The sequence below is a fragment of the Lycorma delicatula genome, chromosome 5, assembly GCF_047948215.1.
Source record: "Lycorma delicatula isolate Av1 chromosome 5, ASM4794821v1, whole genome shotgun sequence".
NCBI classification, from domain to species: domain Eukaryota; kingdom Metazoa; phylum Arthropoda; class Insecta; order Hemiptera; family Fulgoridae; genus Lycorma; species Lycorma delicatula.
Genome location: NC_134459.1, coordinates 43744760 through 43816848, shown reverse-complemented (window position 1 = coordinate 43816848; position 72089 = coordinate 43744760). Strand labels below are relative to the sequence as shown.

The following is a 72089-nucleotide window of genomic DNA, read 5'->3' as shown; positions in this document are numbered from 1 at the left end:
ACACTTTACATACTATTAATTTATTTCATTCCACCGCTCATCTGTGAACGGTAGAATCATCTGTGATTTTTTGGGATGAGGGTGCGATTTTCCAAGATTTTTTTTTGCAAATATTGTTTTTATTTAATCGTTAAAAAATGTGCCTAAGAAAAATATGGCCTTAATTAGGCGAAATATCAAGATACTGAGGTTGACCTTGCTCTACAGCCTCACTCCCTTGGCATGCAAGTTGAAAATTTAATGGCATCAATGTCCCACTTATAAAAGAAATCTGACCAAGTTTGATCAAAGTCGGTCCAGTAGTTCTAGAGGTATAAGCTGATTTAGAGGCAAAAACCGAACACATACGTACATACGAACATTAACATCCGGCTTTTTTTGGGTTCCTTATGTGTCAAAACGATCCTGTGAAAACGGCATATGTCCAAACCGGACCGATTACAATACTTTCCCTTCTAGAGCTATAGCGCTACCAAAACCGAAAAAAATTACTTAAAAAATAAAATTATTTCAAATATTTTAAAATGCTTTTTAGATTTTGACTTTTTGAAGACTGTGCCAAATTTAAAAGAAATGAATTCTTCGTTGTAAGTATTCGGTTGTTTTTTATGTGACCATTTTGATCTTAAAAATAACGTAAATTTTAAAAAATGATAAAGAACTACACACTTACAAGTTTTTCATCTATATTTAGAAAAACTACGGTACATAAAATAATAAAAGAAACTGTGCTTGTAATTAGTTGTGATCTAAACTGAAGTAAAAAAATTATCAGGCTTCCTCCGGAAATATATTTACCCTATCGCCTATAATTACCTCGTTTTTAATTAAACAACATATATTATTTAAATAATAATCAATACAATATATATCTAATTTAATTAAATATGCTAATATTTACACAAATTAGTATAGTTTTATAATATTACGCAACAGAAATTGATCTATTTTTTATGTTTTCAGTTTTTTCGTTTCAAAAACACTGTTGTATAATCAAAAAAAGACAGTTATGTGATATGTACGGTTTTTCATTATTAAGTTGCTAAATAGTAGTAAAATTATATTAAACATAATTAAGTTTATTTAGAATGTCCGTTCGTTGGGTGACGGTGGAGGGGGGGGGGAAGAACGGTTCAGTTTATATTCGGCACACCACAAATATGAACTCATATTTGTGAGTTCACAAATTTTTGTCTTAAAAAAATATATCTTTAGCTGCATACTTTGCGAGAGTGTAAATACGCGCACCTGCGGTTGCAATTCATTCAAGATAAATAATACTACCTCGTTTACACAATAGATTTAAAAAATTTGGCGAATTATGGAATTTGAAAAAATCTATATGAAATTAAATACCACAATTTTGTATAACGAAATGAGACACGAATAGTCAGCCGTCTCGAACCATCATAATAATCCATAAGACATTTCTAACATCGCACTAAATATAAAAAAGTTTTAGAAATCCGATTTATACCTGGTATCAAAACGGTTCATTTTAATATAAACACCACCATTTAACAAATTGTACACGACGCACGAATTACGAAAAACTGCACCTCCTTTTTTAATTATTTAACGAAAAATGAAAAGCCAAACGGAATCTATATACAATTCAGGAAATTGGCTTTTTTCAAATCGTAAAAACTTCGTAACATAAAAATTACTTGTGAAATGAACTATAAACAATATTAATAATAACATGAACGAACATGAGCTGTCTTAAAAAAATATTACTTTGCGAGAGTGTAAATACGCGCACCTGCGGTTGCAATTCATTCAAGATAAATAATACTACCTCGTTTACATGCACGATATAATACACAATAGATTAGTATAGCTAACTAAAGTAAGCTCATTTAAATGCACAACAATAATAATCTAAACTTAAGATCCCTTTTATATTAGCAATTCTAGACACCATAACGAGGTGAATTCTTAAAGGAATCTATTTCAAGATGTACCAGATAAGGGTTGGAAAATCAATAACACTATTGTACGCCAGTTATTAAATCCAATTAAAACGAAACCTTAGCTTATTCAGAACAGTATTATTAGTTCGGAATTATTATTTGCATTATTACAGAATTCATTATTATTATAATTATTATTACTACTACTAGGTATTAATAAGGAGCTGAGAGTAAATGAATTAACATTCGACTTATTGTGCAGTAAGAAATACTTTGTGAAATAATAATAAAAGATATAGTGAAAAAAATAACCTAACTAAACCATTTTAAAATTTAAATTATTATATTTTGGCGTTATTCTTGACTTTTAACGTACATCCTATTACCTTACTTCTATTAAAAAAAAAATTCCATAGAAACAAACAGATCCAAGACCAAATTTTTAAAACCACTATTTCATCAATCACCTAAAAGGGACTATTAACCCGGCAATTTAATGCTTGTCAGCCACAACACAGTAGAAACATGAATTGTTTAGTAAACACTTTCCTTTAAATATAATAAATTAAGAACTATTGCTAAACGGTTACTGAAATAAACTGGAACACAAGATTAAGCTCAAAAACTGTTTAAAAGATTAACTATTTATTTAAGATTAAAAATGTGATATGGAAACTACATAACTTCCTTGTACGCCTATTAAATTTTATATAACTTTTTTTTTTAAATGAACAGTACATGAAATTTTATTTCATTAATCGTACTTTTTTTTTACAATCAGAGATTAATAATTATTAATAAATCAATGTATTTCAATAAAAAAAATATAAAAAAAAAATAGAGAGAGATGAAGTCTGATTTGAACCGATAAGACTGAAAAGCTCTCAATGAGGGCTTATTATTACTGCAGTTAAGGAAAAGTCCAAAATCAATTATTTTTTAATTTTGGGCTTTTTTGGACACTTTTGATCCAGTCGATTGCAATCAAATAGGGGAGGTGCACAGCTAGATGTTACAAAAGCCCTAAATCCAAAATTTCAACATCCTACAGCTAATCGTTTTAAGTTATCCAAGATACACACGTAAGTACAGAAGTCGCACCGAAACTAGTCAAAATAGATTCAGGGATGGTCAAAATGGATATTTCCGTTGAAATCTGAAAACCGATATTTTTTCGATCACAATACTTCCTTTACTTCGTACAAGGAAGTAAAAATAGATGGCCATTTCGATGTTAACGATAATCATCGGTAGTCGCTGAAAAAAATAAGTAAGTAAATCAGAAAAATAATAATAAAGAAAACTGGCAAAAAGAATGCGTAACTAAGCCGGCTTTGTCAAAGACGGATTTTTATTTCAAATACACCATAAGAGTTTTCAATATTAATGACTTAATTATGCAGTATTTAAAGGGAAATTTGGCGAAAGATCAAAATGTTCTTTTAAAAAAAAAATTTGGATCCGACTTGATCCCCTTGATCAAATAACGTTTTTTCTTCAAATCTATCGTATAATTGATAAAAAAAAAAAAAAAAAAAATTGTTAGTTTGTTTCCCAATTTACCCAGCTGCTCGCCAGCTATTTCATATAACATTTTTAATAACAACCGCAACTTGAAAAAACCCAACAAGTATCTAGAATTATAAAAAAAATAAGAGATGTATCATTTAATTTGAGTTCCATGGACACACTTTTCAAAAAGGCCTCATATATCGTCTACATTCATAATTGATAGAGTTAGATTTTTAATCTAACAGTTAAAGTTTAAAATAATTGATGTTTTAAGAAAGGATCGTATTCAGCAAGTTTATTTATAGAAGTAAAAATTTATTTAACTTTTTTGTCAATGGATTTTTAAGATAAAAGGCAAAAATTGTTTAAAAATAATCTTCAATATCCCCTCACTCCTAAATTTCATCGAAATTTAATGTCTGTTAAATTATAGATGTCTATTAAAAAATAGGCAATTTAATTACCTTACACTTATATGAAATCAATAGAATCTAAATAATTAAAGACATGATACAATACAAGTACAAAAGGATTTTTGGCGTTTTTCATTTAGTCCAGATGATTTCTTATTTATACAAAAAAATGAAATATTGTTTAAACATCCTCTTTCCGTTTCTACAAAATAATTATATATATATTTAGAAATTGAATATTATTTAAAATGAACGGACGGTCACGTCAAGATGTTTTTAACAGTTTTTGTTATCTCGTCAGGGAAATTTTTCACAGAGGTACCACCTCAACCCACCGGGTTGGTCTAGCGATGAATTCATCGTCGCAAATCAGCTGATTTTGAAGTCGAAAGTTTTAAGGTTCAAATCCTTTACTTTTATATGGATTTGAATACTAGATCGCGGATACCGGTGTTCTTTGATGGTTGGGTTTCAATTAACCACACCTCAGGAATGGTCGACCTGAGACTGTACATCTTCCAGCAATAAATTTACCGTCGTAGTGTGAAACAAAAGCGTTAGTCTCGATGGGAACGATCAAAAGAGACACTGGAAACGATTTAATTTGCATAACAGTAATAAAAAGTACAATTAATTATCGAATGATCGATTTGTATGACAATCTGGATTTTTCTAGTGCAGCTTTCTTGATTCAGAGCCTCATCAGCTTCGTCCATTTAACTAAAGCTCCACAAAAGACTGCCAGTCGAATATCCATTAGGTTCCAGTATTGAAGAGGGGATGGTTCTAAAATAAAATGGTTTGCCCGAGATTCGAACCGACTCCTTCTCACCCAAAAAGGCTAATGCTAACCTTCTACACCACTCCGATACGCATCATTAACAAACTTTTTACCGACCATCAAGAATAAATAATTATTTTTTCACTTTAACTACATTATTATGAGAAATAACAATTTAATTAGATTTTATTTACGTATAACATTTAAAAATTTAGTTTCATTTTTCGGAAAGTTCACGATAATCAGTTTTAGTGGTTCCGTTAATAAGTGTAGAGATACGCATCATTCGAATTTCATCTTTAATATGCAACCGATTTGAAGTAAAGATTGTTATCGATACTAAATCGATGACAGAATAAAAATAAAAAAGGTACATACAAACTACAGAAAAATAAAACGCGCACAGTACATAAGCGAACCACTATACTCGCATAAAAAAGGCAATGTTCAAAGCCCGATATGAAGCAATCTGTTCGGTAACTGCTAACATTTGCAATCTAAGTAGACTTTATTATTACAAGGCAATAATATCTACAATATTAACCTAAAAAGTATCTTTTTTACGAAAATCGTTTGATAAAACATTATAGCCGGTCTGAAGTTTTTTTTTATCATCAACATATTGTTATCTAACGAACATGAGTATTACAACATACGCCAGCAAAAAAAAAACAACAATGCTTTTTAAGAAATAAAAGATAAGTCAGTCATAAGTGGAAATAAGCGTATTTAACTATACAGCAGTAAAAATTATTTTAATCCATTATACACACCACAAATAACTATTATTAAATATTATATTAATTGTACACGTTACGTTAGGTTTGCGATTCAGCAGTAAATAAAACAAAAGAATTCCTTACAACTACTGAAAACTACATCAAACCGTTTCTCTAATTCGCTTCAAGGAAAAAATTACTAAAAAAAAAAAAAATATGGAAAGCTTGAAACGACCAGAACAATGCTGAACAATAAATAAAGTATATAATTACAAAGACAAGCACTAAATACAAAAAGCTCGAAAGCAAATGTATAACGTTATTTAAAAATTAAAAATAATTCCATAAAGGTTAAACACTACAGGAATAAGCGCGGGAAAGTATAATCCACGGTTTTACAGTTCGATACCAAAGATCCACTTTTTTGTTTTACGCCCCACACTTTTTTCGCATAAAAATTACTTAATACAGCGTGTTTTACGAGTATAACTGATAAATAAAACCTTACAGAAAACACATCAACATGCTGTTTTTATATTGGCCACGTTAAACATATTAACATATTTGTCAAGGTTAGCGCAAGCGTAGGTTAATGTCAAGTGAAGCAATAATGAATTGGAAAATATACCTGGGAAAGATGTGTGTGTGTGTGTGCTGATCATTTATTAAAAACCCAAATAAGGTAGGTGGTCCAGGAATGACGGTATACGAGTCCGCATTGTCAAAAAGAAAGTACGACAGAGCCAGAATTCTTCCAAATCACTGGGTATTGGAGATATTTGCAGAGAAATTATAAATATAATCCAACCAAACTTAACCTACGCTAGGTAACCTTCACTGATTGACAGTAATGTTTTGATTAATTAAATAATAAATTCAGAAATTATTGCAATTATTTATTATTTAAATAATCAAAACATTACTGTTAATTAGTCAGACTTGGCGAGCGAAGCGACCGTAGGTTAAGTTTGGTTAGATTATATTTATAATTATAAGCAATAATGCTTATCTTTTTAAATGTAAAATATGTTAATATGGAGAATGTTTAAAATGACGGGTATAAAACAACATGTTAGTGTATTTACTTTAATGTATTATTATTTTTGTTGAGTTATAGGGTTAATACGGTATTTCTCTAATATTTTATTTATCAATTATTATAAAACATATTATATTAAGTAATTTTTACGTGAAAATATGCAAAAAAAAGTATGGGGCGTAAAACTAAAAAGTATCCCCGTATGGAATTCAAAACGCCTGAAAGATAAAGGTGTTAAACATTCTGATTCCAACGGTATACTTAGCTACTTCCCAAAAATTATAAATTTTATATTATTGTTAAAAAATAACAACTGATTTTTTTACAAAATATTTTTTTTTGTTATGAAAGAGCGAGGATCAACAGTTATGATCATTAGCTCGGTTAAAATTGATAGCGTATGAAAAGATGCCAGTCCTGACCGGGATTCGAACCCTTAGACATCGGCACGAAATGCCGAGACGCTACCTACTCAGCCATGGAGGCCGGCTTAAAATAAATTTAATCTGTAAAATAATTTTTTTACTTAGGCCGAAAAACAAGTTACGACCTAGTCTCGAGGGGGGTTATGTACCTGGACTGTTTTTTCTAAATTACTATTAGATCGAAATAATTAAAAAAAAAAAAAAAAAAAAAAAAAAAAAAAAACTTGAAAATAGCGCACATATTTTTTTAAATGTTTTAAAACTGCTACTTTCATTAAAAATGTTATTTTTTCTGTGCCAAATTGCCTTTTTAATTATATTATTACAAAAAAAAAAAAAGGTTGAATGTAATAATTATAACAAAAATAATTGGATAAAAGATTTTTTCCATGTGCGTTATGAACCACATAAATTTATATTTTTAGATTTCATTATTTCAAATAACCTATACAGATTCCTCTCCCACATTTCTTCCTTGTGTTAACAACAGAACAGCGCATTACTGTTGAATTTATCTTTTTCTGAGGCACCAATTTGTGTCTTATTTATTAAAATACTGTGATGCCCAAATGTACGTGTCACATTATAATTACAGATTTTAATATAGAATAAAATATATAGATAGAAAAGAAAAACACTACGGAAAATAATATTTTTGTAGCAATGTAGTATAGTATTGCTGTTTTGGGTGAAGAAGTTAATTTTATAAATAGATGAAGAAAGCAACCAACACGGAGGAAAATGTTGAGTTAGATCTGATGTAACGTTGAAATAAATATATGAAGAAAATTAAGCATTTCTTTGAAGAAGTATTACCGCAACAGAGATCCATTTTAAAAGAATAATTTATATAATTTCAAAACCAGATATATAATACTTCCGAAAATTGAATTCTTACGAACAAAAAACAAAAAATCTAATTTTAAGAACAGAAACAAAACTGTAAGCCGGTTTAAAAAACCTAATATTTAATTAGAACACTGTATACGCAATTAAGCGCACGCGTGCGCGTGTGTGTACAATAAAATACAATTTTATCAACTTTTAAATTATCTTTATTATTACTACACTTAAAATTATGATTATTTTAATGTCATCTTTAAACTGTTATCTGTAAGCTATTTAGACGTAATTGCAATTTGATATGATGTAAATAATAAAATATTATTTGTTAAGCAAACTGTGACAACATCGCATTAAAATTTGTCGTCGCAATTATTATACTATACATTTAAGCAGCTTAATATGGACTGAAACTTAACATGGAGCAACTTCGATCGGGCGTAAAAATAAATACGTAGAAGAATAGCAAAATCACTAATAAAATATTTTTTTCACGATAAAAATAAAGTAAATTCTAAAACTTACATTCATAATAACACATCAGTAATTAATTTAGTACTACTAAAAATTCGTTCTCGGAAATCACGGTCGAAAAAAACATAATCCAAAATAAACAAATACATTCATCCAGTAAATAAATATTAAGAATATTTCGTTTTCGGAAAGGTTCAATTTTGAATGCGGTATGGTGTTAAAAAAAATACTCATTTTTAAGTGATCAACACAAACGTTTGCGTTTCTTTATTTACAAGTCAACAATTTTAACGAAACGGCGACTCAACTAACAGGCTAATACATTAGGTTAAATAAGTTAGGTCACGTTTAGTTAATATGTGCTCACATTATGTATACTCTTAGTTAATTTATATTACGAAACCCGTTAACACTTCAGAACTCATCCGAATGTACAAAAGAATTTAAAATAAAAAATAAGATTAACAAAGCTATTTTAAAAATTTCACAATCGCATTCAAAACAAAATTTCTGTCTGTCTTATTTAATTAGGTCAAAAGAAAGGAGATCTAAAAAAAAATATTTTGAGGTGAAATATAATCTCTTATAAAATAAATCTTTTTTTAATTTTAAATAGATATACACAATTTTAGTACGAGTAAACAATTTCACGGTAACAAAAATAATATCAACTTATTAATATAAAAACTAATTCAAAACAGTAAGGTGGTAAATCTACACGCAAAATTTATTTTTTAATTGTTTGAAGAATTTATTTTCATAGAACAGCGGGTAAATAAAATGTATGCATATTTTAAGTGTAGTACAACTCAATACGGCACCGTATTTAAATCCGAAGTTAAAATAAATAAACGTTAGAAGAGCATAAATTTCATTTAAATGTATATAAACTTTACGCTCGGTAACTCTGGATAGTAAACAAAACGTTGCTGGATTGAATGAACAAAATTAACAGAAGAGGAAGATGATAAAAAAGGAAGGGAAAGTACCGAAAGGAGGGAGGAGAAAGGAAGAGTAGCAGGCGAGCGAGAAGAATATATAACATACACAAATGCATTTGATTCCGCTAAAGCCAAAAATAGCAACAGACTGTCCCCTCTCTTCGTCGTTTGTACACGAGATCTCCCTCCCTCAGTTACACCATAGTCGTTCCAAAAACACTGGACACGTTGCGAACGCTTATATAACTACTTTACTGAAACTCCCTTTCGAACTACAGAGCCTATACTCAATCCAATAAACTAAATCTTGCCCGGTCGTTATCGCAATTAGGATTTTATCCGTTGGCGACTGCGCAAAATAATCTACTAAATAATAATATTGTAGAGTAATTAATTATGTCCTATAAAAAATTGGCTGTAAACGTAAATAATAGCCACAAACGATTTTTCGAATAACCGATAAACGGATAATCAAAACGCTCATAATTAGTGGTATAATTAGTATTTTTATGTATTTTTTTATACATGCAACAATCTACATGATGCTCATCAAATAAATCTAGCACTACTCAAAATAATATGCAATCAAAAAAATTACTATTTTATAATTTGGGTTAAACAAACAATAACTATAACAAGTTATACTAATGGTATCACGGTAAATTAATCCACGAGGTTATGTCATGATCTATAAAAATTTTAAAAAAGAAAAGAAAAAAGTTAATACGTTAAAACTAATAATGGATGTACGGTAAAACTTTAAACTGTGACTAAGAACGACATGACTGGCAACTTGATGGCTAATATTAAACCAAATAAATCCAGCTTCATCTCTAAATGAGCAGCGTGATCCGGTTCTTAACTGGTGACCTCCCAGACACATACACACAAATCAGAATGAATTAGGCCTAACACATATTAATAATATTAGCATTAAATATATTTTTATTTTATTTACAAATATTAGTTCTATGATCATGAATTACTATTTTATAATGAGGAACCGCTCATAATTGTTTTTCTACGGATTTTAATAAACTATTATTGCGCTTATCATTTTTACTGCAAACTTAATTGGAAAGAAGAAAAAACAATGTGAAATCAGAATAGGGGTGTAACATCATTTTACAGTAACAAATAAACCAATAAACTAAATTATCATTTTTAGTAAACTAATACTATAAATATTTTCTGTGCTTACAAATGAATCCATTACTCAGAAATATTTCAGTACCGAGTAAATGTGAATAATGGATAAAATTTACATCACATAATCAAAAAACAAAACAATGAATTTCATCTTGCAGAATAATTAATGAAATATGTAATATTAAAAGGATCCAAATTCTCAGAATAAAATCATATATTTTTAAAAAGATATACATGCATACACCATGGTCGATTCAATTCACAAACCACTTTAATCACTAACATAACAAATTTGAATGGTATTAAATCAACAAGAAAAACTAATGATAATAAAATTTTAAACAAAAACACTCAACTAAAATAATTTTCACATTGCAAAACTGAAACCAACCAGAGAAATACCATCATGGAGAAGAACATAAATATATTAACTCACAACTTTGATCTTAATAAGTGATAATATTAACTAGAAGAATAAAATGTCAATGATCAGTAAATCAATAATGAATTTACTACATAATTTCATTAGGCATAACTAAAATTGTACAAACAAATTTTTTAAATACAGTAAGTATTACTTCAGAGGATGATATGTATGAATGTAAATGAAATGCAGTCTTGTAGTCACAGTTCGACTATTCCTGAGATGCATGGTTAATTGAAACCCAACCACTGAAGAGAACACCAGTATCCACGATCTAGTATTCAAATCCACATAAAAGTAACTGCATTTACTAGGATTTGAACCTTAGAACTTTCAACTTCGAAATCAGCTGATATGTGATGACGAGTTCACCACTCGACAAACGCGGTGAGTACATAAAACAACAATAAAAAACTACACAAATTTATGAATGTTTAGAAAACGTTCAATGCAACTGAGGCCAAATTGCTATAATATGATTTACATACGTTGCATATTTTGACTGTATATACTCAATTCTTGAGCGTTACTAAATATATATGAAATATGGAATTTACATCAGATAAATACTGGTATAGATATCTCATAATTACTGGAATTTAAACATAAATGAAAAATTAAACCCTAAAAAAAATAATAATAAACTAGAAACTGTAAAAAATACCAAAACATTTACAAAATATTCCATTAAATTAATATAAGAATACTTTCATATTAACTGTGAAATATATTCACAATTTTTAACCCTAAAATTAAACAAAAATAATGAAAACACTATCTTTGTATTCAAGTCAGTAATGTACATGCCTTTATAACAAAGTTCCTGGATTCAATTCCCCAGCTAGGGTCTTAAAATATATCAGTCAAACCTCAATATATATGCAAAAATGACTTTAGTAGTTCATGAGCTAGTATATAATTTATATAAATAAACTATAATAAACAATAGAATATTAAATGGTATTTCAATAATAAAATAATTAAAAGTAACCATTTGAATTGTAAAATAAATAAATGTGTGTGTGTATGTATATGTGAGCGCGCGCGCGCGTTGAGAAAATGTTAATTTTTTTGGTTGGATACACTTCAATCATATTAAATTAAAAAATTCAATTCAAACCAGACACAAAAAGAGCTGTTTACACTCACTTGTTTACACGGTAACATTGTTCATATTTTAATTTAAAAATAAATTGATTTAATATTTTCATATTTAATCATCAAACACAAATATATTTTTATTTACATATTAACAATTATACCTAAATATGAAACTAAACCAGAAGATATTAAACAAAATTTTTTATAAATAATTTTTCTGCACCAGATAATAATATAAAGTTGTTGAAATATTCGATTAAATTACTTAGTTATTACAAAAAAAAAACAAAAAAAAAAAAACAATAATATTACACAAAATTAACAACTCTTTTTTTATTAATTATTTCAATTATATGTACAGCAGACGATAGAATTTCACAAAATTAATTATTGTAATAAAAAAAAAAAAACTCTTATTTGTTTTTGCAGCCCTTGTACCTTATCTGTAAATATAATTTGATCTTTCAGTATAAAATAAAATAAATATAACAACATTGTATGCAAGATATTTCAAAATAATGTTCTATAAAATAAATTTTACTGAATTTAACATTGATTTGGTCACTACATTTCTGTATTGTAATTCTGATAATTATATAAATTATAAAATAAAGTAGTTAGTAAATTATTGGTTAATTGGTAAGGTAAGGTAAAGTAACACAAAATTTGTATTAGTTGCTGTCATAACAAGGTTTTCAGTTTTAACGAAAAGTTTTTTTTACAGACAAATCAATTTACACCAATAATATTTATGTACCAATTATATATAAATTTTATTAAGGTAGTTTTTACTACAATGTACAGATAATATCACTGAATTATGGATTTATTATATTTTATAATATTACTCTATTTATAATTAACTTTCATTATTTAGATAATTTCATTATAAATATAAATTTATTTAATCAGAATTAAACAGATCAATTGAAATTTTAATTAATATGATTAAAATATGAAACAGACAATAACGACAAGAAAATAGGGAAAAATATAAGTTACATATTAGTTAAAGGTAATAAACAATAACAAATAGTAATCAAATTTTTTTAAAATTTAAATTATTGCTTTAAATGTAGATAAACTGAATTTTTAACAATAAAAAAAAAGTATATTACTTACTCCAAATATACACATTGTTAATTATCTAACCATGATAACATGCTACAACAGAAGTTCTTTATCAAGAGAAACATTCCTCAGAAAAGGGGATTAATTAAAACAAAGTATTTTGAGCTGAATAAAACTTATTTAAAATACCGTATCTAAAACTTTATAGGCTAAGTAAACTTTTTAATAATAAATGAGTAAAATATTATTCAATACTTAATTAATCAATTATCTTTCCAATATTTTATTTAGAATTAGATTTTATCTAACTAATCTCAATTTAAATATAAATAGCAATCTATTGTTTACTACATTAAATATTCTCATCATTTTTAAATGTTACATCACTATTTTCTTATTCCTAATGCACAGTCTTACTTTTACGCTATGATAGAATTAAAAACAACGCAAAATTTTTGATAAAGAGAAATTGTCAAGCTGAATATCTACATTTTGTTGGCTCAGCAAAATAATGCACAACAGTATGTTTGGCTCGGAAAAGAAGAAAATACTAAATCCATTTCACTCTTCATTTTACTTAGTAAGCCTGGCATTGGATGTTTGTTATCCTGAAAATGGCTATGTCAGTTTCAAAAGCATTTTATATACCTTGTCAAGTTATCTACTACTTTTCTGTTTGTAATACCTAACGCAATTTATACTAAACAATTAGCTTATGAATTGATGGTGTACATGAAGCTGTGTTATTCTAGGTCCGGCATGTGTTGTTAATTAGAATCTGACAACAAAATGGTGACAATGAAGTAGAAAACTGAGAAAATAATAATAGCATTAAAATTTGATAAATTTAATTAAATTAGCTAATCGATAAATTAAACCTTGATCTAGTGAACTTCCCCTCAGAAAGCAAATAATTTAACCTCTACGTTATCCCAAATACAGAATATTAAATCATATACTTTGTAATAATTTTAACTTCTAAATATACATCAATTACAAATTGATGGTAACTACATACGTAATATTTTCAACTTTGAAATATTAATAAAATTACATATATCATTTTCAATTCAATCAATTATTAATTACATAAAAAATAACTATAATCTTCTGGCATAAATTAGTAGAAAAAAAAAAACAAAATACTGATATTAGTCCATGATTAATTCAGCCTTTAAAAATAAAAACAATATTTTATCATCATAAAATATATCTCTATCTATTTATCAGAGCTGACAACAAAATTTAAAGTAATATCATTATTTTAATAACGGCTTGCAATAATAATTATACTAGATCCAATTATAACCAATACTGTTATCCTACTTTGCTATATTTTCAAATAAAAAATTACAAAATTACAAATGAGATGTAGATAGAATACCTAAACCATATACAACCCATAACATTCCTTTCAACACAACAGTATACATCTTGAAAAATATTTATTAAATACCTAAAATGCCTACAAAACTCTCCAATCATGTAGATTTATTTTAATGATCAGAGGTTATTAAAAAATCAGACAGTTAAAAAAAATTGCTTATTTTAATACATAAAACACATAGTCACATCCTGATAGTTCCAGTAACTTTAGAAATTTCACCAACTTAATTTTATTTAAAATAATTAATATTTTTATCACATTAAAAAAATTATTCCTGTACTATCTCTCATACCAAATGCACAAAATTACCATTAGTAAGATTTAAAAAAAAAAAATTAATTTCATTGAGCCCAACTATTATTATTATTATATTCCAAATTAAATAAAATGTAAATTTCAAAATAAATATTTGAGAAATAGTGTATATAAAATAATGATTTTTAAATTCTTACAAATCAACAGCATTTTAAAACACTGTTTACAAATCAGTAAACTACAACTGCCATTGGGCTGGATTAGTCTTGGCAGAATTGACCAGATTTTAACATTTGTTAGATATAATCTATTTATGTACAACTCTTGTTACCTGCAAGTTCCCAGATGGTTTAATTGTTTTTCAATTCTAGTTAAACTGCTGCTAATTAATTAGGTGTATTGATAAAACCAATCATAATTATATATAAAGCTTCATTTTACTATAGTAATTAACATATTTACATCTCAACGTAAATAAAAAAAAACCATAACACAGAAAAACAAAAACTTGAGTATTTCCCAAATACTGCTCAGTAATTAAAAATAATAAATTGTTGATTACAGTGTTCACCACACTCTACTAAAGATCAATTAGTATAGTAATCAATTATGCTATGATACGGTTACTTTTTTTGCCATAGTGATTTATATATTATAAATAGTAATTAATTATTAAGTATTTCAATAAAGCACACACTTACTTTCTGTCAACATTAAATAAAATTTTTCAAAAATTAATCTAAAGAAATTATCAATATAATTTTAGGCTAAAGTAAGAAATTCATTAAAAGTTAATAGGTAAAATATGATTGAACCAATAAGAAACATACAGTTTCTTTGGTCAAATATTGTTGCTCAATGCATATAAATAGATGATAATTCACTATTCAAAATTGTCAAAACAATCTAATTTTTTATAATTCTAAAACGATAGAATAAAAAAACCATTATGCAATGTTACAAATAACAAAATATAAAGAAAAAGAGAAAAAATATAATTTACTAAATATCTGTGTTAGGTTAGGTGGATTAATATAGTGCAGAAAACAGATTCAGAATATACACACATTATTTCTTCATTTTATAAGTTACAAATTTGATGTGTAAATCATTATTTAATAACATGTTAAAAATATGACTCCTCAAAGTTAAATTATTACTATTTATACTTAAATGAAGTATGTTATATACACTACACTGTACAGTTATACAGAGTAAAACAGTTATACAGTTAAACACAAGTAGTTTAATAAGAATTATTTTTAATAAAATAACACTTAGTATTTGCAGTCTAAAACATAATACAACATATTCAACCGTACATAAAACAAAAGTATCAATATCAAAAAAACAAAACACTGGTTTGAACATAATACAAAAATTAGCTATAAATTATCTGACAGAATGGTTAAAATAGTTGTTGTTGTAAAATCCACTTGTTATAATAAAAATAATACAATTACAAATCTGCTGATGAAAAATCAACAACAAAATTGAAGATAAAAGTAAAAGCATGATGTACTATTGCCTAGCACTTCAGATCAATACAACTGCAATATGAAGTACAAATGTAATTCTCAAAGTAATAATTAATAAAATATTAATAACATGAAAAATCCTTTTGTTAAAGAGACATTCAAAACACTGTAATAAATCAAAATGCCATAATTAAGCAATAAAAAATGTACAAAAGATAGTTCAGCTTGCCTTGCCTGGCCTGACCTAACCTAAAAATGATGAACTGAATCTAACTGTAAATATCACTATCATACTATATTAACCAGAATATCACAAAAAAATAAATATAGTAGTTTATACTTACTAACCTGATATGGTAGAAGCATTTCTCTGTTTTCATCCATGTTGGTGATCTCAAACGTAGGTGGTTGTGGAAATACACCTTTCCCCGGATAGGATGTACTACGCCTGAATTTAGGTGAAATTACCATTCCAGAATGCTGGTGGTTAAACGTTGGGCTAGGCTTACGATTAGCCATCGTCTGCAACGGGTTGAGGTTAGGCACAGAACGCCCTCGACTCCACGGATTTAAGCCTGTAACATTAGACTGACTTTGTGGCCCCGGCGACCAGGTGTTTTGCTGAGGACTAGACCATGAAGTGTATCCCTTATTAGGGAGAAACATATTTTGCGGGTGGTTTTGTTGTTGAATGTGCCGAGATAGGTTATGAGGAAAATTATGAGATGCAGTGATAGCTCTTCGCTGCTGGGGCGGTTGAACTTGAGTTTGAGGCAATCCCGCCATTTGAGGGCCTAAACTAGTGTTATAAAGAGCATTTGGATTAGTAGAAGGGAAATTTTGAAATGCTAAAGTTCCATTCACAGTCGGTACGTTTAAACTATGCAAAAGAGCATCTTCCATCGGCCCAGTTGACCACAAACTTGCGGTAGATGAATTACTCGAATTAATCACATTAAGACTAGGCTCAGAAACATTATATCCAGGTAACTGTAAAGAGGTTGTCACTACAGGGCCTATCTGTCCCTGATCACTGGGCTTATCAGGCTGAACACCAAGACTGACAGACGCACTCTCCTCTTCTTTGGTTTTAAGGATCTGGTCCCCATTCAAATCAGAATTTGGCGCGGAAAGCTGACTTTTCACAGCAGATTTCTCGATCAGGAGATCATCTTGCATTGCTGTGTGTTGCAGGGATTGAACAGACTCGGGCACGGATGTAGGCGTGGTGAAAAACAACGATGAATTACTGGTAGTACTAACAGGAAAATCCACTGATGACACTGAACTTACGCTAGAATTAACACTAAATTTGTAATCCCCCATTAGAGGTCGTTTCAGCGCGATGATTACTTAATATTTATGGGGGATAACTCCGACAATCACACGCACACGTACACCATCCGTCGTCTACACCAGTTCACTTTCAATGAGCGCTGTCAGCGAGTCGTCTGCTAGATTATGGTTCTATTTGCGGACACCGATTGCAGCACTGTACAGCCGCGAAAGATGTAACGAAACTTTACATTGGTGTATTTTCTAATGTAAACTGCTTTACTATTGGCTTCGTATAGCTTTACTATTTTTTCGATGTGCGCTATCGACACATTTCAGTTGCAGGTTAGGTGAGCTTAATTATTACGTTCGGCATGAAGAAGTGACGTGGTGGAATTAATTTGAAACTTCTGAACGATTTATAGCGTGTATACATTACTCATTTTTCATAAATATTAATCATAAGTGTTTACGACCTTATATAATAAAGCATAACAATTTTTTTTAAAACCTACATACAGTTAATCACCAAATTTGTGCGTAATTTATACTCCAAATAGTTCGTGTTAAAATATTTAGTTACAAATTTTTTTTTCATTTTTCCGCTATTACTAGAAAGCTTTACTAAAATAAAACTAATACGGTACCGCTAAAACGAAAAATTGATTTTATTTTATCAGCTTCATACATAAAATCACATTTTGCCAGGGTACATTCATTTCTTCATTTTAATATTATTTTTGCATATTTGTTATACTTTTTTAAGTACTCTACGATGTAATATCTTAACTTGTTACAAGCAACTTTTTACTATTTCATACATGTACAGAGGTTTTACATGTATAGAGTTATTAAAAGAATAACTTTCTGGAATTATTTTCATAACAAAAAAATTCAAATAGTAGATCAACCAGGTAAAAACAGTCGTACTATATAATAAAAATTATAATGATTTTTTATCTTTAGTATAAAATGGTTAAAAACAGCTTTAAGTTAAGCTATTCTTGGATTTTTAATCTAATAGCTTTCAATGAACATTAATCCCTCCCTGTAAGCTTATTATCAGTTGTGGTCACATAAATTTGGATCATCCAAAATTAAACAACAATAAAAAAAATGCTGTTTGCCAGTTACAGACTTTCATTCAAATATGGGTAGGTAACTTTGTATGCTTACACTGTATAATAATAAAACAAAACAATTTTTTTTATAATTAAATATTTGTCTTTTCTTACATTTTATTACTCCTGCATACATTTTTACCACTTTATATGGAGTTTTATAAAATTATTGAAAATGAATGTTTCACCTTTAATGAACTTATTCGTAACTACTATGAACTAAAAGAAAAATTATACTTTTAAAACTTATTAAGTACTTACAGAGGTTGATTTGTCAAATTATTATTATGCTCTGAAAAGCAATAAATTCACAAACCAAGTAATACTATTATCTATCCTTCCATGTAAAGATACTGTAGCTTTTTTTTTCTTGATATCAATCATAAGCTTTAAGCGTGTGATATGGAATTTTGTAGCATATTAAAAATGCCATGCCTGACAAAGATTTACACCTGGGACTTCCGGATGAAAGGCTGAGATGCTACTACTCTGCACCATATATCTGTGCAATATAAAAATGATGCTTTTTAACAAAATCACTTTGGTACAGCTGCATTGTATTGCTATAGTGATAATGAATAGCATTAACCTTCTTTAAGATAAATTATTTATTTGGTGTAACTGCTGAAATTATAAGGTGGCAAAAATCTGTGATTAACTATATAATATTATAGCTATTGTGGTTAGAGTGAGAGAACTCCAGATTAATTACTTCACATTTATTATGCACTAATAAAATTATTATTTTAAAAAGATTCATTGGAATTGCACAAAAATAATTTTAAAAAATTTCAGGTTTTAATATGTTCTGATATATACACATACACGTATATGAAATAAAAGATAATGAAATAAATCTGCTTATCTCTGTTAAAAAAAGATGATTAACTGTTTCTTATTTGTTTTGCTACATTAATACTGTTCATAAGGAAGCAATCTCTAATTTATATTATAAATGATGAACATGTAAAATATTACATATTATTTTTAATAATTCAATTGATAAACATTAAAGTAGTAATGTTGATGAGCAGTAAGTATGTTGACGGTGAATTTTTTTAGCAAGAAAGGTGATTGATTATACAAATTAATTATTAGATTATGCTATAAGTAATAAAAATAATAATTTCATATTGCCAAACAAAAAAAATTTAGCTCTCATTTAATCAGCCAATAATGAATACAGTTTATTTCAATAAAAACTACAAACAAAAATGCATTAATTACATATATGTTTGAGTTCAAACTACTCAAATGTACATATAATTTCTTATTTCATGGTTTTTAAGTTTTTGGTGATCTTTTTATTAAGTTTATTCAGGTAACCTAACAGAAATTTTACATATAGTTACAGTACTGTAGTTTTATCACAGGAATTCAATTAACAGTACTGCTCTGGAGTTGAGCCTTATTTTGAACGGCCTTTCTGTTAGAATAACAAGGAGTTGATACAATTAAACAGACTACTATTACACAGAATAATTCAATTATGAATTATAAATTGATTTAAATATGTATGTTTAATGCATGTATGATTGATTCAGATCACTCAATTGTCAGATAGTTTTAAAATCTTTTTAATTTACACTTGAAACGCTAAATATAGCGTAATCATTTTTCCCTTTTTAATTTTAAAATGTTTCTAAACCACAAAAGAGCCTACATGCTGGGCAAATGAGTATTGCTTACATATATAAATCTGTGAATATATAATTCATAAACTGGTAATTATAATTTAAATTCTTTTGTAAACATACATTAGTTTTAAAAACCTTATAGGAGTAATTTGTATTTTTCTAGTCAGCAAATATATAATCCTTACAATTATCACCTTTTTTGTGCAGCAGGCATGCAATGGCTGTCTCCCACTCTTTTGGTATGCATTATCTTCCATTAAGTTTATTACAAAATGTATGATGACACATAAGTCAAACATTGAACAGCATGTATTAATAATTACTAATAACAATAATTTAGATGTAGAACAAATAAGCTACTGCAAACTGTATCTAATTTTTTTTAAAAATTGTGACAACTATGGTTTACAAATTTAAAAATCTATCTCTAGTGTTGGATGTTAAATAAAAATGTTTTTTAATAAGAAAATTTAAAAAGTATCTGATACTAGAATAAAATCTGAAAGTAGTACAATATTTCAGTGTATATTTAGGGTATAAAAATTGCTGCTTTGGTAAATTTTTTAATATATCCAAAAAACATGTCCAGCACTACACTGTTAGATTATCCAATACACTATCAAAATTTTCAATCAAAGGTTTTATCTACAAAATAAACAATTTCGTTTTAAGTTCTTCAGATTATACCTTTTAAATAATGACAATTTGCTCTTCTGTTGACAGTATTGTAGACTAGATTCCATATAATGTTTTTTTAAGCTTTTCATTTTTTTCAATATTTACTAAATTAATAGATATCTTTTTGGTTGGATACTTATAAACCACTTCAAAATTAACTGCACCATTAATTTTGTCACTGTTGGATAAATTTATATTTAAGGAGATTTATGTTATTCAAAATTGTTATGATCATCTTAAGATAAATCTTTTTTTTAAATACCTCATAATTCTTTAAAATTACAAGTCAGCTTATAATATCATATTAAAAATAATGATAAAAGAGATGGCTACCAAAAAAAAACTCAGTGTAATATGTAATAATTAAAAAATATTATTTATAAAACTGATTTGGATTATTGTTTTCAAAAATTATTTACTGAGAAAAGGATTTTTTTTCTTTATGATATTCTGTTATAAATTAATAGTACTGTTACAAAATTATTACCTAGCACAACACCAAAATAATAATAAAATTAAAACACAAGAAAAAATGTTAAGTTAGTTAATTATAACTTGCTTGAATTGGGACCAACAGAAATTTTAATTAATCGAAAAGGTAAAGTTTATAGTGTAATAGCATGCAGGGTTCACTGTAATTATATCAAAATAACTGAAAACAAGTACTCTTAATCATAACATTATTTAACTTTCAGGTACAATTTAATTTATCATAATCTTACTGTTACCTTTCAAGGCAGCATTCTGGTATAAAATTAAAGGCTGGAAATACGATATTTTATTAAATTATACAATTGATTTTGGGATTGTTACCAGAAATACTATTACATAATAATGTATTTTTAACAAAACTCTGGCCAGGAAGACCGGGAAATAAAAAAATCCCATAAACATAAGATATTACAAATTTTTTAGTAAAATGTTTTCTTTAATTTCCATTCTGAAATGGGAACAATCAAAAAATAAACTTAAAGGGTTTCAACTTCCACTTTAAGGCCTTATGTCAAAGTGATGAGTTTGAATATATTTTTATAATAGGCATTCACACTTTTAAAATGAAGTTCATTTTTTATTAAAGTGTAAAATTTTTATGTTCATCTGATCACAATTTACAGCAATATCAAACTGTAGTAAAACAATAAATATGCATAATATAGTTCCAATAATTTCATTTATATAATGATTTATGTTAACTATTGTTACTGAAAATTGTAAACAACTTTGGTTTTATACCAGTTTATGAGCTATAACCTCTATAAGAAATTAAAACTGATGCATTAGCACTAACAAATTTAGCCGCCGGGCCATAGAAACTTAATTTTTTATTACCTGTTAACAAATATTTAATCCGTGTTTATCCTTTTAGGATGAACTTACCTTTGTAGGAATATACTTTGCATCCCATCAGTTCAGGTTTTATACATTTATTATTTTGTTGTAGTAATTTTCGGATACTTTTAATATATGAATAGCAAAAATCATGAGAAAATGTTCTTTTTCCTATGGTGATAAATGATCCTTTTTTAAGATGTAAACTGGTAGACATCAGTATGTCTACAAGTTTACACTGGGTATATGGTGTTTAATTTAAAACTGTACAAAAACAAAAAAAACAACTGTCTACAACTCAAATTATGATGACTCAAAGTCACATAATGAAATCTTCCACTTCTACTGTGAGCTAAGCCATAAAAGGAATTAAATTTAATATATTTGAGAGATCCAATGCAATCTCAGTCTGAAGTTGCCCTAATGTTCAGTGTAACTGATTATGCAAAATATATATATATATATATATTTATTGAATATGTATTCAGATCATTGGTATGAGATACTGATTCATGGCTGATAAGTTCTTCAGTCAATATTATTTGGCAGTCCAGTAAAGACTTGACATGTACAACAGTATGAGAAAAATGTAGAATAAGGTTAGCATAGACTGTAGAGTGCATGCTAAGGAATCATATTCCTTAATACATTTAATTTAGCTTAATTAAATTAAGCTTTTTTACTTGATATATTAAATTTAACTCTCTTTATGCCTCGCTCACAGTTGGACTGGCAGATTTCTGTTATAAAACTAAGACATATTTGAGTTGTAGACAATTGTTGCACAGTTTTATCTAGAATTTTATAATTAAATAGTAAACTATAACACACTATAATTATATATATACTAACAAACAATCAAATGTAAAAGGATCTGGGTTAAGATAAGGAAAATAATAAAAAACCAAAATAAACATTATATTATTATCAATTGCAACAACTGTTAACAAATGGAATATAATAAAAAAAATATTTATTACTAACATAACACAGTCAAAATATTGTATTTTCAGGTAAGATAATTCAGACTTAAACAAATAATAAATAACAATTGTGTAAGTAGCAGAATATACTACAAAATAAAATATATATACAAATATTAACAAAAGTGTTTTAATAGAAAATTCTTACATGCTTTATTTATCTATTTACTGAATATTACCACATAAACAAACCAAACTATCACAATTATTTTATTAAAAATAAATCTAGACTACATAGCTAATTCCTAATTTAAAAAACCTCCATTTAACACTAAAAAATATTAAGTAAAGTTACATTAAGAATAACATTAATTGGTGTAAGAAAACTACAGAGAAGTTTTTAAAATTACTAATATTACTTATAGTAGGCAGTATATAATGAACGCTCTCTATGGGTTTTAATAATAGGAATTGTTGCATCAAACATAGTAAGTACATGTTAAGTTATGCACAACAGGTACCTCTAGCAGAAAAATTATCATAAGTGAATGGGTTTGTTTATTGCAGGTACAAGTAAATTATGCTATCTGGTGCCAAATATATCTCCATAAGGGGCAGTTTTCTAAAAAATTTATTACCAAGTAAAGAATTTTATGTAACATTTTTATAAGTAAATACACATAAAATATTCTATTAATAGGACATTTTTTAGATTTTATGTGAGCCACAAGCAGGAAAGAAATAAACACAATTTAAAACAGGAAAATACAGCAAAATACACTTTTTTACTTTGTGATAAACCCAACAGGTTATCAAAACATGGTATGTCATCATTCCTTCGAGAGCCTGTTGTATAATAAAATTACTTTTGACTCAATTTTATGCAGAAAGAAAATCAATCACTTCGTGTATACAGTTCCCCCTTAGAGTTTCACATTCTGCAGCAATTGTTTTTCAAAACAAGTGTATTTATTTTTTGACAACTGACATTGAAATAGTTTATGTCAATAAAGTATGCTTTATTGGATTCTTGTGATGAAAATGATTAGAAACAACTAAACTTTGGTCAGAATTGTGGAATACTTTTATGAATTTTTTTTTACCTTCATTTTAAAGTAGTATCTTATTTGACTAATGCAGAAGTATGAGCTAATTTTTTCAAAAAACACAAAAGTAACAGGCTGTAGAGACTAATGTGAGTAAGTTATTAAATATAGAAAGCACAGAGGAAGTTGGAAAGTTCACTTATCTGTACATTAAAATCAGCAAGGGTTTTACTACGTAAAATCTTTAAGCAGAACTTAAATAAAATTAAAAAGAATCCTAAGGCTTGGAGTATTTGTGTAAAATAATCAAGAATTTAGTACAGATTATTTGGCTGCAGGATCTGAACATCAGGAGAAAAAGAAAAGAGGATGCCATTTCTACTGAGGAGTGTTATTTGAAAGGAAGTTATTGAAAATATGGTAAAGACAATGATCAGCAATGAAATTCTTGATACAGTAGGAGAAAAAAATACTAACAAATATTAATTGCAGTAGAATGCAGGGAAAACTTAACCATATTTTAAGGCATGATACAATCACTAAAATAAAATTTTAGAGTTACACTGGAAGGAAGCAATATAATGTAAAATCAGATAATGAAGTTTGTTTCAATTCCAAGAAATGAAGCAGAAGGTTCAAAAGTAATCACATTATGGAGCCAGCCCAGTTACCAACCAATTTATGGACAGCTACAAAAAATGACTATAATAAAGTTATCTTTGAATTAGTTAATGTCATACAAGAAAAAATATTTCATAAATATTTTAATGAGGAATGAAATCAAAAGAATGAACTGAACAATATGTAGATAACTAAACCCTGTTGTTTAACAGAACCCAAGACCAAGCTGATTGAGAAGCCATCTAATTTAATAGGATTTTAAGTTTTTTCTAAGCAGTGCCTACAAAAATGGAATAATTTTTCTCAGCAGAAAAATACAACAATTTATGAATTACAATATTTATCAACAGTAGTATTCAAGAAACAAAAACATATATTTAAATTACTTACATACATTTATGACAGAAGAGAGTTAAGAAAACATTATTATTTAATGAAATCTCAAATCATGAGGAATACAAGAGTAAACAAAGACTGGGACAATGATTTTTGAAAATGCTTTGATACAAAAAAAACACATTAATTTTAATCAAAATTACTACATCTAAAGAATTGAAAAGTTCAGAAAATTAAAATTCCTAAAAAAGAAATCACTGAAAAATAAGAATGGATTAACAAATGCAATTAAAAAAAAAAATCAATCAAAATTAACAAAATAAGTAATATATTTAATTGTACATAATACGAAAACAAATAAATTACAATCAGTTGCTTTATAATCTATTTAATCTTTTACTAATAAAAAATTTGATAATTTTTCATGAAAATTAATAATTTAATACTACTTTCAAGCAAATTAAACAAGTAAAAGTTATAAACATAAGTAGTCTTTCAGAAAAGCTTAAAATCCACACTACTTGAATTAAATTTACACAACTACTGTAATAAATTGCAGATCACTTGATATTATATATACATTAGTAATTTTTGAAAATAAATTTCAATGTAAAAAAATCTTTTTTAATTGGAAAACAGTAAAAATTCTTTAATATAAGAAAATATTTTAATAATTAATTAACATATTTAAAAATAAATTAATCCTACAACAAATGAGTATTTGGAATTTAAAAGTTTAACATTGCCAAAAATGTAAACAAAAAACAAATGATTATTAGTAACATACATCTCTTTTTGTCTTTCATGGCTGAATGCCCTTTCTGACAGTAATGTAGTAGAAGGTGCCAGCAGCACAAGATAGAAATGGAGTGGTCGTCATTCAACCACTGATCATGTTTAATTTTATTTAACTGTTAATGCAAACAAAAACTAGTGTAGAAATATAATTAAGCCTGTGACATAAATAAGATTTTTTCTTTTTACCTAAGTAATATATATGTAAAAAAATTTCAAAATAACATTCAAACTTAAGTAGATACATTTATTCTACAGATATTGAACCAAGAGAATCTCCACAAACTGTTTTAAGTCTTTTACAAATAAATCAGTTATGGAGTTATTCTAATAACTCCTTCATTACATAAAATGATTATTAAATCTTTAATAGTGTCTCTCTCAATCCAAAGTTTAAAAATGTTGCAAGACAACACCTCTTTCCATGAATATAGAACTGATATTACAGAAAACTAGTGAATTACTATTAGGGAAATCGATGAAAAATTGTAAATATTTAGTCTAGTTCTCTTAAATCAGTGGAAACAAGAATATGACACAGGGTACTATGTCTGCACAATATAGAGGATGTGGCAACAGCATGGTACATTTTTGGCTAAATAATTATGAATTACAGTGAAGCTTGAACTAAAGTGTTATTGTGATGAAAAATCCATTTGTGGTAATCTCTTAATAAAAGATTATCTAACATTTAGTAAAGTGAGTGCTATGTGGGTTCCTGACTTTGGAATATAGACAAAAAAAACTGAACATTAACAACTTCTGAAACAATAAGCGAAGTGTACAGACAATTTTCTAATATACAATAATAACCATTAATGAAAATATGGATGCAATATTTCATATTAGAGTCAAAGATTTAGTATGCATTGATGATGATACTAAAGCTCAATTTCACCATGGAAAGTCAAAATTGTATATCACCTAGAAAAATATTGGAAACCTTTTTTGAAATTCACATGGAATACTTTCTCAGTTTTAGAAAAAAAAAAATCTGTACAATATTTCAATATAAAGTGAGCATGGAATTTATTTAAAGAAATTTTTTTCCAGTTTTTTTAATGATTACGATTGCATTCACAATAATATTTTAAATGCTGACACTATGAGAGCTAACTGGGATGTGCTATCTCTCTCTCTCTCTCTCTCTAAATATATATATATATATATATATATATATATATATATATATATATATATATACATATACCAATCAAACTATCATCTACTTGACCTAGTTAAGAACTTTTATAGGGGAAGAATTTAATGAATGAAGAGATCACAGATACTGTGCAACCAAAAATCTTTCTGTTCTCAAATCAAGCTTCCCGAATCCTGGAACAAAGCATTATAGTGGCAGGGGACTGAATTAAGAAATAGTTATAGAGTCACATCATTTCACTTGATAAATTGATGGCTACAAAAGTTTGTTTGAATTAAGTTTTATACCAACTAACCCGCATAACTAATACAGTTATCAAAAGATCTATATAATCAAATAAATATTTTAAAGTAAATTACAGTGGTTTTTCATTCAAAAATAGAAAAATGTTTCACAAAAATAATCATATAAACTTATATAATCTGAAATAGAAGGGGCTGTTAGAAGTTTATTTAATTTTTTCCTCTCACTATTCCAATCAGTATGGTATTGAATAAATGGAGTACTTACTTAGCTTAGGCTATCATAAATCATTGGAATTTAAACATTCCTGAAACATCTAGTCAATTTCTATTCACAATAATTGTTTTAAATTTGTAAATAATTAAGAGAATATGTAAGTGATTCAAGTGTAAATTATTTATATGAGATGTTTTACAATATTTTCAAGAAGAAATTGCTACAGAGTTTTTTGTTTTTTGAGCAACCATATGTTTTTAGACCGAATGAATAGGAAGGGTAATTTTGAGAATAATCCATTTTAAGTATGTATTACATTAGTTATGTTCAAAAAAGATCAAAATTTTATAATAGAGTACTAATAAATGCTATTTGCAATAACATTCTAATGTAACATGTTCTGGTACTTTCAGAAAAAACAATCACCATTTGATGCATCATGCTTACACTGTTAGTTTTCAAACTACAACAGTTCAGGTAAATATATACACTTGTATTTTCAATAAAGTGAAGAGAGATTTTGAAGATCAATGTGTTTGTGTTAAATGTTGCTTTGTATTCAGTAAAACTTTCACGAAGACATTTAAAATGCTAAAACAACCCATTCGGGAAATACTATATAAACAGATTGCAGTGCTATGAGTGGTTAAACAATTTAAAGGAGGCAGAACTCTATAAAAGGTCGCTAAGGAAGTGGAAATTACATAAGATTGTGCCATGCGTTTCTAAAAAAATTCATGCTGTGTTTGCTGATTGATGATAAGAAAGAAAACTGCATTAATCGTCAATCAAGACCTTCCTGACCACAATGTTGAAAAAAGTTTTGGAAACATAATAGGATATGAGATTTGAGTTTACAGCTATGAAGAGGGGGAAGGATCACCCAGACCAAATAAAGCCTGTACAAGCAGGTCAAACATAAAGATGAATTAAAGGCCTGTGGTTTGTTATGAATCTATTCAACATGGTCAGACAAGGTGTTCACATGAAAGTTTTATGACATTTAAGGGATTTGTTTTTACACAGAAATAGGTTTGAGCTAAGGGAACTGGTCATGTATAACTTGTTATGTGGCATTATCTGATTGAGCAAACCAATGTGCCTCACCAACCCTACTCTCTAGACTCAGCTCCAGTAGATTTTTTATTTCCCAAATTAAAACCTGGAAAGAGAGTGCAAAATTTCAATTACACAAATTCAGCTTCTTTTAACACATCTCTTTTACTGTTTCCTAAACAAAGAAGGCAATTTTCTTATTTTTAAAAACTCTACCCCTTCTTATGCATTTAACTGATGTAAGATCTAACTATTTTTATACTATGATCACATCTCCAATAAAAAGATAAGATTTAATCAGAACAAAACAAGATATATGAAAATTAAATAGACTATATTTAATTCAAACAAATCTGTTTTTAGAAATAAAAAAAACTGTTAATAATAATTAGGATTAGATCAATAAATAAACTTAATACCAATCAATAAGTTCAGTTGGTTTAGTAAATAATAATCAAAGTTCTTTGGTTAGGTCCTTGACTTGGGATTTAGACAACCTAAGTTTAATCTTATGAATATATACAAATATACAGTTTTACCACCTCATATCTAATAATCATAAATTTACCACTGTGCAACTTTTAAAAGAATAAAACAAGAATCAATGTAATCAAAATATTTATACATTTACCATATAAGAAAATTAAATAATACAGAAAAAACCATGTACTTTCAATGTTATACTTATAGAATGAACAGCAAATAGTAATAACAACTGAAATATAAAACCAGTCTTATAGAAATTGCATTGATGATAAAAAAATATTTCATAAATATAAACAAAAACATTAACCTACAAAAACTGGATGTACAAAGGTAGCAAAGGTCCCAATTCCAATTAGCTTTAAAGAGCCCATAATAATAAATTATGCTCATAGTAATAAATTAATTTTTAATAATTTTACATTCTGATTATATATACATCATACATATTAGTGTTTACCAAATACAGTAAAGTATTAATGATAAAAAACAAATAAATATTAATACATGCAAATTGAGTAATTTTACAACCTATACAACTAAATCACAAATGTAGATAATACTATGCTTCAAATTATTTCTTTATTTGCAGCTTAATTAAAGCAATCAATCATAGTCATAATTACCACCAAATCACAGATTAGAATTATAAGTCTTATAATACTAACAATATTTTTAAAATTACTATTATAGTTTAATCAATTTATGTACATGCAATAATTTATAGAAGCTGAAGATATAATAATTTTAGAAATGTATTTTTAACTGATTAATTAGATAGTGTTTTTTTCAAATAACATATTATTAATTTAATTAATTTTTTATCGATATATATATATATTCCTCATTAACTGACTGACTAACACAAATTCTAATTCATAAGGAAGCCTCAGGGCAAAAACAATAAGGATCACTATTGTTCCACACCACCTGAAACCGATGAGAGAATTCATAAGTATAAGGTACGGCCTTCCTAAATATGACTGATAAACTGGGACAATTGAGAGTTAATGCTACAAAGTCTATTATTAATAAGATTGCAATATAAGTAATCAATCTATCTGATGAAGAGGAAGCAAGAGTTGACTATAAACAATAGATTTATTCTAAAAATAGATGTAAATTGTAAATAGCTGAATCAACATAAAAATATTAAAATTCCAGAGAAAAACATTTTAAAAATTCAACTTAATAGGATCTTCTGTCCATGCCAGGGATATAAAGAACATATGAGGCACAGTTATAATATTTTTATTGATATGACTGAGTTTGCGTAAAAAATGTAAAAACCTAAGTTTACATATTAAATATTTAAATCCTTGTTGAACTAGAATGTATAATTTGTGTGAATGAAATGAAGGCAAAGTTACTGTAATGAAATGATAAGTTACTGTAATTTAAAAAAGTAACTTAGGCCCAAGTTGACTGAAAAATTAATGTTTTAACATATACATGGTGATGAAAATGAAAATCCAAATAATCCTGACACATATTTAATGCCACATACTGAATTTATGTATTACAAAAAGTCAATGTAATTTGATGTAATTCAAATCTCCAAGTCGATTAGTTTCTGAGATATTGGAAAAACTACAAATGCCAAAAAATGCAAAATTAGCATGCAGGCATTGAAAATTTAATCTACCACATACAACAACTAAAAAAAAATTGTTATCTTGAAATATCAAAGAATGATTATCTTTCATATCTTGAAATAAGAATGAATATACAAAAATCAGAAATGTAACTTTAATTTTAAATTGGGTGATTTGAATGGAATGTCCTCTTTCTAAAATTTATAAATAATAAAACACAGTTAATAAAGGAAAATAAAGATTACTGCTGAATAATTAACTATAAAATTAAAATAGCATTTATTTTTACACCCAGCCACAGTATAGTTAAATATTAATAAATGTTAAAGCTCTAAAATATTTTTTTTATACACTCATTAAAAATAAATTAACAGAAGAAACTATAAACTATAAGGTTCCAATTACTTTTTTCTCACTTCATTTAGACCGGTGGGAAAACAGGTTTCAAATCTACACAAAACTTCATCTCAAAACAAATTATTATTACCTTAGGAGCTAATAATAATAAACATCACCTAAAACTGATTTATATTAAATAACCTATAAGAAGTATTTGGTGAAGTAATAATTTTTTTTGGGGGGTAGATAAAGCTCTATATGAGATATCTTAATAAATCTTAACAATATAACTAAAAATTAGCATTATTTATATATACAAGAGTTGACTGATTTTCTCCAGTACTGTAAGCAGCCTTTGGAATTCAAAAAAATAAATTCTAAAGGCTTTATGTAGAAACATTTTCTTAAGAGTATCAACAATACCCAAGTAAAACCGGTTAGAGTAAACACATACTAGTAGAAAGTGACTAACAAATCAGAATATATGAACATACTAACAAGTGGGCAATTAGATAAGGCAAAATAAATGATTTAAATCTTTTTTAAATTATGCTCAAGTGACAAATCTTAACTTTTTTTAGTTGTACATAGAATAGTTATTAGGTTTTTTTTTTACAAACAAAAAGGTAATGAAATTATACGAAAAAACCAGCAACTAGTAAGACAGACTTACGTTTCAGGTATAAAACTATTGAAAAGGTTAAATATAACTGAAAGTATTAGAGTAGGGAATAAGCAAACAAAAGGCAAAATAATAATGCTTAAAATAGTTGCTAACAAGCAGCTTTTTACTGGAAAAAAGTACAATATAATATATCTTTTAGCTGTTTTGTAGAATGTCTTAAATTTATGAAAGTTTGATATTTATGCGATAAAATTAAACAGAAAAGGATGGATGAAAAAAGTTAAGACAATGAAAGAGGAGTATGAATGGAATTTAAGGAAGGAGAACTATCCTTAAAAATGAAGATGACTGGTAGTTAAGAAAGATTTTGTAAAATATTTGTTTAAAATGAGCTGCAATATAGTAATTTAACATGTATAAAAAAAGGAAAAGAATATACAAGAGTTCACAATATAGTACAGTATGTAATGTTGATTAAGTAGGAAGGGGATAAAATTTTGCTGTGTATCATTTTAAGAAAAAGGAGAAAATAAATATTTCATAATTTGGAGAAAAAGGTATGCTAAAATTTTAAAAAATGGGATTAGGTAGATGATTCAGGCATTCACTGTTATAGTGTTAGTAAAATCATAATACTGTTGATATTGTAAATGAAACAAGAATATATTACTGTTCTTGTTTTACAGATGGCTGTAGTACTGGAAAAAATCAGTCAACTCTTGTATATATAAATAATGCTAATTTTTATAGTTATATTGTAAAGATTTATTAAGATATCTCACATAGAGCTTTCTGATAACATCCACCCGAAAAATTTTTTCATTCACAAATACTTCTTACAGGTTATTTAACAAAATCAGTTTTAGGTAAATAAATAAATAATTTATCAAAATTCTGTATTGCCATAATCAAAAACTCAACACAACCATCGCACAATCAACATACTCTTTAGGTCTGAGTACAAAAATCAAATAACAGATAAATATTCATGGAAATAGTTTAAAATGTGTGGTATTTTTTTACTCCAACATTTTTGTAGAGAAAAAATAACACAAGTAAATAAATGGGAATTAATCAAATACAAATTCACTAACTACAATAAAACTAAATAACGAACAAAATCCTAAAGATAATCACAAAATGTAATTGAAAATACAACAATAACAAATAAATTACATGATATCAAATAAATAATTAATTAAATAAGGCAATACATCATACACTGATAACTTTTCATAACAGTACAACCTTGGGAAGCATGCGTTATACTACTGACACATCTTACAGTTATACATATGTTATTGGGTTTCGCAAAGTTATAAAAATTGCAAAATTACCAATTAGTCTGACTGTCAATAACATTCAAAATTTTAATCTAGTGTATCTAATCTATTAATGATAGGTAATACATGATAAAAAATGCATGGAACAAATAATGACATGATATAATTTAACATACTAAGACAGTGCTAATTTAATTACTGTAGAATAGGAAAAAGGTTTGGAGGGGAAAAGAATCGGTTAAAAGTTACAGATAAAAATTACTATTCCATCGCAGCAACTATCTAAAACTAACCAAAAAATTTTAAAATCATTATCAATCATTGTTGAAAAACAATATTTTATTCAATTAATTTTAATAGAATCCATTTTTATTGTATTTTATCACAAAAAAAAATAAAATAAAAAATACAGTAACGACCCATAACTAAAATAATATCATATAAGCACACATATTTGAATAGAACTGAGCTGCAAAAAAACATGAATAATATGAACACCAAACAATACATATATGTTTTAAGTACTGTACTTAAGATAGTTAACATTATACTAATACAATTTTATCAATATTTATGATTCAATAAAACTGTAATAAAAATAATTTTATAACAATTGAACTTTCATATTAATGATAAAAAAAAAAAAAAGTTATAAAAAAACTATATTGAAAACATTCAGAAAAACATTTTTTACAATAGTAGGTTAACATAACCTTAAAATATATTTTTTAAAAATGCCCTTAAAATATAAATACCTTTTTTATTTTTTAAAAATAAAATTACAATACTTATTTTTAGTACAATGTAATTTCAACAAAAACTGTATTCCTAAAATATAGAATTAAAATTAAAGCAGTTATTTCTGTAATGTTTCTCAAGGCTACCCTACCTACAGTCTCCTAAATTGAGAATTCATCCAGAAAGGACAGAAATTATCAAATCAAATTTCAATGCATTAAGAAAACCGTGTAACGCATACTACAGTTAAGAATCTGAAAGAAATCGAATTGTTATAAAAACATGTTTTGAATGAACAATGTTTATAGAAATGTTTAAATTTCATACAGCTAATTATCTCTTTACCAGGATTGACATTTTATAAAATTTATGATATTATTTATTGTACTCGCACAAACAAAAAAAAGGGATTAGTGCTGCAAATAGTTTCTTATACATATAAATGCTGAACAAACTTCAGAATTTTAATTCTTTTTGTTGTGTGTTCTCGACTTGAAAATTTAAAATTTTGGGAAATTATTTTTTTTGTAGTTGGCATGAGTCTCAGTTAAATATTGCCATTATACTTGTATATATTAGTAAACCAGTTAGAAAGGAATATGATCATCATTCATTTCATGCAGGCAATGATAATAATGCAGAAGTTTGTATGAATCTGATTTATATAAATATCTAAACGTTCAAAGAAAAAAAATATTCTTGAAAATTCACCAAGAAAAATACAATTTGAATTTACTTTGTGTGCAAAGAAAGTGAACTAAACCTCAAATAAAGTTATGCCTTATGAAGAGCTTTTGGATAAATGTACAAAACCCTTGCAGTTGAAATGATACTCAAGAACAAAATGCAATAAGTAAATCTGTCAAATCTTTTTCAAGGATGGGCTGAAAAAATGAATAAGGAAATCAAAGTTGTTGCAATGAAGAATACGGCAACTAAAATGGCCTTAGAAACTTCATACATTGTTAGTCGTCATATTACAATATCCCATTCTGATTGAGACTTGCAGCTGTAAAAAATATAGTTTAAAAGGCTGGGTGAAAAATTAACAAAAGGTACTGATTTAAACTGCTCTGAGACTCAATGGATTAATGATTAGAAGAAAAAATTATTTACTTTAGAAAAGAGCAGATGTTTTGTTTAGATATATTACATCATAATAAGTTTAAAAATAATATTCATGAAGATATATTATTTTTATCAGTTCTCCAGCTGATTTTTTCAACTGGAGAACACATTTTTAAGCTCTCAATGATTCCTTAAATTGATTAGACATTTTTGTTTGGATGGAGATCATATGTACACCAGTAGGTAAAGTAGCATTATAACTAGTCAAATATGTGACTCCTGATGTTACTTGGAATAATTGTTTTATACGTTGAGAAGTTTTGATGGTCAAAGGTATGCCATATAAATTTGGTCATGTCAGAAAGTAGCATCAAATAGCAAACCTTATTAAGGCAAGGTCAGTGTGTTTTTACTACTTTGCAATGGGGTGAGTAGCAAGCACAAATATCTTCTTCTTTTTGAAGTTTGCTAGTTTTCACAGAATAACAAGCTCATAAGGCTTTGAATTAAGACAAGAAGTAATATTATATGTAAACAAAATCAATAATGATTATACTGGCTAAATAAAGTGGCATATTTTTCAAACATCTTTTCAAAATTGAACGAATTAAATCTCTCTCAAGATAATTCTTTGACTGTTGTTAATGCTAATATCAAAATAAAAGAGGTCTGAAAGGAAATTTAATTTGTGGATCACTTGTGTAGAACAAATAAATCTTTCATTATTTCTAACCATAACACTACTTTTTAACTAAAAATGATCTCAGTATTTTTAGTTAAAAATACTCTGCAAATTTTTTCCAAATAGTAAATATGACGATTTTTATGGACTTGTGATAGTTTCCATTGTGATATTAAAAGTAACAAGCTGTCATTGACTGAAAGAGTAGTGAACACATGAATGACACATCTTAAATTAAGACTCTTAAGCAGAAAATCACTATATAATATACTGAACATTAAAAATAAAAATGAAACTACTTTTGAAGAGGCAGAACAGGGTGGTTTATAGAATCTTTTACTAATAACAGGGACCACTTTTCCCAAAAGTGGAAAATTTTTCAACTCTTAAAATTATATAACTCTTAACAGTTTTTCACAAGTTAATAAATTCTTTTTAAATTTTTTTTGAAGGGGCAGTGTGTCCAATTAATTTCCTAATTTTTGAAGAAAAAACAAATTACTCTATATTTTGTAATATCAATTAGTAACACTTTTAAGAGGCACAGAACTACTCCTAGCAAATTTTTTGAAATTAGGAATATTTACTGAAAATAATGTTTGTATTTATTATGTCAGAGCCACATTTATGAGAAACATTAATGACTAGTCACATAAATTTATATTAGAAATGTCTTGAAATAAGTATAAAAGAAATAGAATTTCCCGAGCAACTGATTGTTTTCGCAGAAGGTTTATGATGTACATATGCAGCCACACATGAATTTCCATTATATATGCCAAGTTTCTTGTTTTAAATAATTTCACCTGTGTCATTTTTACCCATACAACAAACTGCTAATTCATAAAATAAGAAGCTTAAAGTACCAGAGATACAAGACATCATAAAACTTACATTATGAAATACTGATAATACTTTGTCTCATTCTGATATGGAAAAGAATGCAGTTGCTGACTTAATTTTTACCATCAAAACTAAGCAAAAAATTTTTAAGGAAAAAAATTTTTTAAATTTTTAAATTTTTAAGGAAAAATTAATCCTTAAATTCTTACATGGGTGCACTTTATCTTTTTTGTTATTAGTAATTTGACTAATTTGATTTACTAAATCCTTGAAATCCTATATTTTACATATTCCAAACTTTAGTTTCACTTTCTATAATATTCTATTAAATGTGGATGTCTTAATAAGCAGTCCGCAACCTAATTCATCTCTACAAGATTCTGCCATAAAGTTAGTACTTTTTTGATTTCATTTTTTATGGTACTTTTTTCCATAATCATAGTACTTTTTTTGCAAGTTATGTGCTTTCATAACATCACTAATATATTTAATAAATGTATTTATTATAATACTCAGGTTTATTAATAGGGTGAATATTATTTTATTAACAAATAAACTGATAAGAAGTAGAGAATGGTTTACACATTCATTCCTGGGGAAGAATTCAATTTGAAATTAGAAAAAACAAAGATAATAAAATAAGACAAAAAGGAAATAAAGATTAAATCTTGTGTTAGGAGAATATAACATAGGTGACAGAATTTTATTAGTTACACAATAAAATTACAAACTAAAAATATTAAAAGCAAATTTGCACAGGATGGCAAACAAGACAGAAGAGGGTCTACGTAGAAAAATAATCTGCTGCGGTCAAATATAGATTTAGTGATTGAAAAAAAAAAAAAGTTCAATTTATAAAAGAAAAAAACAGTGAGGCATTTGAAATATGCTGCTACAGAAGAATGCTGAACATTAGGTGGTTGAAAGGGTATAAAATGAAGAATTTGATAAACCAGAAAAAACTTCATAGCAGAATATTGTAAAAACAAAGGCACAAATAAAGGTATCCATAATTTGTTTGCACAAATTACGTACATTTTGCACAAATTCGAAGATCGATTTTAAGATGAAGGAGCAAGTTGAAAGCGGGCATCAAAGAAAAAACCAGAGTAAAGTTAAATATTGTGTGCATTTCTCCTTAAAAACTTGATTATTTTATCATGAAAGCATGCTTCCATTATTTTATTTAAAGAAAAAAAACAACTTAATCATGTTATGAAATCTCTATGTTCCTGTTAGTTTTAATTTTGTATTCCACGGAATTTTAAAAATAAATCCCTATAAATGTGATCAGTTTATAGTGGCTAAGTAGTAAAATTTTATTCTCAAATTACGTAAGAAATTTAACAGATGTTGGTTGGGTGAATCCTAATCAGCTATTAAGATGGTTATTCAACTAAGAATGGGACCTGAATGTACCTTCATTATTTTTCTGTTTCTTTGGAACCACCATAAGGTATTACTACAGAGGATGATATGAATGAATGAAAATTGAAGTATAGTCTTACCAGTCTCAGGTTGACAATTCCTGAGATGTGTGGTTAATTGAAACCCAAGCACCAAAGAACACCGGTATCCACAATCTAGTATTCAGATTTGTATAAAAGTAACACTGCCTTTACTAGGATTTAAACCTTAGAACTTTCAAGTTCAAATCAGCTGATTTGCAATGAGTTCATCACTAGACTAACCCGGTGGGTTACTTGATTTAAATTCACGAATGAAATGTGATATTCTATCAGTTATATATGACTAAACTGTAAATCCTAAAGCCTCCCTTACGCAGTGTGGTTGTGTTATATTAGCTCTGTTTTCTGCATCTGATATTACATTATTTTTGTTTCTGAATTGTGTTGTGTAGTACTGTATTGTATTATTTTGTTTGTTTTTGTGCTCTGCGTTTTTTTTTTGTGTCATATTTACATATTTGGATTATTTTGAGACAATTTGTAAGTAGGAAGCCTTATAGGTTACCTAGGCTATCTGAATTTATTTAATTGTTGGTCAATTTATATTTCTGGACTTTTATTTAATATATGTAACCTAACTATTTGTTTATTGTGGTGGACAAGTAACTGGTAGTGGTTTTATTTTAGTTTTGATTAATTTTTGTTGTTAAGGTTTGCTTATTTTTGGACAGCTGCTTGTATATAAACATTTAGTAGGCATATTGTTTGTTTATGATTATTGGGTGGCAGGAAAATGTCTGAATCTGACACAATGTCAAATAGAACCTGGCATAATGCCATGACAGCAACTAGAGGAGGTTTTAAAAAAAAAGCAAAAATTCTATTGGGTTACAGGAGCGTGTTAGGGCTGCTTTGACTATGGAAAGGGGTAACAAGAACTATGAGTAAGACAGGCTAAATATGAATTTAGAAAAACACAGACAAACAGGCCTAGATTTTGAGGCCTTTAGGCTTATTCAAAAATACAGACTTAAAGCTATGAGGGAAGAGAAGAAATATCAAGAATAGCTTATGAGGAGACAACTGGATAATTGGGCCAAGTACCTATGCAGTGAGGAGGAGACAGGTGGCGATTCATCTATTGAAGATATTCTAAAAATATAGTGGGTGGCATGGTCTTTTCTGAGGAGTCTGGTACTGGTGAAAATAAGCTTATGAGTCTGGTGTACTCCTCTGGGGAGATTGCAGCTGATATCAGTGAAGGATTTACTTCAACTGTTAAGTTAGGGTCTTGTTCTGAGAACAAGGTAGGATTCAATACCGTCAAAAGTAAGAAGGCCAGACGGTGAAGTACAAAATTGTATCGAGATGCCTTGGTTTTGCAAACACCTGTGAGGATGGTGGAGGCAAGGGCAGCTCGTCTTTGGACAGATACAGTGTTGCCATTGTGAAAAAAATGAGCAAAGAAACCCACCAAAAGGCGTTTGTGGCTAAAACCGAGGAATGTATCTGTATCAAGCTGAACTTGAGACTTAAGGAGTTAGATGCTAAAAAGAGTGAAGGGTCAACTGAGGCAGCTCATAGTAAGGGGGGGGGGGGGGTGAAAAGGATGAGATCATCACCCCTGAAAGGAGAGGCAAAGTGAAGTCTAAGGCCACCGGTTCTAATTCCTCTATATCACTGGAAGATATCAAGAGAGGACTGGCTACAGGAAAATCCTATTCGAGTTTGAAAATGCTGAGTTTGAGGCAGACTCCTTCGTACGAAGTGGCTTTTTGAGCAGTGCCATGCAGCTATGATGGAATAGACCAGAAGAAGAGAGAGAAGGGAGGTGGCATCAGTGACCTTGAATGTGTTACATTCTATGTGTGCAGATATTGATTGATGCAAAGCGGGGCATGCGTACTTGGTTGGATGGATCCATGGATGGAAGGAGATCCAGTCAATCATTCGTGAGAACCTGGAAAAGCCATTGTCTTCAATTGTAGATGAATCTGGTGCAGTTAAAAGCTATGCTGTGTGATGGACAAGAGCCTGATAGATATTCCTACGGTAAACATTACATTAACTAAGGTTAAGACGCTGCCATGCAGAGACAACGTAGTGCTAGTTCATCTAGGGAAGGATAAAAAAAGGTGAGCCTAAGCTGTCGGCTGAAGCTACAAAAAATAAGATCTGTGAAGTTGTTAAGCCCAAGGAGGGCTAACCTACAGGTCAGAAATGTTAGAAAACTTAAGAAGGGTGGTGTCCTCCTTGAGATGGCTGACAGCTGAAGTGTCCAAAAGTTTTTGGCCCTTAGGCAAGGACTGACCGAGTGTCCCAAGATCCATCAGGCCAAAGATAATGTGCCAGGTCTTATGATGTGCCTGAAGACCTCACAAAGGAAGAGATAATTGATTGGAGATTCCAGGCTTTAAGGTGGTCAAAGAAATCAAGACTGAGAAAAAGGATTGACATTGGGTAGTTGAATGTTTGGCACCAGTAAGATATTGGTTGAGGATGCAAGACTGTATTTATATTGACTGGAACTGTTCCTGAGTCACGGACTATGGTGACGCATCTAGATAGATGCTACTTATGCCAGGCCTACAGGCACGTAAGTAAATATTGCAGGGAAAAGTAGACTTATGGTCACTGTGGCTCCAAGCATGATTTGAAGGTATGTCCAAACAGGAATAGGAAGTATTCTTACCCTGTGTCGGCCATATTTGGAAGATTGCCCTATGTGTGTTGAAGGCCAGTATTAAGAGTACCAATAATGGCCGCTAATCCGCCTACTGGTCGGCCTTGATATCTGAATGCAGAAGCAGAATATGTGATTCCCTGGGAACCTGGAGCAAGCCGGATCGTTCCAGAAGCCTGGAGATGTGGTGCGGCATGATTGGGTTAGCATGGGGTTCAGTGTGAGAAATGTGTTATTTTTGCAGGGCTTCATGCTGTCTTATGTCTATAAGGGTGTTGTACCATGAGAGCTCCCCTTCAATGTACTGTGTGCTGTGTGTACTGTAAATGTACTGTGTACTGTGTGTTTTGGTAAGAAGATGGGAGGAGTTTCTACGTATGAAAGGCACATGCATCCAGGTGTCAGGTTGGCGGAAAGACATAGCTCGACGGCTGTTTGTGAAAGGCGAAGGACGGGAATATGGGACGAGAAAGAAACAGAAATTCTTATGCATTTTTTCCATGAAGGAGGAGGTGTAGCGAGGTATGCTTGTGAGTTGCAGAATTTATTGCCACGTAAGTCTGCAAAACAAGTGCTTGACAAAGTGGCTCTGCTGCATCAAGAGCTCATTCCTTGTCCTGAATGGGAGATGCAATGAAGTTCATTGATGGACAGCAATTCTAGTGATGAGCTTGGGATTTTAGATGTTACTTCCTCCTCTCCTTTGTTGCAGAGTGAAAGGAGGCAGCCTCCGAATGGTGATCTTCAAACCACCGACAGCATTTTGGAATGCAGTTGGTGATCTGAAGATCAGTCTTTGGACAGTTTTTGGAACCTCTACCAAAGTTAGAAGTTAGAATAAAGGAGCATGTAAGCTCCCTGGCATTAGATCTAGCTAGAAAGTAAAGTGAGGAGGAAAGTTTCTTTAGTAACTATATAATTCACATAAAAGGAAAGTTAAATACTCTGGAGTTGATGATACAACGTTGTTTCACATCATATAACCCGCAAATGAAAAAAAATTCAGTCCCAAATATTTACGTGAATAATTTGAAAAGCAATCGTACTGCATAATGAATCTCAAAATGTCAAAAGGCAATATTAACTGGTTTTCATAACTTCTAGATTGTGTTAAAAAAGCAAGCAGTTTCAGTTCTCTGAAAAATGAAGAAAAGACCAAACTCCATCATAAATTGATAATTACACATTCAACATTGTTTCAATATAATACATATGTAGGAGTATCCTTTTTTTAATTAAGTACTAATTTTATTGAATTTTTGTTACAGGAAACTAAGAATTTATGGCACATTTATCTTTGAAAGTTAATTTTTAATGGAAAAATAGTTTGAGGAAAATGATAACTGCTGCTCTTAATGTAACATGAAGTTAACTTTACACAAAAATCCTACTTACATAACATACAAACTTTTAATTAATTAAACTAATAATTTTACCACAAATTAAACCCTGAGGCATCTCATATATAAAATGTTAAAGAAGAAATGATATGATTAATATAAGGAGTTATTTATATATTATTATAATCTTTTAATTAATGACATATAGTACACAAGAAGCTGCAAAACCCATTTTTAAATACCAATTAGGTATAATATTATCAATAAAATACAATGGGAAGTGAATAAGACCCTTATTAGACTCAGGTGAGGCTGTTTGTACAGCCATAATATAGGAAACAGTCTTCAATAGATCAACAGGCTATCCCCAAAACTACTTAAATATTATGATGCAATAACTAACTAAAATTTAAAGAAAAAAGTTGAAATGAACGGATTACGAATAAGTAAAACAGATATGAAGTAACAAAAGGTGAGATGTAAGCAGTGATCAAGCTACTGCAGAGAGTGTGAAATGAGACACTCTTCTAAACATATTTCTTTTTAAATAAATCTACATTTTTAAAAACATTTTCTTTAAGTATGAAAAATAATTAAATAAGGACAAAAGAGATAAATCCTTGTAAAATTAGTAACAATTAACTAACTATTTTTATAAGGATTAAATTTTAAGTTGTAATCAAATATATTTTGAGAAAGTTAAATATAATACAGTTAATACAAGGAAACGAATCTATAAACAACTTAATCATTCTTAAGTGGTAACTAAAATAACAAAATAATAACTAGAACAACTGTGTAATAATATCTTCCAGAATTACATCAACCACGTATTAGGAGTTAGTAACTACATTTTTTTGCTACAAAACCTATTACTTCATTATTGAAAGATATGTTGTTATTCATAAGTATGTCAAGAAAATGGGTTGTGCAAACTTCACTGACACTTTATATAAAATATTTAGTAACAGAATAATGTATACAATATAAAAGAAACTTAGCATTACAATGTTTATCAAAAACTTCCAAACTTCACACAAAAACTAATTACAATAATCACAAAATATAGTTAAACGTAGGAAAAAGTAATAGAATATAAAAAAGAGTGTATGTAACAACTTCAAATGAAGAATTTAAGGACTTTGCTGTTCATAGCATGAAGGACAAAGTACAGTAAAAACTGCCTTCAACAGTCCCATAATTATCTACAGAAAATTATCTTAAATGGAAATATTTTATAGTCCCATGAATTTAGGGGTGAAAAATGTGTTCCCTTCATTAAATGAAACTGAGCATATTATTATATGCATAATAATATGCATATAATAGCCTTTTATTGGAAAATTTAACTTTCCGGAGTGATTTGTTAGTGTCAAGACAAAAAATCACAGCATTGGGTCCTATTATATTATAGGAATTAACTAAAAAGGTAGCTGAAAAACTGTGTAAGACTGATTTCAAAGCATCTGATAGATGGTTGGAGAGTTTCAGCAAAAGACATCAGATAGTTTTTAATGAACGTTGTGGTAAATTGAGTGATGCAAATATTGAAACCATTGATGAATGGATTGCTAAACTATCTTCCATAATTAAAGGATATACTCTGAGAACATAGCACATGGTGAAGATATGGGGCTGTTTTTCTGTGCATTACCAAATTAATTGTTGTTTGAAATGTGAGAAATATTTGGGAGGAAAATTGTACAAGGAAAGATTGACTGTTTTTTTTTTTATATGGTTTTATATCAGGTTAAATGGAGAAACCCTTAGTTATCAGTAAGGTTGCTACTAAGCCACGATGCTACAAAAACATGGTTCTATGGAAGCTGTCCATTGATTGGAGATCTAACAAAAAGGAGTGGATGACATCATAGATCATGGAAAAATAGTTAATGGCATTTAATGGCAGAGGCAAAAGCAGCATGTTATACTTTTTTTTTTTTTTAATAACACAACAGATCACTCCCACATTGAACATTCCAACAACCAACTGCTTGGTTCCCACCCTGCCACCACTGGACCCCGGCATTATTCAGATTGTTAAAATTACATTATCATAAACTGTTAATCCAATTCTTACTTGCCAATATGAATTCTACATCACTAGCCTCTGAACTACCTAAAATCATCTCGGTTCTAGTTACTGTAATTTTGATAAGCCAATTTGTAATGAAGTCATTACAAGAAAACCGACAAATTATTTTGAAAAAAATCAGGATTTCCAACGGGTAAAGTTATTGTTAGTGAAGAAAATGAGGATGAACAGCAGGACTTAAAAAACTACATTAATGAAGTTACTTTCAATACAGGCAATGTCTACATCATACATTGACTACATCAACATAGATTGTGATGTGCAAACTGAAACAGATAATGGATGTAGATGACTTAATTGAGAATTTTATGGAAAGTCGAAATGGAGAAGAGGAGGAGAGGGATATAGAATCAAAAATTTACAATATTTTATATTTCTGCTAAGATTATCATAATTATTTGAGTGTTATTTTCTGCCTTTCCTAGTATTGTCACTAACATTCGTAGTTGTGTTTTGGAGTACTCCATTCTCAAAACTACTTTTAGCGTTGAGTCTGGTCATTGAATTAAATAAAGCAGTAGGGATTAGGTTACAAGAATTCAAGAAATTATATCACCATTAGAGCAGGAAGGACAAAGCAGAAGCGGTCATGACAGTAGGGATGGGGAGTGGGAGGAGCTTAACATCACTATTCATTCTACAATCTTAACTGAGGAAAACTCAGTGCTAAAAGTAGTTTTGAGAATGAACGACGTACTCTGAAATGCTCAAATAAAAATGTTAGAGTGACAATGCTGGGTAGGGCAGAAAATAACACTCATATTAAATATTGCATCAGTTGGAAGAAGACTTAGGCTAAAGATTTATCAAGATGCTTTCAAAAGTTAAAGGATCTACAGCAATTTGCCCTACTGGAAAATGTCTCTTGATAAGCTCAGTTTCTTTGGTTGAAGTGTTTGTAGAAAGTCAAGCAGCAATGTATGCAGATAACCCTCCTTGAGTATTGGAAAAAATGAAAAAGACATGTATGCTTGGTTTTGCATGTATTAATTTATAGCAGAAATAAATAAAATAGTTGAATAAAGTATGTACAGCATTTTATTTTAACTCAGGGTATCCATTATATGAATATTCTTGGTTTTAATTTTCTTCGTTTACCAGAAACTTATCTTTAATGGTCCTGTTCGATTCTGCTAAAGACAGGTTTTACTGTATTTTTATGAAAAGTATAAATTTGAAGAAAAAGGTTCCATTCTAAAGAATGGAAAACTCCATTCTAAAAAAACATCTTACAGCCAAAATTTATTGAAAATAGATTGAAAAAGTTGGCAGCAATGTATATTATAGATATAAAAAACTATGACTTACTTACTTTCATACAAGAACTAAGTAAAGCAGTGTTTTTACAGTTAATAAACGTTTACTACACTGAATTATAAAATTCATAAAAAAACAAGTTTAAACAAGCTTTAAACAAAATAATAATAAAAGAAGAAAGAAATTAATTACCATACTACCAGTAATAAAAAAACAAAAAAAAACTAAATAATAGTTTATAAACAGATAATAAATGTTATGTTCTTCAACAAATTAACTAAATTTTATTACCCTGTTTTGTCATTTCAGACAATCTTTTTCTTTCTTAATAATCATCTTAGTTGATCATTTTAATTTTACAAATGTATTGTGTATAGTTAACAAAATGTAAATTTTGTTAACATTCAGAGAAAATTAAAATTGATTATCTTTTTTTTATGTTTACATTAATTTATATAGTACACATTTCTGAAAATGAACATCATAAATAATATTACCAAAAAGTAATATAATGAAAAAAAACCACTCTTGCCTAATAAAATGTATATTTTAATAAAAATATGTTACTTTACAACAGTAGCTTTATACTAAAAGAAAAACTCATCGCACACAAAATGAGTAATCATACACTTCAAAAATACAACAGTTATCAATTACAATAAGCAATGATAACTTTGCAGTAAGAAAATGCAATAATTTTTTAAAAATTAATTCTAAAATGGTATAAAACTGTTAAATGGTATTAATTATTAAATAATGATGGATGCCCATCATTGAGACTATTTTGTATAGCAAAAAAACCAATACCAACTGTCATGCATTATGAAAAAAAATACTATAAATTTAATACATGTGATTTCATATTAATTTGACATGTATTCTCAAAAAAGTATATCACACTGTTAGCATTCAAGCATAACTTCACTTAATACAACTGAATATAGTTTTTTTTCTAAAAATATACATGTTTTATTTAATGAAACAATTACCTTCACAGTTTATTAAAAAAAAAAATTAATACAGATTGCAATTCGCATATGCCTTCACTTAGACTAACAATGAACCAGCAATGAATCACTCAAAGTGGTATCTTAATTCAAAAGTATAATCAATATTGGTTATTAACAGAGATGGGTTTTTTGGAGGGAGAGGTGATGGGTCATTATCATCCAAAAGTTACACACTACATGTTGTACTACTGATATAAACTGTAATGCAAAGCACATTTTTAGAAGTGATTAACATGTAACAAAAATTTTGAAAGTTATTAACTATGATTAATTAAAACAAATAAATTAAATTATCTGCAGAGACATAGATAATGATTATTACTACGCTTTCAAATGAAATACAATTTCAAATCAAATATTATGAAATATTTTTTAGTACTCATTGTCACAGTGAAGTGAAATGAGGTCCACAAATAAAACCAGCATTAATACTAAATTCAAGTTTAATATATAATTATAAAAAAAACTTTTTTTACAAAAATAATTTGTAATTTATATTACAATTAGAAGTTTGAGGGGTATTAAGAGAAAATATCATGGAATGCTAATAACTAATTAAATATTACCTTTTGTTGAATTCATGCAGTTAAATCTGCACAAGGACTGAAATATTTCTGACTATTCTCTGCTCTATAACAACTGCAAACAGTATAGATAGTCAGTAAGAATTTATTGCATTAACATATATTTTAAGATTTTATGAAGGAAAAATCATAACATTTAACAATATGCATTTTAGAATCAGTTTTAAAAATGACCTTTTATCTAATAGATTTTGAGAACAAAAACAATAAATTACAAGTGCATAAAATGTTTGAACATAATATAAAATTGTTTTCATTTTGCTAAAATATGTTTCTGTAGAATACTTTAAAAAAAAAATTCTTTCAAAAAGATAATTATAGTGAACATTAAATAAATTTTGAACTTTTGTTGTGTGGGAAAATTAACTGAAAATGCAACTACCATTTCTAATTTACTACCATTTCATTGGATGTTGGTTTTTATACACACAAATCCAAATTTAGTAAATGTGCATTGTTCACAATTTATCATTTAAAATACCTGATAAGAAATAAATGCTTAAATAACAAAATAAAGATTAACTACTATTTTAATAAAATCTTTATTTTAACTACATTAAAAAAAAACAATGTTATTTTCTGAAAAAACTTTTTGGAAAAAACTTTTTTCAACTAATTCTTCAACTTTTAAATTATTATTTTTTTTAAATAGATTGTTAAATATCACATGTAAAAAATAATTTTTTTTAATAATTATGAAGATAAAATATATTTTTTATGAGATTACAGACATAGACTGCTTGGTCATTTAGCCCGAAGAAATTTTATAGCATATGAAAAATATCATACCTGACCAGGATTCAAACCCAGGACCTCCTGATGAAAGAGCCAGAGATTGCCATAAAATATGTTATTTCACATATTAGAGAATCAAAAAAGCATTTTCTGTAATCAGATAACTTTTAAGATGTAAATGTAGCAAAGTATTTTCCCTTCATTTGCTGTTTAATTGGAATAAATGAAATATAAAATAACTTACAGAATTTAATTTTTTGTAAACAAGCTCAAAAAAAGGAAGAAAAAACATTTGAATTACTGTTTTGAGAAAAACTAAAAATAAGTACAAGTTTATTAAAATTTAATAAATCATATTTATGAATACAAGTTTCCTTGTTTGAATATAAAAAACACGTTAACTACTCATACATTGAATTTATTAAACTATTAGATGAAAAGTAGAGTTGTGGAATTTAAATATCAAATTAAGAAAGAAATTATTACTAAAATTTATGAAATAAAAAAAATAATGAACTCGTGAAAATGCAAAAATATCTAATTTAAAATCTATGAAAATTAAGTGTGGTTCTTGAACAGAAATGAGATGTATGATTTTTAACTGGTAACATAATTTTTAATGGTGCACATGACCCGTACAAGATATACCTGTTATTATATACAAATAATTAAAATATATGTTAAAATTCATATAATTCATTAACATATTAACCATTGTGTTAACTTAATATTACATGAAACATAAACATAGTAATTAGAAAGTTAAACTTACCATTTTAATTTCCAAGAATCAATTTTTGCAGCATCATCAATCTTCAGTTTGCATTGAATTCTATAATTTCATTATATTAAATTCTTTTAATAAAATTGTTATTTAACTTTAGATTGTTATTTTTTAAAAGTATTATGAATGTACATGCAAATTTTACCATCCAGTACTGGAACAAAATTCCAAAGGATTCCAGTATTGGACAGCAAAATTTGCATATGCATTCATAATACTTCAAAATTTCAAAACAAAGATTAATCTAAAATAAAATAAAAAACAAATTTTTTAAAAGAATTATAATGTAATTATAGAATTTAATACAAACTGAAGATACAGTTTGCTGCGAAAATTGATTCTTGGAAATTAATATGCTAAGTTATTTAATTACTGTGTTTTGGTGGTTTATATTTTATAATATATATATATATATATATGAGTTAAAATTAGACAATTTCTTGTGACAAAGAATAATTATTCTAATACAAATTTATTTGTTTATACAACTAATTCAAAAACTTTGTTAAAAAAATAATTTATTCAATACATATTATGAAACTGTTAAATAAATATGCAAAATACCAGAAAAAATTGAAAAATACTGACATAATTTCTTTATAAATGACTATATTTACAAAAAAAAAAACTAGATAATATACTTCATCACTTAAATAATATATGCATTGCCATCACCATATCATCCACGGTGGCTGATTCATCTCATGAAATGAAACAAATGTGATATTTAGTGGTATATTTACAACAGCATATCTCATGTCCAATTCCTTCAGTGTTTTTCTAATCATATGCCTGTAAAAATGCATAGAATATATTAACTAAAGCTAGCACTGATTATATATGATAACAGATAAGGTGGGGATATTAACCTAACTTATAAAGAAAAAAAAGAAGATTAATGAAATAATAAATGTACAAACAACAATACCATTATACATTACAGAACACTTAAAAAAAAATTTCAAAATATGTAAAGATTTCTATAAAAAAAAATTAAGTAATGTTAAATATTACAGTCAATAACCACTAATAAATATTAATAGCAATCCTGTGAAATTGCAACCAATGTTTAACTTCAATAATCTTTGGGAACTGGTTTACTAAACACAGCTTATTTAATTTAATAAAATTACGATGTAGGTCATAATAACCAGGATATCAAAAAAAATAATCTGCAAAAATAATCTATATCTGCAAAATAATCAGGATATTATCATATTTTTTTAGATGTGACCATGACCTTGAGCCAATGCACACAACAGCACAACCCAACTGTGCCTCAGCGACAGCTCAGCAGAAAGCACAGTGTGTTTTGTGGTAAGCTTAGAATAAATCAGTTATAACTGTTCAACAGAATTTCCGGCATGTTTATGGCAATGAACCCCCTCATGCAAATAGCATTAGATGGTGGTATGAGCAGTTTAAGAAATCTGGCAATGTGGAAGTAAAAAAAAGTCACCCAGATGGTCTAAAATGGATGACAAAGCAGTTGAGCGTATACACCAAAGCTGTTACATGATTTTCTGCAAGTTGACCAAACCAAACAAGAAAGTAATGTTGCTGTAATGTTTCAACAAGATGGTGTTCGATAGGCACTCAATAAAAGGTAACCTAATCGTTGGGATTGGTAGGGCCAGTTCTGAACTTTGGCCTCCACGAAGACCAGATTTGACACCCCTAAATCTTTTTCTATGGGGATATGCTAAAAACATTGTCTACAGTGAAAAAAATCAGGGCTGTACTACATTTAAGACAATGGATCACTGCTGCTATTGCCACAGTTATGCCTGTGAAGATCCAGCGGATCTGGGCAGAAGCTGATTATTTGCTGGATGTTTGCAAAGAAACCAATGAAGCTCATATTGAAACATTCTAAGGTATGTAAAAAAAAAAACTTTTTGAGTTGATGAAGTTTTTTAAAATATACTCGTTTGATTAGCTCTTGTAGTTTCTGAGATGATTCTTTGTTTAACTGCTAAAATCTTTTTTGATGACCTTTACATTAAACAAAGATTGTTTAATATGCAGTATATAAAATACAAATCTGGATTATTTCCAGTAACACAAACAACATAAATAATCTGTGTGTGTATATATATATATATATATATTTGTTTATTTATTTGAAAAAATATTATAAAACTCTAGATGATAACTAAACTGGTGTAGTAGGAAACAATCAGATGACAAAAACTTCAATCTCATCTGGTATGCCCAAATGAAAACAGCGTAGAAAATAATACTTTTAATCTACTTTAAAATTTTTTCTAATTTTTATTGGTAAAAATATTTCTAATAAATTACAAACTAACAACTACTACCTTAATCACATTGTCAATAAATGTTTCACAAAGCATGCATAATTACAAGTGAATGACTACATAACCTTTATATGCAAATTAATTTTTTTTTTTATAAGCTACATTAAAAATATAACAAAAGGAATTCTATTCTAAGAGCATCACCTAGCTATAGACATAATAAAAGGCATCATTCATAAATTGCATTAACAATAATTTAAAGACAAAACAGAATAAAGATAAAGGATATTTAATAAATAAATTAACGTGGGATGTACATAGAGAATAAAAATTACTTCTGCAAAAAAGCAATTCAGATATTAATGAAATTAGCTTCGAAACATAATATTTAGTTAGTGGAGAAAAAAAGGTGTTAATTTACAGCTGAGTAATCAACAAATAAGTCATTCTAGTTGTCAATTTAATATCACAAACAATATATTTTTTAATTTCTATATGAAAGCAACTGTGACAGTGGAAGTGACACAGTTGTAATCTGAAATCACAAAATTTTATATGTAAAAAGCAAGAAATAATTAATAAATTTACATTTTAAAGGAGTTGCATAGGGGTCCCTCCCACACTATGCTGTGACATGTGCCAAAAACTGTCTAAGATTAAAATATACATATATTTTGCTATAAAAAAAATATATGTACAGAGTGTTCACCATAAAAGAGGCTCCATCACTTAGTTTAGTCTATAAATAATAGTTTATTGGCAACCACTAGCATAATAATTTACAGGTGTTCAAAATTGTGTCCATCCATTTTTATGCACTTGTTTGACAATGCTCCTGGCTGCTCTTGTTAGTTGCTTGTTTCCTGGGTGGCATTGGTAAAATGTTTGTTTTCAATTCCTACATGGTGTGTGGATTGTTTCTGATCCAGGTTTCAACAACAGTGATGACTCAACGCAAAATCTCCCGCTGATTTCACTTAATGAAGACCAAACACTGTTTTGAAGTTGACAGCCATATGCTTGTTGTTCGAAGTGAGAAATTGCAGCACCTATCAGGTCGACAGCTTTTTCATTCTTCTCTTATCAAGTAAAATGCTTATTGCCATTCCATATGACACACCTATGGCCTCTGCTACTTCATGCACTTTCATTTGGTGATCAGCAAGAATCATGTCATGAATCTTTTCAATGATTTCCTCAGTAACAATGTCTGCTGGGTGCTCCTCATCATAAACAGATGTAAATTCATTAAACCAATATTTCACAGTTGTTATAGATGGTAAAGAGTCCCAGTAAACAAAATCCAACTTTGTTTTTATTTCTTTGCATGTTTTTCCATCCAAAAATAAAAAACAAATTACAGATTGATATTGTTCTTTTTCCATTGTATTGAAAACCACCAAATATGTTTAATACAAATGGCTGTCAAATAAGAACTATCCTATCAATCGTCTGAAATTTTATATGGTGTCATTTGATAGATGGTAGTATACTGTGGTAATGTCAACTTTCCTCCACAACACCACCTGACTTCAAACACAGGTCCATTGATCCACATTCGTTCATACATACATGCACACAGTAACTTTTAGTAATACTTAAAAGGCAATGAACCACAAATTAAAATGGATCATATAACTTTTTTAAATATGGTTCACTAACAATCTACAACCATGAAATAATAAATCATATACATTTATTGCCAAGCGTAATATAGACCAAATTACAACTGGACTAAAAATAATGGAAAAAGTTTAATTAATTTTTTCCCCTAGTATTAACATAAATTCCCATTCATTAAAAAAAAATGAAAAATTCATTAAAAATTATTTATTCTTTAAATAATTTTTTTTCATTAAAAAATATATTATTCAGCATTAAAAACACAATAAAAAATATATGAAAAAGCAAATTCGTGAATGATTAACATTATTTGTTGAATTATATTTCACTTTTCAGTCAGGTAATAATTAATTCTATTATATTAAAAATCTGTTGTTAATTCTGGTTAATGAAATACTTTTGCACTGTTCAGTGTTTTTAAGCAGAATGCTAAAAAATCAGACTAATTTTTAGATATATTTTGCACATTTGATAGTCTAAGTGTATGATGAAGGAGAAGGTATCATCATAACGCCTTTTTTAAAGATGATAAAGCTTTCTATGTAACTGTTCGGTCTCTTGTTGTGGCTATTTCTATTTAATCCTGTTAAATTCAGTGCAAATTACGAGAAAAATTTATTAATTATATTACATATATCATTTTACTTTAATCGCTATGGAAGACTCGTGCAATGTGTGTAATAAAACATTTTCAAACATTAAAGAAATCATAGAATGCTGAGTTTGCCAATCTTACTTCCATCTGATGTGCACAAGACTTGGATCTCTTGAAAAACTTTGTAAGCTGAGATCATTTAAGAATACCTGGAAATGTGATATATGTGTGACAGGTTCGGCATCAAAAGTTGGAGATGAAGAAAAAATCTAGAAGATATTCTAAACTCAGTAAAGGAAAGTGTAATGAAACTTAACACCACATTTAATGAATCTAATGCAAAATAACTCATCTGAGTTATTGTACTTTCCTGAATCAACTTAAAACTGAAAATGAAACAAAAAAGGAATGCTCATCTCTAAGAATTGATAACATTAAATACTGAAGTGATTTAAATGAGTTGTAACAGTACTTGCGAATCGACAACCTAGAAATAATTGGGAGTTCCAGAAGCACAAAACGAAGATGTGAAGTTTTAGAAAATGTGGCCAAGGTAATAAAACATACCATTCAGCAGCGATGAAGTATTGATAGCCCACAGTACACCTACAAGCAAAGGTAAAATTAAACCTATTATATGCAAATTTGTCCACAGAATCAACAAAGATGAGATGGTTGGCTGCCACAAAAGAAAAGCGATCTCTTAAATCTACTGATTTGGATACACGGATTCCTCAAGGATAGAAAGTGGAATGTCCATGTACAGTATTTAACATCAAGACTAAAAAATACCTTAATCATACTTTTTACAAAATAAACAAAATTGAATATCTTGAAATAATAAGAATTATATACGAGGGTTATTTTTTTCAAGGTCCAATCTGTCACGAAATTAAAACCGCAGTGAAAATAAAAAATTTTTTATTTGTAACAAGTACTTACATAGTTACGCTATTTCTCTGCATAGTTGCCACACTGATTTAGACATTTGTCGTAGTGTGGTACCAACTTTCCAATACCCTCATCATAGAACGGAAATGGCTGTGTTTTCAGCCATGTTTCTACACTGGTCTGCAGCTCGATGTCTGTGCCAAAATGTTGTCCTCCTAGCCAGGGTTTCATGTGAGCAAAGAGGTGAAAATCGGATGGAGCCACGTCCGGGCTATATGGTGGGTGATCAAACACTTCCCAACGAAAACACTGTAGGAGCTTCTTTGTACAGCTGCAGTGTGCGACTGAGCATTGTCATGGAGAAAGACAATGCCTGACATTCCTCTCCTCTTATTCTGAATTGCCCTTCGTGGACATTGAAGAGTCATGCAGTATGAGGCTGCAGGGATGGTCGTGCCTCGATCCATGAATTCCACCAAGAGAACTCCATTCTGGTCCCAGAACACAGTAGCCACACACTTTCTGTTGGAGAAGGTTTGCTTGAACTTGGGAACCCATCTTGCAAACAGTTTGCAGTATTGAAGTCTCTCACTCACAATGGTGTAGAGAGCTGACCTTGAAATTTCAGGAAACTAATTACTCAATACAGAAATTGTGAACCGATGATTTTTTACATTTTTTTTGCCTCATCCACTCGCCAACGAGATCATCAGTTGACACTCGCTTCCTTCCCTGACCGCCTGCATCATCATGGACATCTGTATATCCTGTTTTAAAGTTCCTGCACCATTGTCACACTTTGATGTCATTCATTGAAATTTTACCGTACACATTACTTATTCGCCGATGAATTTCAGCTGCATTATATTCCTTAGCATGAAGAAATCGAATTACCACACGCATTTCACATTTGACGGGAGATGCTATTGTTGTAGACATGTTTACTTCCTAGCTGCATGTTCAGAACTAAATGAAGTGATGCGGCGTGATTGAAGGCCATATATAGATGCTGCGCAACACATATGCGCAAAGGTTCTTCCGATTTTTGTGCGGGTTTTTATTTCGCGACTGATCAGACCTTGAAAAAAAAATAACCCTCGTATTTTGCATATGCTCATACACTTTTTCAATATGGAATGATATATGGGGAGAAACATGATACCAATCTTATTTATGCTCCAGAAATATTTAATTAGAGCAGCTCTCAGTAGACCACAGTTATATCTCGGTACATGCTTATTTGAAGAAATTAAAGTACCTACATTGAAACAGATACATGTCAAGAAAGTAATACTACACAAACAAATAAATAAATGATTTTGAATTTAAAAAGTACACTGTATAATACTCATTCAGGAGAAACAAATACTTATACCACATTCTTTTCAAAATTAACCATTGGCAAATGTCAATTTTCATATTACTCAATTTTCAGTATATTTTCTAAAAAAATCCCCGATCATTTTAACTTCCAAACAATAAATAATAACCTAATCAAAGGAATAGATGAATGAGTGAAACACAATATACATTTTAAATAAACAAATTGAAATACAAAAATAATCCACACTAATAGTGATAAATTTAACATAATGAATAGTATACAACAAAATAAATTAATTTATTATTTAACATGAAAAAAATCTACATATATAAAACTGTAAATGTTTAAGTGAATGTTAAAGATGTATAAATTCATAATGGTAGTCAGTTGTCTTTTATGAATATTTCTTCTTGTTGTCTTATCAAATGTTATCTTATAATGCATTTTTTTTAAATTCTCATTATGAAATTATTTTTTTCTCATTTTTTAGATTATGAATTTATTATTCTTTATTTTACTTGATTTCAATTTATATTTAAATAATTTTACATTCTGGTTCAAGTATTTTTTCTTTTAACTGTATTTTATTTTATTTAATTTTTCAATTTAAATTTTTTATGTTTCTTTGGTTATTATTTTTATGTATCATGTTACAAAAATTATGTATTTTTATTTAATTAGATATTGTATTTTTAATTAGTTCTTTTATTAATCATCATGTTATAATGATATGAAGTCGCGGCTAGCGCTCAAGGTTTCTTTTGCTACCTGTGTCAAGGATAAATATGTTGAATAAAATTGTAGATGTAATTTTCAATTGACAATAAAATAAATATAAAATAATAGTAAGAAACATGTAAGTTACAAAGCAGATCAGGCCTGCTATTAAACATTTTTTCCACCTGCTGTTCTACAGAAAATGTTCAAAATGATAATTACATTTTATTTTCTTTGTATTATCAGATAGCAATAACAAGTGAATCTATTAAATTTTGTTAGCATAACATATATTAAATTGGAAATAAAACCAATAGAAATAATGTATAAAAAATAATAATAATAGAAATAATAATAATAATAAATTATAATAGAAATAATGTATGACAAAAATAATAATATTGTGAGATTTCATTTGAAAAGAACTTCTTTTTATTGTAGTAAAAACAGCTACTGTTCAAAATTATAAATTAATAATTATGCATCATATTTCAGAACAAAGTATATTTATTTAATAAAAATATAAAATGTAGGGAACAGGTGTACTTTATCATGGTGCATAAATTCAGCTTTTCATTTCTGAGTTATCTTTTTGGTAAGATGAAATGAACTTCTTTATTTCTCCTCATTCTGACCAATATTGCATAGGGGTTTTTTCTTTTCCTTTATTCATGTTCTACAGCCAGTTTCTTCATACCAGTTGACTGTAATCTTTTCTCTTCCCACAATTGTATATCTTCATAAAAATATCAGGGTCTACCTCTAACAATACTTGTCACCAATTTAAATCACACATAGTTCATTTTTTTAACATTCTTGCATTCATTCTCTGTACATGACTCCATTATTACTATGTTTGATATCCAACAGCTTCTTTATTTTGTCACTCCTCCCAATACGTTTAGAGAAGTTAATAAAAAATCATTAATGATATGACAATATATATATAAAACTCGAACTTCATAAACCACCTAATAATTTAAATTAGACAATTCCCACAATTTTCTAATAACTTTTATAAAAAATTCATCTTTTCCCTTTAAAAACACACAAACACTCATTCTTAACTATCCCTATTAAATCTTGTCATGGTATGTATGCTTTCCTAATTAAGAATGGCTCTTCTATTTTCAGGTTGTAGCTTGTATCTAATTTGGATTACATGCAAATATTGCAACTATTTTTTTATTTATTTTTACACAGCTGCAGGATAACACAGTTAAGTCTCTTTAACTGAGGAAGAAAGAGGAATTAAAGCACTACGTTACCTAAGAAACACAAAATGCGTGTGTATGTAAGTTTGTATTTTTTTTAAATACATCAGAACTGTTTACCTTAATAAAAAAACAAAATAAAGTAATATTTATAAAACTGAATCAAATGCATGAGTGCATATAATTTTTTTTTAATAATAAAGCTATTTTTTCAATATTATTAAAAGATAAAATAGAACTTTTATTTAAAACAGACAGAATATATGATTTTTAACTATCATTTTGTTCCTTATAATCTATATGAGCACACATCTGTCAATTTCAGTTTTTATTTACACGGTAATTAGATAATTTTATTTACACACTAACTACAACAATGCCCATGATTAAGCAAACATTGTAAACCAAAGGAACAATTATGAATCACCACCTACACTAAAACAAAAATATTAAGATTTAAATTAGTTTTCAACTTACACCCCCAGTTCAACTTATAATCTAATTAAAAGTATATAAAATTTAAACACCTTACCCATTAATTCCAAGTAAAAAGGCAGCAGGTATTTGAGGAGTTCTCTCAGTCTTATCGTCAATCATTTCTATATAAAAATCATCATCAACCACCAATCTACGATCGGCTATTATGACAGCAATCGCGCCTACTTCTTGAGCACGAATTGTTTTACTCAGAAATGAACAATCACTGTAATATACAAAAATTGAAATTCAAAAACTGAATTAATTTTTAATTTTGGTTCGGAAATTAAATATAAAAATTGGGAGATAAAAATTTTACAGTCAAATGGTAGGACTGTCTCTTCATATAACAATTGTTTGTTTTTAAATAAACAGATCTTAAAAGAAAATTTAATTATGGAAACTGAATGCTGCACTTATTAGCACCTAATAAATATTTGGGGAAACTGTATACAAATTTGCTTAAATAATCAAATTTTATGGGAAATATCTAGTTGTACCTATGTTCAAGATTATTTTTGATTTGATACTTTAAATAACTTCAAACTTTTCAGTTTGAGATGCTAATCCTAGAGATATTCCAGATATTGAATTGATTGTGAAATTCAACAATAATTAACATTTTTACCAGCAAATGTAACTGTTTTTGGTTTAATTTACAGAAAAAATGGTTAATTAGTTTTTTATGATGTAGAACAGAAATTATTATCACTTTTTTTTTTGTCGAGTTTTTGCTAGGTGAAAAATGCTTCTATTTGCTTTAAAAAACTAAATTTAAAAAATTCACAATTAAAAATGAAATAAAAACATGAAATATAAATACAAAACCTAATAGAATAAAAAATTAAAACAAAATAAAGACAAAGCAGAAAGGTAAAAACAAACGAAAACATTAAAAACAAAGGCAAAACAATAACTTAAACTAAATGTTAAGACAAATATGTACAAAGACTGTAAAAAATCTAAAAACACTATTAAAAAGTATGTAAAATATCAGGTCCAAAACTTTTTTATTACTGCCCAGGATTTGACAAAAATTCCTAGGCAATTTAAATTTACAACGCCACATAACGTATGCAATCCACAAAGATGTGCAAACAGTCAAGCGGCACTTGCATCGTACACATACTGGTGCATTTTCTGCTGACATCCGGTACCTATGCCTAGCTTTTGTATATCCTATCCACAAGCAGCAGAGGACCACTTCTCTCAGCAAATTTTCCTGTGGGAGAAATCCATGGCAACACAGTATCTTTGACATGCCAAAGTTTGTTACCTACTGTGGCGATTCAGTCATTTTGCCACTTCACGCAAAGTGCGTGTGACATGGTTAGTAAAGTTGGATGCAGTGACATGGGTAGTGACTACATGCATCTTTAGCAGCAGAATCTGATCTTCATATCCGGAATCCCCACACGGCTAGGGATCCAGCAGAAACTCACTTGTGTGTTGTGATAGTTCAACTCGGTGATTGCATTGTAGATTTTGGTGATGATAGGATGCATGGAATAAAGATTTTCTAAGGCTTGGAGAGCACTACACGAGTCACTACAAATAATTATCAAATGAACACATCTGCCAAGGAAATTTAAAATCTCTATCCTACATAGCTTCTATACATACAAGAGATATACATAATACAAATAACTTGGACTTCTTTTATGAAATTCATTTAATAGATTTTATTCCTAATAATAGGTTGCTTTCTCTAGAAATCATGATAGCTTGCAGTATTTTGGGAAAGTGGCAAAGACTTTCAGAAACAAATACACAAAACTGCCCCAACAATGGACATCATTGGAGAAGACAGTTTTTAAGTAACGAAAGGAGGTAAAATCCCTTTCAATAGTCATCGAGACCAACAACTTAACTATGGTTGATAGGGATTAAATTAAAAAAAAATTATAGGACTAAACAATTATTTCACATTGATTTCATTCAAAGCCCCAATTGATGATAATTCTCTTGACAATGGCAACCTCCTTGCACAAATATAAGTTTTTAAATAATGAAGGCGTTAAATCTGTGGAAATTTTAATATGTTTAAAGGTACAGTTTGGGAAAGCTACACGTCCCAGAACAAAGTGTATACATGGGCCAGACAATTTAAGGGAATTTAAGCAGAAAACAAGTCATGATCGATGCTCAAGGTCAAGTCACACAGCTGACATCTGTGCCATTTGAGAGTTTATCAAAGGTGATCACCGGTTCATTATTGACGAAATCATGTCAAAAATCAGCTAAGGGAGTGCTCAATTTATTATCACTCATCTTGGCTTTAGAAAAATTAGTGCTCGATGGATTCCAAGGTTGTTGACTGAAAATCAAAAACAGAGATCTGCATGAGAAGATTGGAAATCTGCAAGAGACTGCTGAATTGATTTCGGCAAGTAGGAAATGATTTTTTTCAGGTGCATTGTCACATGTGATGAGACATGGGTTCATCATTACACTCTGAAGTCAAAAATGGTGAGTAAGGAGTGGTGGAAGAAGGATGAAGGCTGCCCAGTGAAGGCCAAAACCTTCTGTCAGCCAAAAAAGGTCAAGGGGAGTTTTACTCATTGATTTTTTCCACAATTAACGAACGATGATTGCGGCTTACTATTGGCAACTGCTACGATTGACAAAAGCCACCTAGCGAAACCAAAGTTGGGGTATGTCCATCAGATTTATCATCCTTCTCTATGACAACACTAGGCCACACACCATAACTTTGACAAGGATAAATGAACTGGGAAACCCTCGACCATCCTCCCTACAGTCCAGATTTTTTCCCTGTGATTTTTTCTGTTTCTGCCTTTGAAAGAATCACTTGAAGGGGAACATTTAGAAAACGATGAAGACAACAAGGAGTGCGTGCGTAATTGGTTGATGACATGTCCTCAAACTTTCATGAATAAGTAATATTTAAGCTTCCAAATCGTTGGCAGAAGTCTGTAGATCATGCAGGAGACATTGTGTATATTATTAATCAATAAATTATTAAAAAAAAAATAAATTACCATTTATATTTGATTCACTCTCATTAAAAAACTGATGAGCCAGGTACCAAAGGGGAAAGTACAGGTAACTTGAACCTCTGCTAATGTGGGTGATGATTACGCAGGGCCATTTATGATTTATCAAGGTAGGTGGCATAGTAGGGTGACAACTAAAGCTTAAAGTTGAGTAATGAAATCAATTCATATATAGTTTAATGGTTACTTGAGGTCAGAAACCTTTCTGGCTGCTCTGTTATGACTTTTTCAAGGCGAAGTTTGTGTTCAATTATAAACAGTGATAACGAACTACTTTTGTATTTAAAAAATACTTCTGGGATTAGTAACATTTTATTATTTTCTTTAGGTAGTTTCTTTCTAAGAAATCCTTATGATTTATTGGGGGTGTTATTTTCCATCATATGACTAGTGGTGGTGGTAGAAGAGACTGGCAGTGCCAAGCAAATTTAGTGCTTGTATGTGTTCACCACGGAGTAGGGCTACAATGCTCTGCACTTACACCTTTTTATTCATTCACTGTTCTATTGTATTTAATGTTAGGAAACTAACTATTAAGACCAGAGGTATTAATGATCTTTCCAACATTTGTAAGTAAGAATTACCTTTCATATACTCTTTGAAAAAATATGATCCCAACAAGTATTATAATATCATCCTGGCCCTTGTCATATGGTGGGTTCCTTTCCAATTCATGCATAAAATGAGGATTAGCCAAGAAAACCACATTTCTGGTTCATGAACTACATTAAACTAGACATTTATTGGAAAAAAAAAATAACACTTGTGCAGGATATTGCACTTGGAAATTGTGCTAATGAACTATGGCAGGCTGCAAAACACCCAGTTCCATATCTGGTAACACTCACAATGAACTCATCAAAACGACTTCATATTTAAATCTTAATATGATATTAAGATAAATCATATTTATGATTTAATATGATCATGCATTGCTGACAGTGATATTTAAGTTTGGCCACTTGTTTACATGCAGATTTAATAGGAGAATGCTCAAATTGAGAATCATCAAATTGGTGATGACAATACATGTTTGCACTCACATCTTTTTTGGTCCACTATGTGGCTTGTCTTTAACATTACTGGAAGCAAATGCACGTTTCTCTAATAAAGTATTTTTTGTTTTTAAGATGGGTCTTAGGTAAAACATTTACGAATTTATGAAATACTTTTATTTATATGATGGGCGGTAAGGGGGTGCAACTTACCACCCATCATTTTGTTTATCCTATGCATTATCATTCAAATTTAATTATCCAAATTAAATTTTTTTTTTCATTAAAATATAATTAATTTGATGTCTTATCTTTATACCCAATCCAGATTGATCCACAGAAGTGGTAGAAATTTTTGTAGAAAATCCAAAACAAAATTATAGATAAATTAATGATAAAGCAACAAAATTTTGTTAAAATACTTTAGAACATGTACATGTTGTGTTCGACAATCCATAAAGCCAATAATTCCACAACGCTTGGCCACACACTCTGTGTGCAACACCTTGGCTCTTATGAAGCTGAAACTTGAATCTATTCCACAACCTCCATACTCACCACCTTTTGCAACTTACAATTCTCACTTTTTCTGTATTTAAAGAGGAATAATTAAGGGTACTCATTTCACTATGATGATGAACTGAAGGAGCAATGAGGTTGTGGATCAAGGAAAGAGTAAAGGGCTTTCTTCATTGATGGAATGAGAAAATTGGTTTACTTTTGGGAGAAATGTGTAGTTGTAAACGGTCACTCACTACATGGAAAAAGTAATTAATTTTAAATGGCGCCTACATGGAAAAATAAGTGTAAGTTTTTATAGCAAATAAAGTATACTTTCATGGCATATTTGTTTCATTTAATTATCTCTTTTCATATGCAAATTGTAAGTGACTGTGGATCACCATTTCAGCCACCCCTAATATAACAATTTTATTATGCTTGATTCAGATGTGTCTTAAAGTAGTGTTGATGTCAAGTTGAAATGACATTTTTCTCATCATTTCAGAATATATATAAGTTATAAATTATTTAATTTCACTTACAATAATGCACTCCACATACAATAATGATATAGTTAAAACATTTGCTAAATCAACAATCTTTGTTACAAACAAAAACTTAGATGTTAATAGCAAAGTAATATTATTCATTAATAATAAAAAATTAAGTGCTCTAATAATGACTGTAATAAAGATAAGTAACAATTCAACTTATAAACTATTCTTTACACATTCAAATGAATAAATTATATTTTTTTAATGTATTCATGACAATGTTCATTTTAAAATGAAATATTCATACTTGCGAATCTAATAAAAAATGCAATATGTATATTAACCCGGTAAATTTTAATAAAATTAGGATATGGTAACAAAATAAAACTGTACAGATAAAAATAAGCAAAACCTAAGGAACAGAACATACGGCATTATCTTAAAGGAAGAGAGTCTTTTTTAAAAACATAAAATTGATACTAATTTCTCACAATTAACAAAGAATTTTAAATGAAAATTTATTTATGGTGAAATTAAATTCTATTCAGTATATATATATATTTATGGGAGAATAAACCTTCAAACAATCCTCTGTAAAACAATCTTCATATTCAGCGATAGAAAAATATTTTAATAAAAAAAAAATTAATCTGATAAATAATTAACAATAGAAGTCTAATTAATTATTAATAATAATAAACAGATTAATTTGAATAATATTCCTTAAGACTTCACATATTTTGTACAGTATTGTTGATTCGGGGCCAAAAAGACAAGACAATGAATGACCCGTTACAATACTCACTTTCTTAAACCTCCAAATCTACTTGATAGCCTAACCAGAAAAACTAGATTATCTATAATGTGTTGAAAAACAAGTCATTTTTACAAATGAACAAAGAGTTTTAGTATTTATCAAAGAAAAAGGTACTTGGATATCAATCTGTGCAATGTCTTGCAACAATGTCAAATTAACAGTAATAATAATGTATAATGACTTAGTATTCACATCAACTGGTAATGTAAAGAGGAGTTTGGTCATAATAGAATTTTACTTATACAAGATGTGATAAAAAAATAATGAGAAATTTTTAATTCTGTACACCTTCTTCTCAAGTGAGTTCATCTTTTTCCCATGTGATAGCAGCACTATCTATATATACAGGTGTCCCATTTGAAATGCATAATTTTTATTTAACTATATCTCCCAAAATATTACATATATTGACACGAAACAAAAATTAAATGAGGGCCTGTCTTATCAAGTTATAACAAAAAATCACATTACATTACATCACATCACTTGCACATGTGCCCCACCAATCATATGAAAAATATCCAAATGATAGGCGATTTCTTGCCATATTCGTTGAGTGTTTCTGATGCGATGGTTAAAATGGCATTCCAAACACTCTAACATAGCTCCTGGATGCTCCTCTAACATAGCTACCTTTGCCGTATACACCCTTGTCTTTCATAACCCCAGAAGAAGAAGGCCCTGGGCAGGGCCTTGGAAATATTCATTCAAATACGTTTTTGATCTCAAATGAGTAAATGTGGTATGCAACACAGTTAATAACTGTATATAGTATATTAGTATATTAACAGTTAATATATGACAAACACGTTCTTTTGATATGCCCATAGCCTCTGCTATCTCTCTAACCTTAATTTGTCGATCATCCACTACCATTTCGTGAACTTTTTTGATGATATTGGTGGTGGTGGTTGCAGTTTTTGGCCATCACAAACGCTTATCATCAACCAAGCTGGTACGACCATGTTTAAATTCAGTTGCCCATTTTTTCATGGTGCCAAATGATGAGACAGAGTCCCTGTAAACAGCGACCAACTCTGTTTTAATTTGTGTAGGTTATTGGCTTTCAAATTTAAGTATTTAATCACAGCATGATATTTGATTTTTTCCATTTCCACAAAAACACTCACACTGACTTACTCAATCGATTATCAAACAACAACTGAGCATCCAAAGTGGCTATAATTTTAGTGCGTACCTGTCAAGACATGCACGAATACATTCCCTAACTTTTGTTGACAACTGCTGACATCTTCATGTTGAGGCTCAAAACTTTTCAGACAACCTTCTTATATTTACATAAAGTGTAAAACATTAATCATATTCGCTATTTCACACATTTGTAATATTACTGAAGAATTATGTGATAAATCAATTTTCTATAAATATGAAATTATATATCAGTAAAAATAATCATAGAAATTATTACCCTCTTTCCACAAGAGCAATATTCCCTTCTATTTCATGAGCATTTTTAGGCCAGCCACAACTATCTGGTGGTTCTACAGGAACCAATAATGCTTCTCGCTGATAAAATGTTTCATTCTGAAAAACACAGATAAAAAAAAAAATAAACAAAATGATGAAACAAAAAATGTAGTTATTCTTTGTTGTTTTTTAGATTACCAAACTCTGGTTTTGGAACAAAAGAAAAAACAGATTTAACATTAATTACATCTATTAATAAGCCTTTATGTTTTTAATTTATTTGATAAGTATTATTTAAAAACTCATTTACATATTCTATTTGTAAAAGAAATTCTTTTACCTAAATCTAATTTAAAAAATTCCTCCTTGCTTCATAAATCTGACAAAGGGGTGGGGGTCTTTATAAAAGTTTATGCCACTGTACAGTGTTCCTTATTTTTGCAAATGCTTTTAAATAACATATACAACTTTTACAACTAGTAGTTTCTGTAACTTATTCATTAAGTTATCTCCTTTAATGCCAATCCAAAAATAATAATATTAGGAAAGAAGTAGGTAAATGTGTATAAATGTAAAGTAAATGACGGGAATTAGGAAAAAGATGGAGAGAAAGGATGAAATGAATGGAAAGAGGGAATATATTACACAGCGTTTTACAAAAAAATAAACATGCATTTTTTTGGCAACAATTAAGAAAACCATTTAGACTACTATAGTGTTAGAAAAAATAATTTACTCTAAAATAGAAATCATGAAAGATTAACTTTTGAAGCTTCTGAGGAGAAGAAAGAAAACAAAACCAAGATCTGATGCTAATATGATGATTTTAAAACAAGATATTCACCGATATAACTTTAATACATTACTTATCACAAAAAATTGAAAACTGCAGAATTGTGATCTGCAGGAAATAATCATACCAACTGTAGTAATTCTTTTAAGATAATGAACTAGGTTTTTTTTTAAATAGCAGGAAGAAATGCTTTTTTTCCATGAAAAGAGCTCTCATAGCAAGGCAATTACACAAATATAAAAGATCAATTGGCGGGGATACGGAGGCAATTACAAAATTCAGCATACACAGATGAATTATGACTAACCTTGGGTTTTGGAGAAATAGCTATGTAAGAATAAAATCTTCGCAAATGTTTAACCAGTCATTGAAAAGGATTTAACCTCAGGGTTGAGGATTTCTATTGCATGTGGTTCCCATTTTATATTGATTCATGAGGGAATCAACCCTCATTTCTCTGTATATATATATATATATATATATATAGCAAATGAGATATGAAATTGGAGGGGAATATATGAAAATTGGTTTAAAGAACATCTAACACTAGAAATTAGGCTATGTAAGAATATAGAAAACTATTTTATTGACAAATCAATGAAAATGAAAGAAAAACTGATTGGGTCAAGTGAATATATAATGCTTGTCCTTGTTATTCACAGCTACATAACCACACTATTCAAACATACAATACTGTACTTGGTAAACCTGATACAGTAACTTTTGAGAGACAGTAATAGACTTTAATTCTTCAATTTATTCTTCTATGTTTTCATTTCTACAAAAGAACAGTTACTGGAAAGTTTTGATATCTAATGACAATGTTATTTTGTCAAATCACATTTGATTATCTGGTTCGATGGTATGAAGTTTAAACTATTGAAAATTTGAAAAATTTATTTGTAAACTATTCAATAATATATTATTATACAACCAAAAAACACAGTTATCTATACATATCAAAAAAGAGTAAACGTGCGCTAAATTTCTTACATACCTTCGTAATACTACTTTAATCATTCAACTTGTAATGAACATTTTTTGTTTTATTTTTGCCTATAAAACTTCTGTTACCAGCAAATACAGCATTAAATACAATGAAAAATACTTATTGAATATTCTCTTTTTTCTCAATTCTTGTTAACAGGACACCTATTAATAATAATAGTTATCTTAATGTTTTACTGAAGTTTTTTTAATAACCTAAAATTTACATAAATCTTAATTCTTTAAGCTGTTTTGTATATATCCCAATTTTGTGTACACCACTGCTTACTCTGGAAAATAAAGCTAATGAATTTATCACAAAGTATTTAATTTGAAAGGGTATTTTATACAATTAATAAAAAGAAATGGGGGAACTTTGGATTTCTTTTTAATGAATTTCAAGGGATGTTGACTGTTATGACATTAACATTATATGACAGTTATGACTGTTAACATTGTATGTTAAATACTTTTCTAGCAATCTGACAAAAGTCATTCATGAAATAGCACTGCTATTATAAAGAGCAACACACATCCAATGTCAAGGAAAGTGAATAGTGATGGTTTTCCTATTTCCTTCTTTACTAACCAAATGTATTTTTGCACATTAACACTGCTGAAATCCAAATTATAGTCAACCTTACAGGAAAACCTTCACTCAGGTAAACACAACCTTGCAGGAAAACACTTCAGGGACTAATTATGTAATGAACATAATTACTCTCAGAGACGGCAAAACTAACTGTGCCTCTTACAACATGGGATGGTTTACAATAAACTGATATACTCCCTTCTCTTGCAGATAATATATATTATATACTGTTGCAATTCAGTAATGGAATATGATCATTAAAAATTTAATTTAGGTGATATATGGAAAATAGTTTATTTAATGTAACTTCAGCCATAGATATTTATCATTATTTCACTTTTGTAAGTTTCCAGGATGCTATTACTTAAGAATTCCAGAGTTTGTAGGGCCATCAGCTTGTAAGCAGTAGAGCTTTGGGTAATTTACTTTGTGTTGGGTACCAAATGAGATATTTATTAACTTTGACTGAAAGTTCATAGATGTGACTGACATCCTACCTCAAATGGTAACCTATGTACGACAAAGATTTAAAATCATGAAAGATAAATCATTTATTACTATGCAAATCCTGATGTAAAATTAAAAAAAAAACGTGCCTCCAATAACCATATCACATAATAAAAACATCTACATATGCAAATGAATAAAATATACAATACTAGATCTTGGAATATTTTATTCACACTATTTAAACTGAATAAACAATAAACACTTATCAATAAAGTCTTACTGTGAACTAGTAAAGAAATAAACATCTTTATTTAGTTTTTTCAAATGAACAGGTTTTTTTTTTTACAACAAAATTTTTTCTTATAGTGTTTTCCTTTTAAAGTCACACAGGGCGGTGGGCTTTCACCTGGAAGGCGTTACCTCAGCCACACCTACGACTCGTGGCGGTGACTAAAACCCACCCTAACTTGGGGCCCTTGCAGACTCCCCCATGCATCACCGGAATGTTCTGACCTTCTGCTTCTGGAGGGCTACCCTTCTCCCATCCTACTTCTAAAAAATGACAGTAATGATACTTACAAATGTTACTCCAAAATCTTTAGCAGGTCGTGCCCTATAAGTATATCTAAGCACTTCCGGATCTAAAATTTCAAAGAAAACATCATTTCCAAACATTTCTGCTGCATTGTTGGCATCAAATAAGTGTAAGTTATTAGCTAAGAAAGAGAAAGAAAGAAAAATTGTATTAAACAAATGTAATTATATGTTATAAAATAACCTCACCATTATATGACAACTGTTTATATATAAAATATTAAAAAGATATTATTAATGACTAAACTGGTAAACTGATCAACTTTATTATGGATTAAAATTATTTCTAATAATAACAATAGTGTCATGAATTCTAAGTTAATAAAAATAAAAAAAACATATTTTTATTAATGTTTTCATCATAATAAAACGTTTAACATTGTTATATCTGAAAATCTAAAAATGAATGTATTATTAAATTTCAACAAGAAACTGTTCAATGTGATAAATATACTGCCAGATTTACAAATCACAATCACTTCAGTTTTTCTTGCTTCACAAAATAATAGCAAAATTCATTAGAACAGAATAATTACAGTCTCTGATGACACTTCATTTTTTCTTAACTAAATGTGTCAATATTATCACGTTACTAGTAAAAACGTTTTTAAGTTTTTGTTTCTTAAAAAAAAATCACAATTAATACTGAAATAAATGCACAATTTATTCTGATAAGATAATGACCATCCTGATAATTAAAAATCCAACAATTTACAAAATATAAGTAAATCTACCAAATCTTTGATACTTCTTTGCTGTGCATAGTGTCAATCACCAACACTTGTGTTAAATAATCACAAAAATCAACTTTATGCTAAGAGTACCCCAAGAAGCAGTTTTTTATATTATATTTCTTGTGTATCCAAAAACAAAAAAAAAACCAAGCTGTTGCAAACAGTAGCAGTAATCTGAGTAAAGTTGGTAAATTTTCAAAATATTTCCTTCTTTAATAAACAAATATCCAGTAAATAACATCATTTGGTAAATTAGTTTAATACTTTAAAGGAGATATAAATTGGTAAACAATTGATGGCACCTGTAGAAAGATGTTTTGAATGGACTTCAACTTTTCTTTTTCCTGTTCAGCCTCCGGTAATTACCTTTCAGATAATACTTCAAAGGATGAATGAGAATGATATGTATGAGTGTAAATAAAGTGTAGACTTTTACAGTCTCAGTTCGACCATTTCTGAGATGTTTGGTTAATTGAAACCCAACCACCAAAGAACACCAGTATCCACGATCTAGTATTCAAATCCATGTAAAAATAACTAACTTTACTAGGACTTGAATGCTGGAACTCTCGACTTCCAATCAGCTCATTTGGGTGAATGGACTTGACTATCTATTACGATATTACCCATCAGAATGATTATTAAATAAAGAGATCTAAAATTCCATAGTAAATGTGTTATGATTTTGCATTATCTTTCAGCAAAATAATTTATAGTGAAAAATTATCTTCAGTCTACCTGTGAATGAGGAGACAAAAATTACTGACAAAAACTAAAGTCTTATTTATAGTTTGCCAGTAAAATTTATTGAAAAATTTAAAAATATAACAGTGAAATGTTAAAAGCATAATGCTGAAGAAACAAATGCTAATTACAGTGAGAATAAGATTTCAAAGGGGATTCCTGTACAAATATACGATCTTAAATCAGCACTGACAACTGTAACTTCATTAAATACGAAATATTTATGGTATAATAATAAACGACTAGTTTCAATAAAAAATTGTCAGTAAAAATTACTTGTTCTAAAACTAATTTTTATCAAAATTTCATAAACCTTACACACATTACATTGAAACTAAATATTGCTGAGAGAAGATATCAAACTTAAACGACAGGTAAATGCTAATTGTAAAACACGTTAATTTGGTAAAGTTAAGTTGTGTTTTAGTTAATCTAATAGTTTATGAAATATCAGGAACTACGGAAATTAAAATATAACTTTTTATTAAGTAAATTATAATCAAACTTCATAATATACTAATAAGTAAAAAAAAACATACAACATTTAACGCCGGTTTTATCCAAATTAGGTACTGACAAACCGAGTAAACGGTTTGTTTTTAAACTCATAACCTATAACGTCATGTGTAATTGTAATAACTGTTTCAATAACAAACATCTTACCTCCTGAATCACTGGTATCAAATCTAATAAATAATATTAAACATATAATGATGAAGACAACACTGTTCCAGAATGAAAAAAACATACTTTACTTTATTCAAACGTTCGACTTAATTTACACCAAATAACAATTACACGAGTCCAAACCAATAGAAATGTATGATAACGTATCTATTCATATTTTTCAACGAAGATGAATCAAAATTTAATTTATAATATTCATTTAAGCCATATTAACGAAATAATTTATTAAAAATATAATGGTATAATTTTGTTGATAAATAATATTAACTAAAAAAAATATATATATAAATATTGCACCATTATTTATGAAATTACTGAAATTTATGTAAGTAAGTTTGGTGATACAAGAACTGCTAAACAAAAATTTTCTAACCCATTTTAAGAAAACATATGTCTATTTATTATAATAGTATCAATTTTTGGATCTGAAACTTAAATCAGCTGCATTGTCAACCTGACTGTTGTCATGGTAACTGCAGTAAACAGATTTTCAAGCGTATCATATAAATTTCTAACCTGTTAACTACAATTTTCAAAATGGTAAAAATAAGACTAGTTTTTGTAGTTTTCTTAATTATAATGTTTATGATTGCTTTATTGACATTTACGAATTAGTAATATGTACATTTTATTTATTTTTTCTTTACTTTAAACTCATAAAAAATGGTTCAGTGGTACATTGCTATACCACTATTGTATAGTTAGTTATATTGTTGATCAGTAATGTTGTGTTCTCATCCTGGGTACAGATGTTTCAATATCCTAAGGAACTGTAAGTCAGGGTGGGCATTCCATACTTAGAGAGGCCTTGAAACACACCTTCAGGTAGATTTGTCTCATTTTGTGGTTCCTTTGTGAATTTATCCTTTTCCACCAATAACCCACCTTCTCTTCCAGGTATGTTTTTTTGGGGTTTAAGTATATGTGGACCTACAGTGTTTCTACTTCCTTGATATTTGTATGATTCGATGGGAAGTCTTTGCCTTTAGACCTGTACAGAGACTGGAGGTTTATACAATTATAGATGTAAAAGTTGGATATGGGTATCCAATATGATAACCGGTAAACTGATTATATTTACTCAATTTTGGTGTATTTACTCTTGGTGTAGGTGCAAAGACCTTTCTTTAGAGAAAAAAAAATATTGTGAATTTTTTATATACTCTTTTCAGAGTAAAATTCAGTTGGATTTTCAATCTTAAAAATGTTAAGTTTAAAAAAAATTTATATTTGAAGTATAATCACATTCAGCTCCCTTGTTTTTGAGGCTTGAAAGTTAATTTATTATAGTAATTATTTATTTCAATAGGATGGCTTGATCGGTGCAATGTTATTCGATTCAAGGCTAAAATAAATAAAAATATGGGTACTGTAATGCTCCTTGAACAACGGGATTGAAAATCAGTAAAAAGCAAAAATTGTAAAGAAATAATCCGAATATTTCCCTGCTCCTAAATCAGATTGACTTTAAACTTTTAAATTAAAAAAAAATGCAAGTACTTTCATTGTATTAGAGCTAAACTTTCTGAGACCACTATAAAAAAAGTCAAAACTTTTGCAGTAAATTTAATGGTATCAAAGTCTCTACAAAAATATATAGAAATTTCAGACTGGAATTTTGCGCGATCATTATACTTTCTCTTTATAGCCATGCTGTTGCCAACTGTAAAATTTTTGCAGTTTTAAATAACTTTATTTGTCAAATATAACGTTTTAAAAAACAAACATTTTTTAAACATTATTCTCTTTCCTTAGATATATCTTAGGTATGGACAAATTAACCTCAGATATTTTATTTATAGTTCTTCCATTTTTCTTATCCTTGGATTTATTTTGTCAGTTGGTGGATTAAGTTTTGTGTATTATCTTCCTTTAATATATGCAACTTCAGTGGCCTAGAACATTCTTTGATCTTGAAACATTTATTCTGCTATATAATACTGTTATCTAAATTTATTTCTTTGCAATGACTGAACTGACATTCTTTTCCCTTTACTCCTTATTTCCTCCTTTATTCCTCTCATCTTCACCTCCTTGTTAGTATCTTCTGTTTTGCATATTCTTCTAAGGTAGATAGATAAAAAAACCAGGATTTAATTCTTTCTTCCTTATTGGTTACCCTCTATACGCTTCATTAATAAGAAAAATATTAGTGATTCATAAATGTTATCTTTAGCTTTTGATAATATCCCTTCATAGTGGGGTAGGTGGGATAGTGGGATAGGGATCATTATAATT

General features: G+C 28.6%; 1 protein-coding gene across 1 annotated transcript; it reads right to left on the bottom strand.

The window, feature by feature from the left end:
- Positions 1–48417: 48417 nt before the first annotated feature.
- Positions 48418–69967, bottom strand: LOC142324414 (PRADC1-like protein). The gene is made up of 5 exons (XM_075365243.1): positions 69828–69967; positions 67672–67808; positions 64272–64387; positions 57074–57244; positions 48418–48708 (listed from the first exon to the last, which is right to left on the bottom strand). Exons 1-5 carry the CDS (start codon positions 69910–69912, stop codon positions 48588–48590), a joined length of 630 nt encoding a protein of 209 aa, XP_075221358.1. The 5' UTR covers positions 69913–69967; the 3' UTR covers positions 48418–48587.
- Positions 69968–72089: the final 2122 nt, after the last annotated feature.

Excerpts from the sequence above, each read along its gene's own strand:
- LOC142324414 (XM_075365243.1), bottom strand. The coding sequence starts at position 69,912 with ATGTTTTTTTCATTCTGGAACAGTGTTGTCTTCATCATTATATGTTTA. Across the intron at positions 64,388-67,671 it reads AAGATTTTGGAGTAACATTT|AATGAAACATTTTATCAGCG; the intron begins GTAAGTATCATT and ends TGTGTTTTTCAG. Across the intron at positions 57,245-64,271 it reads ATTGCTCTTGTGGAAAGAGG|TGATTGTTCATTTCTGAGTA; the intron begins GTAATAATTTCT and ends TGTATATTACAG.